Source organism: Schistocerca americana, chromosome X (assembly GCF_021461395.2).
Source record: "Schistocerca americana isolate TAMUIC-IGC-003095 chromosome X, iqSchAmer2.1, whole genome shotgun sequence".
NCBI lineage: Eukaryota > Metazoa > Arthropoda > Insecta > Orthoptera > Acrididae > Schistocerca > Schistocerca americana.
In genome coordinates, this window is record NC_060130.1 from 602786579 (window position 1) to 602858667 (window position 72089).

The following is a 72089-nucleotide window of genomic DNA, read 5'->3' on the forward strand; positions in this document are numbered from 1 at the left end:
AACTCATATAGATCGCGCATGTTCCCCATTCTACACATGGACAACACACCCTCACAAAAGTCGTTGAGACTGCAATGAAAGATCAGATCCCTAATTCCATTTAAATTAAATAGCTATTCTCAAACTCACAGTATGGTTTCCAGAAAGGTAAATCTGTAACAGCACCACTAGATATGGTTGCTAAGACAGAGCACAGTTTTGAAAGAAAGAGAATCCTTAGCACTGACACTTTTTGCCCTTAGTATAGCATTTGACTGTACACCCCATAAGGTCCTTCTGAATATGCTCAGTCTGTAAGGAGTTGGAAGCGCTGCTCTGGCAGACCTCAAATCTTATCTCTAAAAGAGATGGCAGATTGTGTCACTAAAAGGAGCATTATCAAGTGAACTGAAATTGAAATATGGCATGCCACGGAAATCACTAATAGGCCCCTTCTATTCCTAGTTTTTATCAATGATTTAAGCTCTCATGGAGAGTTCCTGCAATTTGCAGATTACACAGCTTTGCACTCGAAAGCCATCAATGGCAGCAATACACCAGGAGAATTTGACACTTCGTTTGAAGTGACAAAAGACAGGCTTCTTACAAGGTGTAGAAGTATGAAACCGCGATTTGGTTGCAATAATTACACATCTGTTGTGTAAAACTGATGTTGTTGTGGTCTTCAGTCCAGAGACTGGTTTGACGCTGCTCTCCATGTTACTCTATTCTGTGCAAGCTTCTTCATCTCCCAGTACTTACTGCAACCTACATCCTTCTGAATCTGCTTAGTGCATTCATCTCTTGGTCTCCTTCTACGATTTTTACCCTCCACACCGCCCTCCAATACTAAACTGGTGATCCCTTGATGCCTCAGGACAAGTCATACCAACCGATCCCTCCTTCTAGTCAAATTGTTCCACAAATTACTCTTCTCCTCAATTCTTCTCAGTACCTCCTCATTAGTTACATGATCTACCCATTTCCCATCTAATCTTCAGCATTCTTCTGTAGCACCACATCTCGAAAGCTTCTATTCTCTTCTTGTCTAAACTATTTATCGCCCATGTTTCACTTCCATACATGACTACTCTTGCTTTCAGAAAAGATTTCCCAACACTTCAACCTGTGTTCGATGTTAACAAATTTTTCTTCTTCAGAAGCGCTTTCCTTGCCATTGTCAGTCTACATTTTATATCCTCTCTACTTCGACCATCATCAGTTATTTTGCTCCCCAAATAGCAAAACTCATCTACTCCTTTAAGTGTCTCATTTCCTAATCTAATTCCTTCAGCGTTACCTGACTTAATTCAACTACATTCAATTATCCTCATTTTGCTTTTGTTGATGTTCATCTTACATTCTCCTTTAAAGACACTGTCCATTCCGTTCAGTAACACTTTCAAGTCCTTTGCTGTCTCTGACAGAATTACAATGTCATTGGCAGACCTCAAAGTTTTTATTTCTTCTCTATGGATTTTAATTCCTACTCCAAAATTTTCTTTTGTTTCATTTACTGCTTGCTCAATTTACAGATTGAATAACATTGGCGATAGGCTACAACCCTGTTGTACTCCCCTCCCAACCACAGTTTCTCTTTCATGTCCCTCGACTCTTATCACTGCCATCTGATATCTGTACAAATTGTACTCCCTGTATTTGATCCCTGCCACCTTAAGAATTTGAAAGAGAATATTCCAGTCAACATTATCAAAAGCTTTCTCTAAGTCTACAAATGCTAGAAACGTAGGTTTACCTTTCCTTAATCTATCTGCTAAAATAAGTAGTTGGTCAGTATTGCTTCACATGTTCCAACATTTCTGTGGAATCCAAACCGATGTTCCCCAAGGTCAGCTTCTACGAGTTTTTCCATTTGCCTGTAAAGAATTCATGTTAGTATTTTGCAGCCGTGATTTACTACACTGATAGTTCGGTAATTTTCACACCTGTCAACAACTGCTTTCTTTGGGATTGGAATCAGTATATTCTTTTTAAAGTCTGAGGGTATTTCGCCTGTCTCATACTCCTTGCTCACCAGATGGTTAATTTTGCCAGGGTTGTCTCACTCAAGGCTATCAGTAGTTCTAATGGAATGTTGTCTACTCCCGGGGCCTTGTTTAGACTTACTTCTTTCAGTGCTCTGTCAAATTCATCACACAGTGTCATATCTCCCATTTCATCTTCATTTACGTCCTCTTCCATTTCCATAATACTGCCCTCAAGTACATTGCTCTTGTATAGATCCTCTATATACTCCTTCCGCTTTTCTACTTTCCCTTCTTTGCTTGGAACAGGTTTTCCATCTGAGCTCTTGATATTCATACATGTGGTTCTCTTTTCTCCAAAAGGTCTCTTTAATTTTCCTGTCTGTAGTACCTGTCTTACCCCTAGTGATATATGCCTCTACATCTCTACATTTATCCTCTAGCCATCCTTGCTTAGCCATTTTGCACTTCCTGTCGCTCTCATTTTTGAGACGTTTGTATTCCTTTTTGCGTACTTCATTTAGTGCATTTTTATATTTTCTCCTTTCATCGATTAAAATCAATACCTCTTCTGTCACTCAAGGCCTTCTACTAGTCCTAGTCTTTTTACCTAGCTGATCCTCCGCTGCCTTCACTATTTCATCTCTCAAAGCTACCCATTCTTCTTCTACTGTATTTCTTTTCCCTGTTCGTTTCCTAATGCTCTCTCTGAAACTCTCTACAACCTGTGGTTCTTTCAGTTATCCAGATCCCATCTCTTTAAATTCCCACCTTTTTTTGCAGGTTCTTCAGTTTTGAACTGCGGACCGAGTGAGGTTGCGCAGTGGTTAGCACACTGGACTCGCATTCGGTAGGATGATAGTTCAATCCAGGGTCCGGCCATCATGATTTAGGTTTTCCATAATTTCCCTAAATCGCTTCTGGCAAATGCCAGGATGGTTCCTTTGACAGGACACGGCCGACTTCCTTCCCCATCCTTCCCTAATGTGATGAGACTGATGACCTTGCCATTTGGTTTCTTCCCCCAAATCAACCCAACCCTTTAATCTGCAGTTCATAACCAGTGTTGAAAATAATTAACAATATTTTATTCAAAATAACATTCACTGCTATTTATACATTCCTCCCACCTCTCCTGCAGCCTATGAATACCAGGCCAAAAAAACAGTTCTTTTTTTGAAGCACACCAGTCAGTGAGCCATTTTCGTACATTTTCATAGGAACTGAAGTGTTATTCACAGAGAGTGTGTTCCATTGATGCAAATAGACGATAATTGGATGAAGGCAAATCTGAAGAATAAGCCGCATGCCCAATTATTTCCCAACTGAACGCCTCGATCACTTCCCTGACCTGTTTTTCTGTATGTGATGGGGCGTTATCATGGAGCAATATGACTTTGTGTTGCGTTTCGCCATATTCCGGTCGTTTTTCACGTAATGCTGGATTTAAATGGATCATTTGGTGTTGGTATCGATTAGTGTTAACGGTTTCACCACGTTTTAGCAGCTCATAATTGATGATACCCTTCTGATCCCACCAAACACAGAGCATTGTCTTCTTTCCAAAGCGTTTGGTCTTGAAGTGGATGTCTATGGTTTGTGTGGATCCATCTATGATTTACGACGGTTAAGATTCTCAAAATATATCCATTTTTCATTATCTGTCACTATTAGATGGAGAAAATACTTTCTTTTGTATGTGGCGAGTAGCATTTCACGAGTGACCTTTCGATTTGCTTGCTGTCTTTCATTCAGTTCATGTGGAACGCATTTCCCCTCTTTCTGCACCTTTCCCATAGCTTTAAACATTCAATTGTGCCGAGTTCCTGTTGAGTTTCGTCTGGCAGTCCTGATTAAGGTTTTCCGTGATTTCCCTAAATCGTTCCAGGCAAATGCTGGGATGGTTCCTTTGAAAGGGCATGGCCGACTTCCTTCCCCATCCTTCCCTAATCCGACGAGACCGATGACTTCGCTGTTTGGTCTCTTCCCCCAAACAATCCAATCCAATCCTGTTGAGTTTGAGTATCATCTTGATCCAATAAAGCCTGCAATTCGTTGTCTTCGAACTTCTTCGGTGGTTTCCCGCGCTCGTCGATTCTCATGTCAAAGCCACCACTTTTGAATTTTTTGAACCATTTGAAACACTGTGTTTTCTCAAGAGCGTGTTCGCCGAAAGCTTCGACAAGCATTCGATGCCATTTTCTTCAAATGATAACAGAAAACTAATGCGGTCCGCAAATTTTAATTCGTAGGCGCAAAATCGACATATTTACTGGTTTGAAACAGATATGATTTATGGAACTTGGGTTACTGTGGGTTGACATTCGTTGTCACCCATTAAAGGAAGCAGATGGCGCTGCAGACGTAGTCTCAAGCGCCCTACACTGACTGCTAGCACCATCGATAGGGAAATTCCGGTTTCATACTTCTACATCTGGTACAAACAAAATGAAAATCAATGAAGAAAAACCGCAAAAAGGATACCTGAACTTTGTAGGGTTGATGAAACTTCAAGGTTTCATGGTTGACAAAAAAACTCGTATGACGAGAACACGCTGCACGTGTATCTAATAAACTGTCACAATTCGTCTACCTCCTGAGAAAACTGAAACAATTTGTAACTGATCAGTGTCTGCTAATAGTATATTATTCAGTGTTTCCCAGCCATACCAGCTACGAGCTATTACTATGGGGTCACTCTACAGGCTGCTAAAATGTTACTACTACTTAAAAAAAAAAAATGCAATACGTGTCATAACATCGAGTAGGAGACAGGACTACTGCAGGCTATTGTTCCCAAAATTGTGTATAATGATTGTTCACAGCCACTGTGCATTTTCGTATATATGGAAAATCTAGATTCATTCAAAAACAGGCATGAGGTACACCATCAAAACATCCACAATAAAGAAAACATAACTGTACCAACCTGCCGACTCTCCAGGAGACGAGACAGCTTTCCAGCAATTGCCCTGAGAATGTTCAGATCACTACCCATGGAAGTGCAGGTCCTTTCGCTGGAGATGTTCAAGAAAAAAATTTCAAGAGACAAATCTACGTCCACTGCAGTCTGTCAGGAATTTTTTGACTGTGATGAAAGTAAATGGATTTACTGAACTTTCTCCTAAACTCGGAAATGTCAGAGAACTAAAATGTCAGTTGGAGATGAAATACGTCTACAGTAAAATGTTTAATCTATTCATGTCATGTTAGATATTATTCATTTATTAATATGTCAGTTTTGTAATTTTTATGCAGTCTATCCATCCATCCACAAATTGCGAGCGACACAGACTTGGTAATAAATGACAAACAAACGGAGAAAGTATCCAAGTCGTCATGGAATGTTTGTAATTTGGCAGGAAAACAAAGTACACTAGTAAAATAAAGATAAAGAAGATACAAGAGCACGAAATCTTTTAGTACAACATGAGGGAGGGTGTCGAAAATACGTTAACTTCTAATGTCAGCAAATGACGATACCATCAAAACTTTCTTCTCGAGAAACGTGACGGCCTGAGTGAATGCCGCTATTTTAAATGCATTGTGGAGTGTTTTGACGTAATGTGACCACTTGTGTGAAGTGGCAGTCACACCATTTCACTAAATTGTCCTAAAAATATGAAGGATTCCGATTAAGTACACAACAGTACTAAACTGTTTTAGTACTGATATTTCCTTTTTCCTCCGTGGTCATTATTCGCACTGGTACATTGATTAAATATTCAGTGAATGGATCGCTTGCTATTTTCGTGTCGAAATTATAAAATCAGTGATTAACAAAGAGATCTGATTTGATACGTTATAAATGGTTTTTGAAAGCCTGCGACTGTAGAAACAATAGGTTTGTTTATAAATAAATGAATCTTCTGCTACCAGTCACTATTTTTCTTTATTTTACTATTCGCACGAGGCGTTTCAAGAAATAATTCCCATTTTCAATTTTAATAGGCACAAAAAACGCACTTGAAAATGGGAATCATTTCTCGAAACGCGTCGTGCGAATAGTAAAATAAAGAAAAATCGTGACTGGTAGCAGAAGATTTATTTATTTATAAACATACCTATTCCAAATAGATAATGTAGTTTATAACTTTGGTTATCTCTTGCTGCGTATAATCAACTATCTCTGCCGTCTTTGTTTTAATGAATATCTCTGTCAATGTTTATGTTTGGTGTAGACTAGTAGATGAGGGAAATTGATTTGGTGCACGTGTATTTGCTAACTGTGAAAGTGCGGTGTACTTTTTTTTATATTTATTGTGTGGAGGAAAAGTAACTAGGACTCGTGTTCTTCCTTTTTGTGTGACACATCATTAATTAATATGCTGAGGAATACTTCCATTTTTTTTAACGAATGGTGTTTCGCTAGAAAGTATACGAGTCTTGAGAAGAATGTAAACAGAAGACTATTTGAAGCGATGTTCATTCGGCTTCGACCTTGCAGTTTATGCGGAGGTTTTCTTCGATGGAGATCAGATGAACCCGAGGAACATCGTAAGAGAAAGCGACGCATGACTCAATCTGAAGAAATAAGTAATTACTTTCAGACAAAGGAATCTCTTCGGAATGTACTGAAAGATGTTCCGGGGAAAATTTTAAAAATGCGGAGAAAAATTCCAGAAGCATTGTATCTTGTTGATGACGATGTCGCCGGTAAGAAGGGGACCCACAGATTGACTTGGTTTGACACTTTTTCTTGCACACTTCCTTTGTAAGTTTATATATCAGCCAGTCTGTTTAACAGGCTGTCTAGTACCGATATTTCTAGCAGTTATTGAATATAACATCTTGGTGATCACTGTCAGTTGTAAGCACATGACAGCCATTACTAGAGGTGTCAAAACTTGGACACTCCGTTCTGCATCAGATGTTTTTAATTGTTTCAAATGTTTTAAGAATCACGGTACTTGAGAATACAAACTAGTTTATCTATTATGGGTGAAGAGTTGGATAGACCCATTATTGTTCGATTATGCTATTCGTAATCAATCAGTAGGCACAGTCACTTTTGTAAAACGCTTCGGACTGTGTGTCTAAAGTGATTTAAGATGGAGCAATCAAGTAAAACAAGTTTTATAAAAGGCAGATGCCAGATTGAGATTCATTGGACAAATTTTGAGGAAATTTAATTCAAATGTAAAGAAGATTAATCACAACACGAGTTACACGATTCCTGACTGTTGTCCGTCAATTTTGGATCCATGCCAGTTCAGAAATAGGGGTGATTGAAAGCATTCAGCGTGGAACTACACATTTTGGCAAGGATTCTTTTAGTCGACGAATGAGTACCATGAAGATTGTCATCCACCTACAGTGGTAGAGCATTTGGGAGGATGACAGTTCAAACCTGCCTCTGCCCATTTTGATTTGTTTTTTTCCCTGATTTCCCTAAATTGCTTCAGGCAAATGCTGGGATGGTTCCTTTGAAAGTGCACGATCAACTTCCTTTCCCAGCCTTCTCTAATCGGATGGCACCGATGACCTCACTGTCTGGTCCATTCCCCCAAATCAATCAATACAGTAGTAGATGCTCCAAGATTGGTGAGATGAACTGCAGAGACCTTAATGTTAATATTGTGCTAATGTATGCTCCATGGGCAAGTCGTATTGGATCCTCCCCCTACACTGAAATTTTGGTGTTGGTAACAGACTGCTCTGTAATGTAGCCCGAGGTATGGGTTTAGTTGAAATATAATAATTTGGTTGTGAGTTGGAAAAGCCAACCTCTGTGAATGTGAATAAAATTTGTGATAACAGATTGACGTATAATGTAGCCTGATCTTTACGTTCGCACTGTAGCTATACACTGAGTGGCATAGTTTGTGCATGTTTCATCACAAAAACTAGAAGTCCAAGCTAAATTCATAAAATGCACCTTGGACAATTGACAACTATTTTAATGCATGTTATTTATGTATATGATATAAAAAACCATGAAAAATGCTAGGATAACCACCACATAACTTTCATTGTTCCATGAAGAGTCAAGTGGCATATTTCTTCGTGGCATATATATCTCATAAAGTGGCTGGTGATAAAAATCGTTGAAATTGTAACTTATACCTGAGCCTTCCCTCGACAATCAGTTTTCCCACCTATCCTTCACCTATTATTATTATTATTATTATTGTTATTGTTATTATTATTATTTCTTCATGTGGGTCATCTAAGGACCACACACCAATTTCAATGCTTCCTTCTTTGTTGTTCTTTCTTTTTCCTCCCGTATTCTTTCATCATTTCACTATGTATTCTTTTTCTCTTGTCAGACCATTTTGACCCTGTGTTTCTTCTACCTCTTGCCTTGGAATCCTTCCATTTGTAACAATTAGCTCTTGAAAATCTCCCTTTCTGTTGCATCTTTTTCACTTACGTTGTTTCTTTCCAGATCTTTCCTAACTTCGTGAATCAAGGCTATTGTTGACTTCTTGTCCCAAAGATATTTAAAAATCTGTTTGGTTAACCTGTTGCTGTTGATTCTCTGTAAGTGTCCTAAAAATAGCAGTTGCCTCTTTCATAGTGTTTCATTTATGTTTTCTGTGTTGCAGTAAATTTCTTCATTGCTTCTTAATTTCCATACCTCTGTATTTTTAGGTGCTATAAGTATTTTTCAAATGATTTTTCTTTCTAGGACTTCAAGTTTGTAGTTCAGCACTAAACATTCACTTGCATAAAGACATTCTGGTTTTACTACTGTGTTGTAGTGCTGTATCTTCAAATTTTTAGACAGACATTCTTATTTATTTCATAAGCTCTCTCCATTTTGTGTACTCTTTCTTCTCTAGCAAATTTTTTTAAGCCATTTTCTTGGATAATTTCTCCCAAGTATTTAAATTTATTTATCCTCTTTATCTGGCCAATATCTGTTGCTATGAATTCCAGAGCATTTTTTATATTTGTCATGTTGTTGTTGTGGTCTTCAGTCCTGAGACTGGTTTGATGCAGCTCTCCATACTAATCTATCCTGTGCAAGCTCCTTCATCTCCCAGTACCTACTGCAACCTACATCCTTCTGAATCTGCTTAGTGTATTCATCTCTTGGTCTCCCTCTACGATTTTTACCCTCCACACTGCCCTCAAATGCTAAATTTGTGATCCCTTGATGCCTCAGGACATGTCCTACCAACCGGCCCCTTCTTCTAGTAAAGTTGTGCCACAAACTTTTCTTCTCCCCAATCCTATTCAATACCTCCTCGTTAGTTACGTGATCTACCCACCTAATCTTCAACATTCTTCCATAGCACCACATTTCAAAAGCTTCTATTCTCTTCTTGTCCAAACTATTTATTGTCCATGTTTCACTTCCATACATGGCTACACTCTATACAAATACTTTCAGAAACGACTTCCTGACACTTAAATCTATACTCGATGTTAACAAATTTCTCTTCTTCGGAAACGCTTTCCTTGCCATTGCCAGTCTACATTTTATATCCTCGACAATCATCAGTTATTTTGCTCCCCAAATAGCAAAACTCCTTTACTACTTTAAGTGTCTCATTTCCTAATCTAATTCCCTCAGCATCACCCGACTTAATTCGACTACATTCCATTATCCTCGTTTTGCTTTTGTTGATGTTCATCTTATATCCTCCTTTCAAGACACTGTACATTCCGTTCAACTGCTCTTCCAAGTCCTTTGCTGTCTCTGACAGAATTACAATGTCATTGGTGAACCTCAAAGATTTTATTTCTTCTCCCTGGATTTTAATACCTACTCCAAATTTTTCTTTTGTTTCCTTTACTGCTTGCTCAATATACAGATTGAATAACATCGGGGAGAGGCTACAACCCTGCCTCACTCCCTTCCCAACCACTCCTTCCCTTTCATGCCCCTCGACTCTTATAACTGCCATCTGGTTTCTGTACAAATTGTAAATAGCCTTTCGCTCCCTGTATTTTACCCCTGCCAACTTTAGAATTTGAAAGAGAGTATTCCAGTCAACATTGTCAAAAGCTTTCTCTAAGTCTACAAATGCTAGAACGTAGGTTTGCCTTTCCTTAATCTTCCTTCTAAGATAAGTTGTAAGGTCAGTATTGCCTCACGTGTTCCAACATTTCTACGGAATCCAAACTGATCTTCCCCGAGGTTGGCGTCTAGCAGTTTTTCCATTCGTCTGTAAATAATTCGCGTTAGTATTTTGCAGCTGTGACTTATTAAACTGATAGTTCGGTAATTTTCACATCTATCAACACCTGCTTTCTTTGGGATTGGAATTATTATATATTATTATTATATAGACTTTTGTCAGGACTGGCTCTCCCAAGTCCGTTAGTAGTTCTAATGGAGTGTTGTCTGCCCCCGGGGCCTTGTTTCGACTCAGGTCTTTCAGTGCTCTGTCAAACTCTTCACACAGTATCGTATCTCCCATTTCATCTTCATCTACATCCTCTTCCATTTCCATAATATTGTCCTCAAGTACATCGCCCTTGTATAGACCCTCTATACACTCCTTCCACCTTTCTGCTTTCCCCTCTTTGCTTAGAACTGGGTTTCCATCTGAGCTCTTGATATTCATACAAGTGGTTCTCTTTTCTCCAAAGGTCTCTTTAATTTTCCTGTAGGCTGTATCTATCTTAATCCTAGTGAGATAAGCCTCTACATCCTAACATTTGTCCTCTAGCCATGCCTGCTTAGCCATTTTGCACTTCCTGTCGATCTCATTTCTGAGACGTTTGTATTCCTTTTTGCCTGCTTCATTTACTGCATTTTTATATTTTCTCCTTTCATCGATTAAATTCAATATTTCTTCTGTTACCCAAGGATTTCTACTAGCCCTCGTCTTTTTACCTACTTGATCCTCTGCTGCCTTCCCTACTTCATACTTCAGAGCTATCCATTCTTCTTCTACTGTATTTCTTTCCCCCATTCCTGTCAATTGTTCCCTTACGCTCTCCTTGAAACTCTGTACAACCTCTGGTTCTTTCAGTTTATCCAGGTCCCATCTCCTTAAATTCCCACCTTTTTGTCATAAATTTTGTTTTTTTTTCTACAGATATTCTTAAACCTGCTTTGTTGGCTATTTCTTCTAAGAGATTGATTTGTGTTCCAGCATTTGTTAGGTTTTCAGAAAGAATGGCAAAATCATCCGCAAATGCTAAACAGTGAATTTCAATACCTTTGTTTTAGTTCCCAGTCTGATTGGTGATAGCGTCTCTTCTTTTAGTTTTTGCTTTCATTCTCTTACTATTTTCTTTAGTACGCAGTTAAACAGGAGTGGAGTCAGGCCATCACCTTGCCTTACACCTTTTTTAATGTTGAATGCCTTTCATATTTCATCCTGAGACTTTAATTTTGATTTGGTGTCTGTGAGTGTTTCATGAATAAGGTTTGCTAATTTAGATTTGATGCCAAATTCTCTGATCACTTTATCTATAGTGTTTCCCTATCAACTGAGTCAGATGCCTTTTTAAAATCTATAAATGTTACAACTATATCTTTGGAGTTTGTAAGTCTGTGACGAATTATGGACTTTAGGTTGAAAATCTGTTCTGAGCAAGATCTGCCCTTTCTAAATCCACTCTGGTATCCTCCCAATTGGCTATTAAATGTTGCTTCTACCTTGTTTAGTAGGATTGTTGAAAATATTTTGTAGTCCACTGACAACAAAGATATACCTCTGTAGTTATTTACATGTTGCTTATCACCTTTCTTGTGCAAGGGATGGATGAGAGCCACTTTCCAGTCTTATTATTATTATTATTATTATTATTATTATTATTATTTTCCTGTTAGAAACATACATAAAACACAGTCTATGCAATTGTTGACTGATCAACACAGCACCACAGTTTATATAATCTTTGACCAAAATTTGGCCACTTCCAGTGCATTTTCCATTGCCTGGTATAGATCATCATTTTTGCAGGTGGCTGGACACAATCGACACTTAAGCATATATTGAACAGTCTGTTCTTCCCTAACAATCACATTGTGTTTTGTTTTCTTCAGTGTATCCCCATTTTTCCAGGCTAAACCGTGATCTGTCCACTCCTGACTCCAGCCTATTCAGGAACTTCCAGATTGGCCAATTCTCATCATGACCAGGGGGTAAAGAGTCTGAAAATCTTTTCCAGCTACGAGAGTGGGATGTCTCAGCCCTCCATAGTTGCAGCCTGGCTTATCAGTAGTTATTGTTAGTCTCTCCGATGTTATGAGGAAATTTTCCTTGACCTGAGTCATTCTGAGTAAGATTGTTGCCCATGCATGGGGGGGGGGGGGGGTCCTGCTCCAGTTTCGTTCTTTGTCTGTTTGCTGCTATTTCTCTTGGTGCAATTCCTGCAAGGCGATAGAGCCATTCAACTGGAGTTGACTTCAGGCAGCATGTTATAATTCTGCATGCGTCATTCAGGGCAGTATCCACCTGTTTGGCATGTGATGACTCATAGCAAACAGGACAGGCATACTCTGCATCAGAGTAGCATAATGCCATTGCAGGAGTTTGGAAATTTTCAGCTTGATTGCCTCAGTGTGATCTGGCAAGTTTCCTCAGTAGGTTTTTCCTGGTGGACACTTTTGATTTGAAATTCATGCAGTGTTTTTTGAATGTTAGAAATCTGTCAAGTGTTATTCCTAGGTCTTTTGGAGTATCACAGTGTTCCAGTTTAACCCCTAAACATTCTATTTTTAACTTGTGGGTGGTTTCCCTATTGCTCAGATGGTAAGCACCCACTTGTGTCTTTGATGGGTTTGGTTTAATCTGGTTTATTCTGTAGTATTTTGACAGATCTTCAAGAGCACTCGTTAGGGTGATTTCTATTGAATCAAAGTTTGGGCTTTGGGTTGCCAGGGCGAGATCATCAGCTTACAACAAACTCCAAAACTCCTGCAGTTGGGGACTATGGGTTGGTCGTTAGTACGTACATTGAGCAGAATTGGAACCAATATACATCCTTGGGGAAGGCTATTTTTCTCTAGCGTCCATCGGTTATGCTGTCCTTTGAGGTCAACAAAGAATCTTGGGTTCTGCAGAAGATTGGCCATGAGCCTGATGAGGATAAAATCCTCGTTTAGGTTGTAGACCTTATTTAATAACAACTTGTGGTTGATGGTGTCATACACTGCTGTACCATACATGAAAGAAGCCTCCCTGAAGATTGCGACTGAGAAAAGCAGTTAGGCATACACTGGGTGTCAAGAAATTATGGCTGATCCTTTCACACCAGAAACATCCATATATAAGCCCTTTAGAGAGCCACAGCCAAGCATTGTCTCAATCATGTTGATTGAGATAATGAAGGAATGACATCAGCCAGGGAAGAACTCTTACAAGAACTTTGCAGACAGCACCAATGTGCAAATTGAACAAAATGAGAGAGAAAGAGAAGTAGGGAGGGGAGGGGTTGATAGTGGTACATCATATACCTTCTACTACTTAATGTAACATGATGTGTGGATTGTAAATGTAGATGTGCACGTGTTGGCATGTGACTTGTTGGAACTGCATACCTATCATCGGCTTCACCGTCCCATACTGTGTGAAAGTTATGGGGTTATGGAAGTGTCCGATTCCACCCGTCTACTTTGACCCATGACATCATCAATATAGCGGAAATGGCTATTCTGAGCATCTGCAATATGGCGCCTATGATGTCACTACATACACACAGCAACAAACACGAAAACACGTATAAATAAGGCAATAACATCTCCCTCCAAAAATATGATCAAACTAACGGGAAATTGGGGGTTTTAGGGAGGGGTCAACATAAATATAACAGTAAAAGAAAACACACGACAATCCCAAAACACACAAAATGAAGAGAAAAAAAATTAAAAAATCTACAGGAATTAGACACTTCCCTTGACCTATGTAGGTCAACTGCAGCTTACAATACCAAAACACCAACGCCTCCATCAAAAAAACTACGAAAATTGGAATTGACCACAGCTGACGATACCATAACACCAATATAAAACTATGAAAATTGGAATTGGCCATTTCCCTTGACCATAACTATTGATACGAAAATCCAACACCTACACCTACAAAAAATAAAACTAAAACCACAACACCTCAAAAATTCAAAAGTCAAACATCCCTATGTAAATTAAAATACATTCAATACACAGTAAATACACAAAACATTAAAACTCGGGAAAATAGGCCCAAAAACATAATTACTTACCACCAACAAATAAATTTCGCCACTGCAAAGTAGGTCGGCTATCTCTCTCTCTCTCTCTCTCTCTCTCTCTCTCTCTCTCTCTCTCTCTCTCTCTCTCTCACACACACACACACATACACACAGGGCACCATCAAACACAGCAAGACGACATCAACAAACACAACCAACTCATAAACTCTGCACCATAATGACGTCACACGCCAGAACATCCTTACGTTATGGGTCAAAGCAGTTGGGTGGAATCAGATGCTTCCGTTGACCTGAAAGTTATGTATTGCATCCCCTTGCATTTTTCAGTATGGTGTAGATGGAACCATTAGGCTTTATTATTGGTCAATTTGTTACCACAACCATAATTTCTGCTTTCACATTTGTTGGCTTTGCCAACTCTCAACCAAAGTGTCACCTTCCAACATAATCTAGGCCTCAGGCTGTGCTACAGATCGGTCTGTCACCACAGCCAAGATTTCAGAGGGGTGGGGGGGTCCAATACGTAACAGCACATACAGTCTTAATACAGAATGTGAAAAATGTGATATTACAGACTGATACTGTGACATTTCCCCTAACACAGTTAGTGCAAATTTAAACATTCTTGTAAATAAAAGCGCCATACATGAAATAAGCTTCATATAACACATTATAGTTCGCTGGAACAATATGTGCATGTGACTTCGTAAAGTGAAACACACCATAAATTACACAACCATGCCGTAATAGGACAAACTACAAAACACATGCTCATACCTGTCCACCTAATCTGGAGGGAAAATTTTCAAACAGCCTGTAAATATCTTATGAAGCAGTATGTTTTATTTACCCTAAGTTACTGTCCCTCATATTGTCATCAGTGACCATATCTTTTTCTAAGTTTGGGTATTATGTTTTTCTTTTTTAAAAGGCTTTATGATAATAGTGTTGTACTGTTTTTTTTTTTTTTTAAACCTGTTCATCACCACTAATTGAACCACATCATCCTCTTCAAAAGTTGTTGCACAAGTGGATTCATGCAACTTTGAAAACAAGTGAATTTTTTTGTGATATCTGGGTTTTAGGAGTAGTGTCCAGAACTCTCCACCAGAAGAACTGCAATAGTGCCTGTTGCCACTCATAATGATGGCACAGATGTTCACATGTAGTCAGCAAATTGCCAGTGTCAACATTTCTTGTCATTTGTTTTAATAGGTTGGTGGATCTTCTAACATCTCATGGTAGATAACACCATTCTCAGTTTGAGGCAAAGGTAATAATCAAAAAGACAAAAAATAAGTTACTGTTATTCTTTCCAGTTAAATCTAAGGCTTGAGATATTTCTCTTCTGTTGACTGCCTCGCATCAAACCATTGATGCTCATTCTTAGCTGTCTAGTGTGTTACCTAATTTCATCACTTCCATCCTGAAAATTGACTCATGAACAAGAAATGCCTTTACGAGAATCAGTCAATTTCATTTATCTCCTTTGGTCAGCATATTCCCCACTCAGCATATGCTCAGCTTCCAATAGTGCACTCTGTTCATTTCATGAAGGACAATTTATGGCTTTCTATTGTCTTGGATGTTCTCTTCAATTATTTGGATGAACATTGCTTTTGTTTCCTTTTAATATGACGCTACAAACACAATGCATCAGCAAGGGAGGACGACATGCAGTTTTAAATTCAAAACTCCATGTTGTCACAGTTGAAGTATTTATGGTGTTTTTATGTAAATAAATTGTTGATGAGTTCCTGAACTTGTTTCCCTATTTGAATACAGGAAAATAATTGCAGGACTAAGGTGTAAGCTCTAATTTCTCAGTCAGTCATTCTTTCTGCTCAACGTTTATGAAGGGAATGAGAGTATAGAATAATGTTATTGGTGCAGTGTACACCATACAATGGGCTTCAGGATTACACAGTTAGAAGTAGGTTCTATTGGACGACACACACAGAACTTCCTCTTTCATTACAGAAACAAATTTCTTTAACTAAACTCTCCTCGCAGATACTTTCCCCTTGCATTTTTCAATATGGTGTAGATGTAAACATTAGGCTTTGCTACCACACAGTTTGTTACTGCAGCTTTATTTGACTTTCACATTCATCGACTTCGTCAACTCACGACCAGATTGTCATCTTTCAACCTAATCAAGACCTCAGCCTGCACTACAGCTCAGTCTGTCACCACAACCAAAGGTTTCATGGAGGAGGTGGCAGGACATCCTATACATAGCTTTACCCTAATTGCAATTGAACAGCTGTAATTGTTGTTAGTTTTGTGGAAGAAAACACTGAAATGGTTGTTATTGAAAAAAATTGTTTCGTTCCCAACAAGTATAATTTTACAGTAAGCGATAGTGTAGCATAGTTACATAAACTGTACTGCATAATTTCTAAGTGAGCATACTATATAATGTACTTTCTTTCAGATGAGATAGTGACAGCCATTAACAAAGAAGTTGAAAGCTTAAACTCACCAATAATAGAAGCAAATCCAGGACTTGGACTTATAACTAAAAGATTGCTTAATTGTGGTGCACAAAACTTGCAGTTATATGAATCCAGTGCTGAGTTTAAAGCTCGTTTGCAGGTGAATTATATAGTCAACATTTTTGTACCAGTTCTCATAATTAGTGTATTACCTTCAAACCTAATTATGGGTTGTCATATATGAACTATAGTGAACCAACAGTACTATCATAGCAGATTTATTGAGGTAAATTTATTAGACATTATTACTTGTCACATATATTTGTCCTTTTGATTGATGTTGATACTGCTTGCACAGTATCTCTGTGAGAATACTGTTGTGTTAGACTCAGTTTAGTCACATTAATCCATCTTCTTTAGGCCATTGAAGAAGAAAACAGGAGTCGAGTAATACTTTACTCAGCAGATATTTTAGATCTTGCAAAGTTCAAATTTCAAGACAAAATGGACAGTGGTAGCAGAGTTGAAACTATTATAAAACGTGTCCCTGCAAGAAGTTGGAATGACGGTATGTAATTGTTGGGAGATAGCCGTAGAGCTTTATTTTACGGCTTCTAGAATTTTTGTATTTGTTTTCAGGAAATGCACCCAGTACAGTGTTAATATTACAAAAAATTGTTATAATTAACTTAGTTTTCTTCCTGCAGTACCTGTAAAGTACTGTGATACTGCGGGAAGAATGCTGACAGAGCGAAGTCAAACCAAGCCCCTGGAGTAGACAATGTTCCCTCAGAACTTCTGATATCTTTGGCAGAGCCAGCAATGACTAAACTATTCCAAGTGGTGTGCAAGATACATGAGACAAGAAATATCTTCATACTTCAATGCCAGTTCCAAAGAAAGTAGGTGCTGGCAGGTGTGAATCATACATTGTCTTGAAAGGAGGACAAGAAGAGAACAGAATCTTCTGAAATGTGCTGCTACAAGAATGCTGAAGATTAGATGGGCGGGTGACCTAACGAATGAAGTGGTACTGAATAGTATTGGGGAGAAAAGAAATTTGTGGTGTATTTTGACTAGAAGAAGGGATCAGTTGGTAAGAAATATTGTGAGGCACCAAGGCACCAAGGAATTATCAGTTTAGTATTGGATGGAAATGTGTGTGTGGGGGGGGGGGGGGGGGGAATTGCAGAGGAAGACCAAAGCAGCTTCAAATGAATGTATGTTACATTAGTTATTCAGAGAGGAAGAGGCTTGCACAGTATCAAGTAGCAGGGAGTGGTGGACTGAAGATACCACCATCACCACCACCATATAATCTGTTATAAAAGTCAACTCCTGACACTGACTATGGAGATTATTGAAAGCTGAAAATATCATTTAAAACTTGTACAGCTGGAAAACTTGAATAATTTTATCCAAGAATATTGATCTGGCAGGGCTCATGATAAGTTGGGATGCTAAAATTTGTTTTACATGCCTCTTAATTTACCTCCTTTCCTACACCGTGTGAGGTGGTGCAGTGGTTAGCACACTGGACTCGCATTTGGGAGGACAACGGTTCAATCCCGTCTCCGGCCATCCTCATTTAGGTTTTCCGTGATTTCCCTGAATCGCTTCAGGCAAATGCCGAGATGGTTCCTTTGAAAGGGCATGCGCTCCGTCTCTAATGACCTCGTTGTCGACGGGACGTTAAACACTAATGTCCTCCTCCTCCTCCTCCTTTCTTACACACAACTCCCATACTGTAACATATGGGCTTAATGTTACCACACATTATCAGGTCAAAAGCATTATGAACTTTAGTATGGGTTCTTTCCACCCTTCGCATGTGTGATGGCATGAACTCTGCTGAGGACATCTTCAATGAGGTGTCTGAATGTTTGTGGAGGAATGGCAGCCCATTCTTCTTCAAGTGCCAAAACCAGAGAAGGTTGTGATGTTGTACGCTGGGATCTAGGGGAAGCGTACTGTAACGACTAAATGACGATGGGTTGCAAAAATAATCATCTAAATATGAAAATTACCTATAAGTCTGGTAACTTAGGTAGAGACTTTTGGTGAAAGCCACTTATGTCAGTCCATTAAGAGAGCACATGCGGGGGGGGGGGGGGGGGGGGGGGGGGGGACCACTGATTTCGCACTCACTGTTTGCAAATTGGAGTTAAGAAGTGATGCAGTCACCTGTTATCTATAAGTAGAAAGCTCCAAATGATGTATATAGAGACCCTCAAACACCAAGCATGTGGAGTTCAGCAGAATTTGAGAGTCCCAGCCAATGACAACAGACTCGAATGAACAAGCCTACAGCAGATGCTATGTAAGTGAGCATCAGATTCAATTAACTTTGTGCAATCAGAAGGACTTGCAAAAGCTTGCCAGTACGTACATCTGGACTGGGGTTACTGTACATTTGTTTACGTGATCGCAACAAGCTGCTCACAGCAGTAAACAAGACTTGGCACCTTTGTAGCAATTATGGTAACCAAGATCAGGGACACTGACAGTAGAATCAGCAACATGTGTGTGCTAACCGCACCAAATTCCGATCTTACACTTGCACAAGATATCAACACAACACTGCTGCCTGATCGAGAAACGTGGTGAGTGGATCACAACACAGTGTGTAATTGAGGTCTACATCTGTGAAAAAGGATGAAAAAACACATAATCTGAATCTGGAAGGTAGTGAGGTCCCCACTCAGTACAGCCCTGCATTCACATGGAGAAACCAAGTGAGCAACACTCAGCCTTCACTCGCTACACATACAGAAGCTTGCAGCCAGTAGTTACACTATGCACCAATTTACGATGCTCACTCACTAAGTGTCAGGCAAGCGGTGTGGATTGTCCTACACCGACCTTCTGCCACTCACTCGTCTCACGATTAAATTGAGTGAGTAAACTAATACAATCCATTATAGTTGATAATGTTAATGGTACTGACCAGAAAGAAGTATTAAGTGTAAAGTTTAGTGGTAAATGTAGCGCATCGCACATGCTCACACTGTAAATTCACTGCCAGTATGCAAATGATTTCAAAAGCCTGGCACTGTGTAGTGGTAGATAAGCACATGATTTATTCACGGCTGTTAAGAAATGCTTACTCAGCTGCATTATCAGGCAAAGTAGCATCGGTCATCTTTGAAAATTGCCGCCAACATTTGTAAAGGGTATTTTCCATCTGTCTCTCACACTGCACCCATGTGCAGGCCATACAGGTGGGCTGTATGCCTGTCGAGCTCTTCTGCTCAGCATGTAGTCTTGACTGACACATTGATGTTAATCCTGAGAGCTTTTGGTGGAAATAAAGATGAACTTGGAGAGTTTGTGGACTAGTGTGACCTCGCATACAATCTAACACCAAGCCATAATGATAGTGTGGTATTAAAATTTGTTAAAACTGAAATTGTGGGCACAGCTCAAAGTAAACTACTCTTAAATTATTTAACAACAACTTGGGCAGATGTGAAAAATGGACTCTGGATTACCGTGTGTGTTTATTATTCTCTAGTTAACAGAAAAGAGCCAAAAGCATGGCCGAATGGCTGAGTCCTATTAATACATTGCAACATCAATTTCTAGAAGCTGTTGAGGGAGTGACGAGGGCATCAGATATTCCAGGTAGCCATACTCTAATTGGGGAAAATGCCATAAGCAGTGTTCGTACAAGGTATCAAAGATAGGATGATTAAAACAGGTGTGAGAGCAAGAGGAGAGAATTTAATGTTAGCACAAATAGTATATCTAGTATTAACAGAAGCAGCATCTATCATGTCTAGTAAAGAAAAGTTCATTGAATACAGTCACCTGAGAGACTACTGTTTTAGGTTAAGACAGGCAGCCACCATGCGAGGAACTGCACTATGGACAAACACATCAGGAAATGAGCAGAGAAACAGGCACCACTGCCGAAATGAATAGAGCAAATTCTGTGCAGAGGTCATTACAGATAAATTGTAAGCCTGCGACTGACGCGGTGTCATCGATGTGATCTTTGGTGGCATCTGTGGCCATGTGCTATGGCGAGACCTGTGATGTGTTATTTTTTAAATGAACACACCACCATTTGACTGTAGTGTGTTTATTTAATTACGACCCAGGTTTCGTTCTTTTATGCCATTTTGAAGTGATTGAGTTTATGTCATTAACATATATTGCAGGACATCAAACTCGAAATTGGCTATCAATTAAAAAATGCTACATGTAAAACCATCATCTAGTGAAAACATTATTTTACATCTGGCATTTTGTGGAGAGTGAATATTTTCCTTAATTTATGGCATAAAAAAGGCCAAAACCAGATTTGCAATTAAATAAATAACAATACAGTCAAATGGTGGTGTGTTCATTTAAAAATTATTGTATGACTATTACTCAGCAATGTCAAAAACTGTGATGTGTTGAGTTTATAAAGAACTAGGACATTTATCCCAACAGTGTAGTGTCAGTGCTAGGCTAACGAATATGAAGATTCAGAAACTAGGAAACGAGTATGCAATCACCCCATGTCACAAAGTTGTTTTCACTAGAGTGCAAGTGCAGGAGTGATGATGTAAATATAAGATGTGCTCATGGAAGTGTGGGAACGGCAAGTCCCATAGTAGATACTGCTACTCAGGTTAACGTAATAAAGGAATCATCACTGAAGAGTACAGTGGGCAGGAGCGCTGACAAAAGAATAAAACTTGGAGGAAAGAGGTAATAGACACTTGGAGCCTGAGGTTAACGCTGAAGACAGACGACGTTGGTGTGTGTGTGTGTGTGTGTGTGTGTGTGTCACAAGTGAGGATGTGTCAGATGTGTATGAAGGAATTTTAGGCAGACTTCTGCAAAAGTTCAAAGTAATCATAGATTTCACAATGAAGAAGATGCTGTGGGTCAAGGGCAGACCAGTACAATTACAGATGGAACTGGAAGCGAAATGGCGAATCTTACTTACTGGAAGAGAGCGACAGAAAAATGAGTGGTGTCCCATGGTATGGACATTAGGCAGCCGAGAGAAATGGCTCACAGTGGCAAGTGTATCAGTAGGAATCCAGGTAGAATCGGACAATAGAGCGAAGAAGAAGAGAGACTGCCAGAGCGAGGATTCACAAGAATTAAGAAGTGTAGGAAGAGACAGGACACAACACGTAAAGTAAAAATTGAACAAAGATGAGCAGCAGATGGAAAGAAAAGAGACCCTGTGTAATGGTATCCAAATAGGCCCATAAGAAAAAAAGATTTTAAAGATTACAGTGCAGAACACAGATCTGACCTAAGGAATAATGGATAACTAACAGTTGCAAACAGGAGTATATTTATCTGCAGCATTTGTAACTGTACAGAGAGACGATGCGTGAGGAATATTTTGAATACCACAGAAGAAGAAGTAATATTTGAATTTTACAAAGTGAAGACAGAAGCAGTACCTGACATGGGAGAAGGTGAGGAATGCCACACACGTAGTATAGTTACAGTAAACCAAGAGAGAAATTCATGAAGTAGCAAATTAAAGGAAGTGGTGTGAGTGAATTGCGTAAACAAAAAGAAAAGGACTTTCATTATGTAATTGTGTTTTGCATATCACGTTATATTTCACCTGTCTGGAGATAGATCAACGTACACGGAGATGGTGAAGCATGAAATTAAGTTGAAACCAAAGGTGGAAGGTAAAATGGAAAATGTCTGGTCATATCTACTACCAGAGATGCAGAAGGAAGCCATCTGAAACAAGATGGAGCAATATTAATAGAGGATATCATTACACCAAGCATAAATGGTTGGAATTTACCGTCACTAATGATTCAGAAGAAGATGGATGCGTCTTGGGTACAAAAGTAGAGAATAGTTGCAGATTACCAGAGATTACATGACATCTGTATTAGCTTTGTGATTTAAACCGACTGTCAGTGTGATAAAAGAGTATCCAAGAGACGCTACCACAAAGCAATTAAATAGCTTTCTAGTGATCGTGTCATTTTATCGTTGTTTTATCAAGGACTTCAGTCGGATAGTGAAACTTGTGTGAATTACTGAGGAAAGGAGCGAACTAGGAGTGGTTGACTCAGCAGATCGCAGCTTTCCAAAAATTAAAGGAGGAAATAACTAGCCCCTGATCTTACAGTATCCTGATCTTGCAAAGCAGTTCGTAATTACAATGGATGCTAGAAGCAGTCAGTCAGTGCTTTACTGAGTCAAGGAGAATAAGGACAGGATCCAGCTGTCACCTTTGAATCCAGAATGTTAGACTGTGCCAAGAGAGGGTATAGTATGACCAAGTGAGAGCTCTTAGCCATTGTGTTGGCTGTGAAACACAACCGACCTTATGTACACAGAAGAAAATTCGTTGTATGTACTGATCACATACCCTTGAAATGGTTGGCACGTATAAGTGGTCAGTCTTGAAGATTAATGAAATGCAGGCTTAAACTGACAGAATACAACTTTGAGATAATATGCAAAAAGGGATCAAAAAACATAGTTGCAGGTGGATTGTCACAGATACCAGAAGACCCAGTTATAGTCATCAGGAATGTGGAAGAGACTGATGAGGAAGAGCAAGATGACCAGCAGCCAGTGATTAGTGAAGAGGAGAAGCGAGCTATTCTGAAGCAATTTCACAATTCACCGGTTGTTGGACATCAAAAAACCAGCCACCCATATGACCATATTAAAAGGTATAAATAATGAAGAGGTATGAAGAAAGGCATAGAAGAGTACATTCGAAGTTTTGAGAGTTGTCAGAACAACAAGATTACGCAGAATAAGGTGAAGATGCCGTTAGTGCTGATGGAAATACCCAACCAGGTTTTTGCTTGTTGTGATATCAGTATAGTTGGATTGCTTCAGATAACAGAGAGAAGTAATAGATTCATCCTAACATTTCAGGATACACTCACAAAATTGATTGTAGCAGAGCCCATAGCTCAATAGGAAGTTGACGCAATAATTAAAGTCTTAATGCAAACAATAATTTGTGATTATGGGATACTGTCAGTACTATTGAGTGACCAACGATCAGACTTCCTAAGTGACACCTTAAAGAGGGTTTATCATGTACTGAGAATCCGAAAGATCTAATATTTTGTGCGTACTATCTGCAAACAACTGGAGCACTTGAAAAGATGCATCAAACATCTACACCATTATGTGTGAACGAAATGCAACATTCCCGGGAACTTACAGTGGGGTGTGGCCAAAATACAATACAACTATGAGGATTACTTAACAGAGCTAAAGTAAAAGATGCTCTGCATACATAAGATAGCAAGGAGATTTAATAAGGAATGTAAGGAGAAGAATAATGAGTATTATGGTCACACTCGAAACCGCGAGGAATTCAAGTCAGTAAACAAGGTATTATTACATGATGGAAACGTGAAAAGATGGCATCAAAGAAGTTAACAATCCCATGGAGGGGACCTTTTCGTGTTGTAAGGTCTCATGGAACAAATGTTGTACTTCAGTTAACAAATAAGACTTTCGTAACATTACATGTGAACACATTCGAGCAGTTTATATAACATTAGAAATATGAGGCTGTGATAAAGTCGAGTCCATTTCTTCTGCAAGATAAAAGAGAAAGAATAAACAAAATTCCATCTTAAAACTCATTTAATAGGGTCTTCGGTATAGAAGTTCTACAGGTGTAGGTGAGGGAGAAGTAATCAGCACTTGGAGACAAGCCAAACACGTGTCACTTTGCCTCTATTAACCTAACCGTGGCAACAGTAGCAAACAGGAAGAGAGGACATAGATGGAATATGTCAGTGAGAAATATAAACTTTAGACATCTGGAATTTTTTTTTTTATTTATTTATTTTTATTTACTCATCAAGTTCCGTAGGACCAAATGGAGAAGCAAATCTCCAAGGTCATGGAATGTGTCAGTACATGAACTTACAACATAAAAGTAATAACACATAAAAATAAATGTTCATGAACCTGAAAAAAAGTCTGTCCATAAGTTTAAGTAAACGCTATCAGCAATACAATAAGAATCAGCTTAATTTTTCAAGGAACTCCTCGACAGAATAGAAGGAGTGACCCATGAGGAAACTCTTCAATTTCCATTTGAAAGCGCGTGAATTACTGCTAAGATTTTTGAATTCAAGTGGCAGCTTATTGAAAATGGATGCAGCAGTATACTGCACACTTTTTTGCGCAAGAGAGTTAAGGAAGTCCGATCCAAATGGAGGTTTGATTTCTGCCAAGTATTAACCAAGTGAAAGCTGCTTATTCTTGGGAATAAACTAATATTGCTAACAAGAAACGACAATAAGGAATATACATATTGAGAGGCCGATGTCTAAATACCCAGACTCGTGAACAGAGTTCGACAAGAGGTTCGTGAACTCACACCACTTACTGCCCGAACCGCCTGTTTCTGAGCCAAAAATATTCTCCTAGAATGGGAAGAGTTACCTTAAAACATAATACCATACGACATAAGTGAATGAAAATAAGCAAAGTAGACTAATTTACTTGTCGAAGTATCACTCACTTTTGATACCATTCGAATAGTAAAATTGGCAGTATTAAGTCTTTGAACAAGATCCTGAACATGGGCTTTCCACAACAGCTTACTATCTATCTGAAAACCTAGAAATTTGAACGGTTCAGTTTCACTAATCATATGCCCGTTCTGTGAGATTAAAACGTCAGGTTTTGTTGAATTGTGTGTTAGAAACTGTAAAAGCTGAATCTTACTGTGATTTAACATTAGTTTATTTTCTACAAGCCATGAACTGAGGTCATGTACTGCACTATTTGAAATCGAGTCAATGTTGCACACAACATCAGTAGGAGGTGAACCAAATGTGAGCTACTCCCCTTATTCCGTAATGGTCCAACTTCTGGAGCAATATTGTGAGATCAACACAGTCAAGTGCCTTAGTTAAATCAAAAAATACGCCAAGCGTTCGAAACTTTTTGTTTAGCCCATCTAGTACCTCAGAGAGAAAAGAGAATATAGCATTTTCAGTTGTTAAACGACTTCTAAAGCCAAACTGTACATTTGATAGCAAATCGTGTATGAATAATGATTATGTGTAAAAAGAAAAGAAAAGAAGAAAAAGAAGGGGGGGGGGGGGGAGAGAGAGAGAGAGAGAGAGAGAGAGAGAGAGAGAGAGAGAGAGAGAGAGAGGAACTCACATATATACACACCGTGAAGCTTTTGTTACAAAGAAGTGTAATATTAGTGCCTAACATTTGAAGACAAATCTTCCCCCAATAAGGGAGATGTAATGACCGAATTATGAGGAGGTTGCCATCTGTAAGTCTTGTAACTTAGATCAAAATACAGTGCAAGCCACTTTCATCAATCCATTAAGAGGTCACATGCATTGGGAAACTTCTGGTTTCATGCTCGCTGACTGCGAATTGGAGGTAAAAAGTGGTGCAATCATGTATCATCTATAAGCAAACAGTCCCAAATGCCATATAGGCCTATAGAGGTTCTGGAACACCAATCAAGACAAGAACTCAACAGAGTTTGAGAGTTCGTTGGAACAGCAGCAGCCTTGGATGAACAAACCTATAGCAGATACTATGTAAGTGAGCATGAAACTCTGTTAACTTCATGATCTCAGGACGACTTGCACAAGCTTCGAACCTCTAGAGTAGGGTTACTGGTTTCCGTCGTACGTTTGGCCATTGTGACAAGTACTCGAACGTAAGGGTTTGATTAGAACAGTAGAATCTGACACTTCCATGGATCATGGTCTGTAGTGTCATACATGACTGCATCTTAACAAAGTTAAAGGCCAGGGTGGCCATTTGTTCTAGTGAGCATCATCTGTGTTCTTGTAAACCAGTGTCTGTGCTCTTCTGCATGTTCATTGCTAATGCATTGAAAAAAACATCCAAGCCTTTCCGTACTGTTTCCAACCACAGAGACCAGAAAAATCTCGCTTGACCCCGTCATTATTTCATTCCTGTTCACAGCCACTCATGTAGCGAGAAACAGATGACCTCAACATCCCACTTTACCTCTGATCTGAGTGTGAGCTTTTAAGTATGTATGTCGCATCACATGTCGGGGTGCAACACTACGTTCTAACTCATTTCAAAGGTAAAACTTTAGTGAGGTGACTGGCTACAGCTGTTAAGTATTTTGAAAAAAGCACATTTGTAGCATCAGCTGGACAATTTTATATTTATTCTCAACTGGTTTCAGTTATAAAAACAGTCTTCACAGGAGAAAAAGTGTATACATCTGTGTATCGAAAATACATTTTTGTCAGATAGGACATCCATTGATGTATACTGTATTTCTCCTGTGAAGATGGTTTTATAACTGAAGCTGATAGAGAACAAAAATAAAATTGTACAGATTATGGCATGAATATGTTTAAAAAAAATCCCAAAAGTATTTCATTGGGTTCAGGCTGGGACTCTGGGCAGGCCAGTCCATTTCAGGAATGTTATCATCTACAAACCATTGCCTCACAGTTGCTGCTTTATGGCAGAGTGCATTGTCGTGCTGATACAATCAATCATTGTCTTGGAACTGTTCCTCTGCTCTACGCAGTATACAATGCCGTAAAATGTGTTCATACCCTTCCCCACTAAGCATTTTCTTACACGCAATAAGTAGAGTACACGCTAAGCACAAAAAATACCCTTATACTGCAACATCACCTAGTCTGTACTTCACTGTTTGCACTACACATGATGGCAGGTAACAGTGTCCAGGTACTCACCAAACCCTTCCAGCAGATTGCTCATTTCGTCATCCACTGTCCATTGGTCTCTCTCTTTACATCACCTCAAGTGTCACCTAGCATAGATAGCAAAAGATGGCTTATGAGGAGCTGCTCAACCAATGCACCCCATTCTTTTTAACGCTCTATGCACAAACATTGTGCTGTCGACTGCTGGTAGCACATTGGAATTCACGGGTAATTCCTTCTGCTGCTTTCATATGATTTTTTACAACTACCCTCTGCAATTCTTGTCGGTCCCTAGCCCGAAGTAAATGAGGTCTACCTGAGATAGTTTTAGCTGTGGTTGTTTTGGGCAGCTTTAGAATAGTTGAAATGCCCTTCATGTATTTGTTATTGAGGTGACATCCGATGACTAGGCCACATTCAAAGTTACTGAGCTCTCCTGACCAACCCATTCTGCTGTTCCTACTTCTCTACTGACAACACAATACTTCCCGCCTCCTTTTATGCTGATGGGTCCACTGTGGTGTCACCGCCAGACACCACACTTGCTAGGAGGTAGCCTTTTAAATCGGCCGCGGTCCGCTAGTATACGACGGACCCGCGTGTCGCCACTGTCAGTAATTGCAGACCGAGCGCCGCCACACGACAGGTCTAGAGAGACGTACTGGCACTCACCCTAGTTGTACAGCCGACGTTCATAGCTACAGTTCACTGACAACTACGCTCTCATTTGCCGAGACGATAGTTAGCATAGCCTTCAGCTACAATTGCTACAACCTAGCAAGGCGCCATAATCCTTTGCTATATATATTGTGGTTATAACATGTATCATCAAGAGCGATGTTCTACAAATGTGGATTAAAGTTAAGTATTCCAGCAGCTACGTACTTTTCTTTATAGCATTCATTATGTATCCTGTTTCAGACCTCACGCTAGCCTGCGTGAGTTTAAGCGCGTGCCTTTCGGTTACCCGTCACTGGGGATTGGCTGTCTTGCCAGTCCACAACATCCACCTCCCATGACATCCAGTGGGTTGGTTACTCCCCCAAATCAATCAATCAACCAACCAACTAACCAACATCTAGTGGCCAATTTCGCATTATAGGTGTCAGGATATTTTTATAAGATAGTGTATTTGCATATGAGAAAGCTTACAAACATTACTGTCTAAAGATTTCAGCAATATTCCAATAAGCTTTTATTTTTTAATAATTTCATTGTTAGTAGATTTATGATACCAGTGTTGCTCTCTTACTTCTGCTGCTTGTTGTCTTGGTCCACTTACGAGTAGCACTCGATGTGACGACCACTGATATCAACACAGATACAGTATCACTGTACCATATTCTGATGCACACAACCACCAATACCTGGTCCTCCAGCAACCGCTGCAACTGTAACCCACAGCAGTAGGCCTATCTTGGATGCCACAAGGGTCTCCTTAATCAAGGATTTCATGTGACCCCACAGTTAGTAGTCTAGTGGGTTCAAGTCAGAAGAAGATGCGGGCCAAGCAGTTGGGCTTGTGCTGGAACTACATTTTGACACACATGCAGTGGCATGTCTTCCAAGAGCCTATGCAGCATGCCATCCAAGAATCACAGGTACGAAGCCCCCCCCCCCCTCCCCTCCCCTCCCCCTGACATGTGGTAGAAGAAGGTATGGCCCAGTCACACATCCATTCAACAACCCTGCCCAAATGTTCAGACCATATCGTTCCTAAAACCCATGGGGGCACATAGTGAGGGGGTTTTCATCAAACACATGTGGCTGTTGTGGGAACTGAGAACACTTTTCCTGGTGAACTTTGCTTTATCCATGAAAAGGATCCACCATGGGAAGCCGGGCTTTCCACATAATTGTGCAAGAACCACCTGCAGAAGTGGGCTTGTGAACTAAAATCCTGTGGCTGCATTGTCTGTACCTTCTGGGGCTTGTACAGGTGTATCTGCTGCTCATGCAGAACACACCAGACAGTTTGGTGATCCACAATCAGTCTGCCTCCTGTGTTTCTGATACTCATCGTTGCATCCACTTCCACTGCATGGAGTACAACCTCTTCAAACGTGGGTGTGCAGCACCTCCATGGAGCACCACATGTGGTGAATACCTGTCTCCGAGGGCTGCTGGTGCACCGTAGCAAAGAGCGAGAGCAGAAGTGTCTGGTGGTGTGGAAAACACTATGCATATAACTGATGGGCAGCCCTCCCATCCCACTGTGCTTCAGCACACAGTAGTAGTATATCGGTGTATTCCACAAACATCTAGTTCACAGTGGTCAACAGCAACACACTAAAAATGAAATGTACACACAGTTTGCATTCTGTTGTGTAGTGGATGATTACTACTTTAAAGCAGTGCAGTACGAACAAAGACCACAAGCACAACAGCAGGTATGAACCTCTCTGGGCAGATCACAAACTCAACTGAATAGCATGTAAACAAATGTTTAGTGGGCATGGGACATCAGGTCATCAGTGAATGACATATGAAATACCCTAGCCAGTGGTGCCAAAAAAGTGGGAGATTTGAGCATATGTTGTGGTGTTTTGTGTGTAGTGGGGAAAATGGAATGTTCCTGGACATGTGTTTCTACACTGAACTTAACTGTCTTGGTCTGCACTACAAGTCCTCAATGTCTGTAAAGCGAATTTAGTTACACCCTCTATATCACATTACCTTTGTTTACTCATTTGTCATATTGTTGTAACTGTATTTCATTGATACCCTTGCACTCTACTTCATTCTGTATTGAAGCTGATGTTGCCTATTTTATGTCTAGCTGTTCTCTGCACTAATTATGTTACTTTATTCCTTTCTTCAATTATTATTTGTCTGTGTACAATACTTAGTGGATATCACCTTTAATGTGAATGATACACACTGCCCTTGCCTCTGTTTATATTCATATGTTTGTACACATTGTGTATGTTAATCCTTTTATTTGTCTGAAGAAACATATCATTGTGAAATGATCCTAGGGTGATTATATTACTAATTCAAATACTAATAGTTTGGACAGTAACTAAGTTAGATTCCACAAAAGAAACTACTCCAGTGATTTCTTGATTTTTTTTTTCTGGAAATTTGAAACTCCGTAGTATGCTCTAAATGTGACTATGAATTGTAGTCCTCCTAAGTTGAATTACAGTTTTATAATAGTGGTCTTTTTCATTTAGTGCATCATTTCCTATCATTTCACTATATGAACAAATATTCCTAGTCGAGAAATTGATTTATTTTTTTGATGTAGTACATCTTAAAAACTCTTGGGTCACTGAGCAGACAGAAAGATAGTGTTAAGTATAAAAATAAAAACATACTTACAGGTTTACTGAGTTTCATAATGCATTTTCAGTTAATTTGTGCTTCATATCAAAAAATATTTTGTATATATGTTGTGATGCTTTTGGTTTTAATTTTATATGTTTAAGGTTTATTGAAACATATTTTTGTATCATATAATCCTATCACCTGATCTTAAAATATCATTTTCATTTCAGACATAGCATTCAGAGTGGTCGGTGTGCTGCCATCATTTGGTTTCTTGAAGTACCTAATGCTGAGTCACATACTGCAGAGTGGTCTCATGCTGCAAGGTCGGCCGGAGCTTTATGTCGTCATTAGTCCAACCCTCTACCATGTAGGCATGTTATATTTGTTTCAGAATGCTTGTAACGTAAATTTGCCAGCGTGTAATTTTGTAGCAGATAGTAGGATCCTATGAAGTTACTGCAGCCAAACAGGGTGTCCCACGAGGAATGGTCAGTATTCAGGGGTATGACAGGAACAATCATTTGAAGCAAAAAAGTCTAGTAAACGTGGGCTCTAAAATGCGTACCTTAAGAGCTATGAGCTCTACTTCATCTTCACTACTGTGAAATACATCTCTTTCACTGAACAAGTGCTCATAGCTCTCAAGATATGCATTTATAGCACGTTTACTAGATATCTTTGCTTCAAATGACTGTTACTGTCACCCTGAATATCGACCATTCCTCCTTAGACCCCCTGTAAAGTGATTATGTGGCTTTTTTTTCCGTTTCACGTTTTCTTACAACAGTGATCTTCCTTGACTCAGTAGCTTTGTTTGTACTGTTACTTAAGCGATCTTTCTACAGCCTGTGCACTCTTTTTAATTAACCTAAACACTGTTTCTACTAATTACATGCATATCTCAAAGAACAGACACTGTTGACAATCTACAGCTGTACGAAAATTCCAAAATTAATTCGCTGACTGCAAATTCCTTGATGGCTGTGTTTGGTATAGAACTACTACCCAACAGTGACATATGAATATTTGTACCGCCAGATAAGTGGGAAATCCAGGTTTGAGTCCTGGTTTGGTACAAATTTTCATGTGTTACCATTTAGTGGTAGATCTGTACCTAATGTCAAGGAAATTGTAATCAGCAAATTAATTTCAGAATAACTGATTGTACTGTTTTTTTAATGTACTGGAGTCACTGCAAGAGGCATATCAGCACATTTGTGGACAACGAGTCACCACCGGGTGTCCTTAGTGAGTGCAGTAATGAAGTATAAAACAGTTTTTTTATATTATAAATTATATGGAGCAAATTGTGCATAAATCAGAGAACATTGTATAATAGTGACAAACACAATGAGGCAATGCAGTTGTTGAGACAATGACTTCATATTTAGGGTGGTGATGTTTGCTCTGTCCAATCATTCTCATTTAGATTTCCTGTGGTTTTTCTAAATCATTTGTGGCACATGCTGGGATGGTTCCTTCATCAAGACCACAGCTGACCACCTATCCTATCCTCATAAAAAACATACTTGTATATTATGTATGTATACATTTTGAGTTATTTATTTTCATTGTTTTATTATGACAAATCTTATATCATTGTGGATAAATAAATGTTTCTAAATAAATTAAATCTGTTAGTGAGTGTAACGAATTTACAAATGTGGGTGAAGACAACATGTATCACAGTCAATTGAAAGGATTACATAACAATAATGGAAATTCCTGGACAGAGCTACACGCAAAATATGGGAAAGGCAACCACTCACCTATAGCGGATGTGTTAGTACACTGGACTTAAATTCTGAAGGATGGCGGTTCAATTCTCCATTTGGCCATCCAGATGTAGGTTTTCTGTGATTTTCCTACATTATTCCAGGTGAATGGTGGGATGGTTCCTTTGAAAAGGTCACGGCTGATTTCTTTCCCCATCCTTTCATAACCCCAGCTCATACTCCATTTGTTACGACCTCACTGATGATGGGACGTTAAACTGTTAATCTTTCTTCCTTCCTTCCCTCATCTGATGAAAATTTAGGTGTCCCAAGATTATACGTTAGTATAGGTTCAAGAAAAATTAATTAATATTGCAGTGTGTAGAATTTTGTTATGGAATTAATCAAAATATGAATTTGTGTGTCGACCAGATGAAAGTGTATCCTCATTGGTTGACTATCTTGTGCATCTCAGAAATAGCTTTGCATAATTGTGGTTGAACACAATCAAACCATGCTTAAGAATTGACTTTCTTTTCTTCAGTTTAATTGCATCAGGTCCATTTAATTTTTTTCTCTGCTCAAGAGTATAATGGTTGTCCCATGTTTCTCCATAGTTCCGAATTGACAGCAGAAATCTATTCGGTGACATATAAATCACAAAGAAACAGTACTTCAAACTGTCTAATTTTGGCTATTCCTTATCAAAGGTTTGCATTAGCAATGTATGTCATGCAAAGGTCTACACCACCTTTAATATGTTGTCTAAGATATGCTACATGCTGCTAAACAGTTTCCTACTTTGTAAATTATTTGCTGGTAGTCAGTTGATGGTCTTCCATACTCACATTGCAGATATTCCAGTCACTTAAGATGTGCTTTCCTTAACTGCAGGTCCAATGCATACTTCATCAGTTGATCAGATCAAATACATTCATTAATTCAGAAGGGAATTGTGGTGTTACCGCCAGACACCACACTTGCTAGGTGGTAGCCTTTAAATCGGCCGCGGTCCGGTAGTATACGTCGGACCCGTGTGTCGCCACTATCAGTGATGGCAGACCGAGCGCCGCCACACGGCAGGTCTAGAGAGATGTCCTAGCACTCGCCCCAGTTGTACAGCCGACTTTGCTAGCGATGGTTCACTGCCTGCTTACGTTCTCATTTGCCGAGATGATAGTTTAGCATAGCCTTCAGCTACGTCATTTGCTACGACCTAGCAAGGCGCCATTATCAGTTACTATTGATATTGTGAATCATGTACCATCAAAACCGACGTTCATCACTAATGGATTAAAGTTGAGTATTCCACCAGCTACGTACATTTTTCTAAGTTCTAATTTCCTTGTCCTGTTCCAGACCTCACGCCAGCCTGCATGAGCTAAAACGCGTGCATTTCAGTCTCCTCTAGTAACACGGTGTTGGCTCTCCTGCCAACCACAACAGGAATGATCTTGTTTGAGAAACTTGTTTGCTTTATCCACCTTGTCTGTGATTTGAAAAGTCATCATTTTTCTCCAGTAGCTAATTACCGTCACTGAAAGACTAGCTTGAAATTCTTATCACATTCAAATTAATATTTCATTATATTAAAAGGCAAATTTCTGTTCAAAAATATCTTAAATTCACTAAGAGACAGACAGTTCGGATAATATTTGACTACATCAAAATAAATTATGAAAGTGCTCTTAGTTTCTGCAACCGTGGCTCCTTTTTCCTTGGGAGAAAAAAGGAAATACCAGTAATTAGAGGGGGGGGGGGGGGGGAGCATGGCACTAAGCACATAGCTTAATGGCATATCTTACATAGCCTATAACCAGATAAATAGTACCACTTGTGATTGCAAGGCAGACTATTCAGTTCCTGTATTGTCAGGTTAATTGTTTCCTTTCAGGGGAAGGATAAAGGCAATTTCATTTTTAACTGCATGAGAATCGGTAAAAGTTTGTCTTTTGCAGTAAAATGGTTACCACTAGAATGTGAAGTTGTAAATTGTGTACTCCATTACTATCAATCATAATGATACTTTAAAAGATGAGGATGGATTACAAAGCATGGGTTAAATGAAAATGTAGTTGTGATGTTTCAGTTTTTACTATTTCTTATTCATTTCCAAACTGCAAAATTTGCACAAAATGGTGATGCAGTAATCTTGATTATTAGTCTGTTACATAGTTCTACATACACTGATCAGCCATAACATTATAACCACGGACCTACTATCTATATAAACCCACCCAGACAATAGTAGCATCACCTGGCAAGGAATGACTACTAGTCAGACACACACATTGTGCATGTAGTAACAGTGAGTGTGGTGTGTGTCTATAGAATGGGGAAGCCGTGTGATCTATCTGAGTTTGACCAAGATCAGATTGTGATGGCCCAGAGTCTCAGCACGATCATGTCAGAAAGTGCACGACTTGTCAGGTGTTCAAGGAGGGCTGTGGTTAGATTCTTCAGCACATGTCAAAACCAAGGTGGAATCACATGCAGCCATCATGGGGTTGGGCAACAACCCCTCATTACAGATGTCAGACATCATAGGCTGGGTGGACTGGAGAAACAGGGCAGGCGGCAAACTGTGGCAGAGCTAACATCAGGCGTTAATGCTGGGCAGAATACACTTGTGTGTGAACACACAGTGTACCAAAAGCTTGTAACGATGGGCCCCCGCAGCCGATGACCCACGCATGTGCTAGTGTTAACACCATGACATCGACAACTATGACTGAAATGGGCACATGACGATCAGCACCGGATGTTATCACAGTGACAGAGCATTGCACGGTCTGGTGAATTCCAATACCGCCTTCATCATGTCGATGGGAGGGTGCAAATCTGTTGTCTTCCAGTGGAACAGCTCCTTTGCACCTGTGCTATGGGATGCAGACAAGCTGACAGTGGCTCAATTGTCCTCTGGGGAACAATCATGTGGGCATCCGTAGGTCCAATGGAGCTCGTGCAAGGCACCATGATGGCCAAGGAATATCATACACCGGTTGCAGACCATGTACACCCCCACGATCATGTTTCTCAACGGCAGTGGCATTTTTCAGCAAAATAATGTGCCATGTCACGGGCCAGTAGTGTGATGGAGTGGTTCAAGGAACACAGTGATGTTCCAATTGATGTGCTGGCCCCACAACTTGTCAGATCTGAACTCAAACAAACACATCTGGGATGTTCAGAGTTCATTGCTCCCCTTCCCGAGAATTTATGGGAATTAGGTGACTTGTTTGTGCAGATATGGTGCAAGCTCCATCCAGTTGCCTACCAAGGCCTCATTGCTTCCACGCAATGATGCGTCGTCACTGTTATCCATGCCAAATGTGGACGTAATGGCTATCAGGTAGGTGGTCATAATGTTCTGGCTGATCAGTGTATGCTCATCTCATATGTTGCTAGATTTTATTTGTCAAAGTAAATTTTATCTGCTTATTGTTGTAGCACCTCACATGTAACAGCAAAGCAAGTTATCGATATTATCGTTCTACAACTGTTATCTTTCAACTCATCTTTGAAGCAATGCTGTTATCAAAGGTGCCACGAAAAGCCTTTTTCCCGTGGATAACTAGGAATATGGGGAAGAAGAAGTTGGATGAGGTGAGTTCAGTGATACTAATACTGAATAGGATTAGAACCTTTCCTTTCAGATTGCATATTATTTTGTACCACGAGTGGCTTGGGACTTCATTTGCAGAATCATGATAATCATTGTTTCAGACTGATGTTCATATGCATGTATGGTACAATGGATGTGATGCCATTGGCCCCAGCACAGACAGGTGAAATTTGTACACTGGCAGAGTCATTTCTTGTGATATATATTGGGTTTGTTGACCCTCCTGTTAATGTCAGTTGATTGTCACATGAAGGACTGCACGTTTTCGTGGACAATACATTCCAACAGATCTAGTGATTATTCTGGTTGAATAATGGACTTAGTGGTGGAGCAAATAATGTTCACACTGTATTGGGTGCGCATCCCATATAAGTTTGAATAATAACTCGGTCACCTGATTGCCCTATAATTTGATTTGATGGGGAAACATGTTTGTATCCAACATCATTTTCATTAAAATTAAGAGATGATGTCAGCAGTTAATGTAATACTAGGTCTCAATACTTATCTTAAGAATCCCATACAGTTTGTTCCACCTTTGAACTGAAGAAGTCCACTACAGCAATACTTATCAGCACCATAAATTATCATACTAGTGTAGTGTGTCAGTTTACCACAACACACTTGCAGAGTCAGTGTATCATGAGTAATGTTCTGACAATCTTTTGTATAAGAGTTTTTGAATAGCAACTAAACAGTTACCATTACATTGTTTACCACATTTGTTAATTTTCTGTTTACAATTACATTGTGTCCTATACTTCTCAAGACATTTTACAGTATGCCACAAAGGATAAAGGATAATTGGTATAACACTATAATTTCCTCCCCTCCCCTCACCCTTCCTCACCCCCTTCAACCATGGCCAGTTCACAAGATACTTGTGGTAGAAGTAATATGTTGCTTGATTCTTCTGTGGAAGTATAATCTCAGAATTTTAACAATACATTTCTCTGTGATGCTCAATACCTCCTAAGTAGGGTCTGCTATTGGAGTTGGAGAGGATCTCCATCTTGCTCTCCTGATTAGTAAACAAACCAGTGACAATACTTGATATTCTTCTCTGTTTCTTCTGTTAATCCTATCTAGTAAGTGTTCCAGATTGAGAAGCAGTCATAAAGCATCGGACATACAGGGATAATGTAAGCTATCTCCTTCATGGATGAATTACAACTTTTTAGACTACTTCCAGTAATCTCAGTTTGGCATCTCCCTTTCCTAAAGCTAATTTTCTGTGGTTGTTCGGATCTTTCTTTCTATTTATGTGCAATAATTTCCATTTGTTTACACCGGAAGTTAACTGTAATTCATAGGTGTTTATAATTCTATAGGTGTTTTTGCATTACCTACAATTTTATGGCATTTTGATTTTCTTACATACAGTAACAGCATCCACAAAGAACCTCATGGAGATTCCAGCATTATTTACCAGGTCATTGTTATGTATTTTGAAAAGTAAAATCATATAGCATTCCCTGGGAGGTACACCCAAAGTTACTTTGACAAGTTCTGTTGAGTGCAATGTGCTAATTTCTACATTCCCATATTTGTTTGGCTTCCTAATAGGGAAATATAAAAATATATTAAGATACCTATTTCGAACAGATTGTAACGATGATATATATTTTAAAACCAGTATGTGTTCCTGTGACTAACACAGCACTTCAGTGTGAACATCCTTTCATGGTAATAGCAATGCTGTTATGTTGTTAGTTCTGTATTAGATAATTGATAATTTTATAAACTTACAAGGGAATGGTCAGACTTGTCATGTCGAAACCTGTGTTGCTTTTTTTACCACTGTGAGTTAACATTGCAAGAAGTCTGTGTGCAGAATTTTAGCTGCTGACATGACCTGGGAGCCTGTAAACAATTTTATGAAGTAAGACATTATTGTCACATGGTTTCTGTGCTTACAACTGCCTCTTGGGCAACCCTGAACTCTCTCACTACGTTATACCAATGCCATCTAGTGACAAGGTGGCGTTAGCTATGCGCCGCTCTCTTGCCACAGCAGTGAGAGAGCTGATTCCCCCAGTGAAAGCGATCATATGATAATTAAACATTCGTTGACAAATGTGGCTGATATGTTATCTACAACATTCTTTCCAAATAGCTATGAAATAGACACAAGTAAAAATATGATTTAGAACACATCCAAATTTTATTTCTTGTAATTACCGCAAAAATGCGAAATATTGATACAATATTCAAAACATAGGTTTTTTGTCCACTAAGAACATACAAGCAAAGACGACATATGACAGCCCTGCGAATAACAGACGTTGTTAAATGTCCATAGACAAAACTGGGCTGGTGTTAGGAATGAATCAGGCCTAGTATCAGTATATTTCGAGGAGTGCCACGCATATTTAATCAAATTCTGAAACCGTGGGGACGAAAATTGATAGTGTGCTACTGATTGCAGCTTGAGAATATTGTTACGGTGATAGACAGGAAATTGTAGTGATCTGCACACAATGATTTTCTCTGTTAGTTTTCTGTAAAATGCCCTCCACTGACGGAAAAATTATCTGTCTAAAGGTTGAATTACGTTCATCATGCCGGATGGAATCTGAACTATCTCTACTTTTTTGTCAGGTTGGGCTCAAAATACAGCTTTTAATGAATCAGACCTTTTATGAACTGACCACGAATCTAGAAGGAGAAGAGATTTGTACCCGCAGAACGCAAGAAAAGCATGACGCATGAAAAGTGTAACGTTTTCATTTCCCATTTTTCCAGTCTTCGATGCGTCTACCACAAATCGTTTGCGTAGAACATTGTTCTTTTGACACGTGGTCCAAAACGTCCAGTTGGTTCTTGAAGACACACATATAGTTTAGGCAGCAATGAACCATCCAGGCTAATTATGGGCATTATAGTGTATGAATGGGTGAGTGCAGTCGTGGACTGCGCAATCGCCTCAATATGTTTTTCCCCCTTGAATGACAGTGTTCTTTTCGCACGCATTTCTTTTTGAAAACCTGACTGATCTGAATTGTACACGTACGATTCACTAAAACTAGCGATCTTATTTTTTGCATTCGTAAGAAAAGCTTCTATCATTTCAATTTTTGTCACTTCATTTTCCGACCTGTTTCTCGATACAAATTTTGTTATTTTTCTTGCCACAATTTTATGTGATCTTTTGAAGCGACTAATCCAACTTTGAGAAGCTGTAAATACTTTAGCTCCTATCACGTTGGCAATCTCTAACGCCCAATCACGCAAAGTTGTATCGCTGATACTAAATGACTTTTGTCTGGCATCGGTAAATAGCTCAAAAAGTCGCGCATTAATCTCCGTCGCAATTTCCAGTCGACTCTTAACGTCCTCCAGCGACTACCTTATTCCATCTATACAATTCACGTTCAGAACGGACAAAGCGATACTTATTTTGAACAGTACGACTTTCATTCAACCAATACGTCACCGCTTTTTCTTTGTCTGATAAGGTAATTGTAGTTGCTGGTGTTACTTTTGGAGATAATTGATGATGGTACGTGGCACTATCACTCGAAGATTCTTCATGAGTGCAACTTTCGTCGGTGGCTTCGCCATCTGTAGATTCACAGTCTGCAATATCGAGTGTTTCAGTTGTTTCTAGCCACATGTCTGCGCCATTTACATGCTCGTCTAGAAGTTTAACAACCGTGTCGCACAACACATAGTCTTCACGCGTGTTTTCTGTTGATTGCTTCATTTGGCGTCTGTGGTATATCCCCATTGCAAGCAGCAAAACATTTACAGGGTTTGCCATCACCTGTGAGGGGAGATTGAATGTTCACCGTAAAGTGGCTTACGGAGTATAGATGAACATGTACAGAACATCTTTCACATCTCTAACCAGTTTCAGGACGGTATGTTTCGAAATACGTACCAGAAATTAAAAGGACGTGCATGCCACAGAAACGAATATTCGTTTCTCCTTTCCACCAAAACCGTGCAGCGATATTCCTCTTTAGTGAATGCTGCAATATGACAGCCGCACTTCCCAACCATACGCACAACGCTCGCGACTCGCCATTTCCAGGGGTGGCCAGTCGTCACTACAAGCGCCAAGCAGGAAACACAACCATTGTCATGATTTTTTTTAGGTGACTTCCAGTTCATGTCAGCAGCTACAATTTTGCATACGGATCCTTTGCACAGTTAAATAACAGTGCTAAAAAAAGCAATACATGTTTCGGCATGACAAGTCTGACCATTCCCTTGTTAGATATGAATTACGTAACTGCTGTCATTAAGTTTTATCTATGAACACCAAAACCGGTGTATAATTCATGAAACAACGTAATGATTCAAATAGACCTCAGTTTATCATGGTTGTATCATGACAGTAGGAGTGAATAATTATTTTTAATCAGTATAGTCACCAGCTGTGTTCTAGATTTTTGCAGTACATTGAAAGATATGTGAACTTTGTTGAAACTGTATAATACAGACAGACTTGGATTTTCATCACTCCCTCCCATCAGAAATAAAATCACGTTCATTGTTTTTTATCATGCAAACTGTTAAGAGGGCAAGAACCTGTTTACTATTTGTATCTCTCTGAAACTCGTCTGTGTTTACCTTTTATAAATAACTTAAAGGTAACAATGTACCAAATAGATGACGTGTTGAGTAGTTGATAGCCACATAAACAAGATTGAAGCTTTCAGACAAATCCTTGCTCAGAGCTGGGATGTTGTCAACAATATCAAAAACAGTGTGAGTTGCTGTCACATTGTGCAGTATCTTCTTATATTACCCTACCATGCCTTCCCTGCAAGTGATAGACTTTACTATTTCCTTACACAGTTTAAGTGATGTGCTGCAGTGGTAAGACAGTGTACTACATTTCAGGAGGACCACCATTCAAATCAAAATCTGGTCATCCAGGTAAAGGTTTCCCATAGGTTCCCTAAATGCAGGCAAATGCCAGATTGTTCGTTTGAATAAGATGTTGCCAGATTTCTCCACCATTCTTCCCCAACTTGGGCTTGAATGACTTGTCTGAAGACATTGTTGTTGAAGGGAGGTCAAACACTAATCTTTTCATCCTTCATAGTTGGAGGGAATTTTGCAACATTATTTTTGAGTTTCTGTATATTTGAACAGTGCATATTGTGTGTGGAACAAATTGTGTTTCATGTGGTTATTCAATTGAATTATGGCAAAAATAAACATAAGACATATATTTATTGGTAGAATAGTAAGGAAAAATTCAATAGGCATTCAGTAAATAATGGAACAATATTTTTTATGAAAGCTGGTTGGTTTTATTCAGGATTCCAATACACCATATTATTCCCCACTATTTCTTCTATGAAAACTCTGTTTTTCAGTGTAATCTCTGTGCAATGCAATAGCCTTACATCACCTTACTGGCAGAGCCTGTTGCCTGCTTGGTACCATTCTACTGACTGACATCGGACCCAAAATCTTGCTGCATCAATAACCTCCCCATCATCCATGTACTGCTTCCTGCGGGGTGCATCCTTGATTGGGACAAACAGATGGAAGTTGGAAGATGTGAGATCCAGGCTGTAGGGAGTATGACAAAGAACAGTCCAATGAAGTTTTGTGAGCTCCTCTCAGGTGCACAGACTTGTGTGAAGCCTTGCATTGTCACAGAGAAGAGGTTCATTTGAATTTTTGTGGTGACAAACATGCTGAAGGCATTTCTTCAATTTCCTGAGGGCAGCACAATACACTTCAGAGTTGATCATTGCACAATAAGGGAGGACATCAAACAGAATAACCCCTTCAGAGTCCCAAAAGACCACCACCATGACTTCGCTGGCTGAGGGTGCAACTTTGAACTTTTTCTTTGGAGGAGAAGTGGTGAGGTGCCACTCCATGGATTGCTGTTTTGTTTCCAGTTTGATGTGATGAACCCATGTTTTATGTCCTGGGATGATATTTAACAAAAATTTGTCACACTCAGCCTCATAATATGCAAGCAGTTCTGCGCAGATGTTCATTCATTGCTCTTGATGGTCTTGTGGTATAGTCCAGATCACAAATGATGGCAGTTAATGGAGGTCGAGTCATGGATGGGGACTGCATTGTTGACAGTTCCAAGTGACAGTTGCGGTATGCATTTAAATGTGTTTTGCCCATGAACAAAACATGTATCCTGAAAATTATGTCTCACGCGTGGTTACGTAGAATTCGTCACATGCCACCACCATCAGTAATGACAACTCATGACAAATGAAATAAAGATTTAGTAACTGACTAGCTAGGATCACGTTTAATGCTTGCAATAGCTATGACATTCACAGCAGAGTACTCTGAATACTACAGAATGTTTTCTGGCTGTCGGAATTTGTGTGATGTAAGTGCACAGAACAAGCTGAAACTCAACCATCATTTGTGACTCCAACTTTAGGTGACAAGGAACTCAGCTGGCACACACTTTTGAGTACCCAACTAGTGGATGAGTGTTTCAGCACTACCAACAGAGACATCCAGTTGTGCAGTGAGGTGTTTGATTGTGATCCATTGATCATCCCAAATGAGTGTGTCCACTCCACTTACCAACATTGCAGGAATCACAGCTGTGTGTGGTCGGCCAGCATGCAGGAGATCGGACAGGTTTGCGCGACCTTGTTGTGATGATGACAGATACCTCACCCAACGAGTCACCTTGCTTTTTTTCACTGCCAGATCTCCGTAGACATTCTGCAACAATCACCTATGAATATCTGCAATACTGTGATTTTCCGGTAAAGGAAACTCAGTGATAGCTCTCTGCTTAGAAAGTACCTTTGTTACAGACACCATTTTGAAGGCTTCATGTAGTGCTTTCACCTATCAGAACTTCATGAAACTGTAAGAGTTTAAGTGGGAATATTCCATGATGCCCTAAAACAAATTCCACATTTTTTCAACCAAAATTGGCTGAGAAAAAAAAGTGTTGCCTTACTTATTGACTACCCCTTATAATTCACCCATTATCAAGTTGGATTAATGTAAGACAGAGAGAAGATCCAAACAAGGAGCTGTTACAGTGTAAACTTTGGCAGCTGGAAATATCACACTTATTTTGATATATCGGGCTATTACGCCATTGTCAGATGAATATTGTACTGAAACCAAACATGTCATCCCCATCTGCTGAAGACATCTTCAAGAGGATTGTAGCTTCTTTGAAGGTCTGAAGCACACCTGTCTCACTACTGACTGAAGTGAAATTTCAACCACATACTCTCGCCCAGAGGTGTGACATCACATGTTTTGAATACTTGACCACAACTGACAGTTGTCAGTTGCTGTCATCTGCTGTTGCCATCACCCCATTGTGGAAGACTCGTACACATCTTCTTCAGCTCTGGAATCCAGGTGTCATTCAATTTTAAACCCCCTTCTGCCCGATTAAAAATATTGTGATGTTTAGCAGTTGCCATGGCCTCCCCTCCCACTTTTATAAAAAATGTGTCCAGTGGTTTCCTGGCTGCAAAGCATGTACCACAGCAACTGATCTGTTTCTCCCCTTCTGCGGTTGCCCTTGTGTTGTACGAAGTCAATTTTCAACCATTCTTTTGATAGTGTCCGTGTACACATCCCCACAGTTACACAGAATTCTGTAAATTTCTTCTTTTTCCAGCAGTTTGTAAACATCCATGGCCAACTTAAGATGTTCCTGTATCTTTCAGGTGGGTTTGTAGATCATAGCAACATTCCGTTTTATCAGGATTTTTCCTATGTGCTCAGTAATGTCTTTAATGAACGACAGGAAAATCTTGGATTTCACAGGCACCTATACATTGCTATGGGACCATTTCTGCATAATAAAAACATATCATCTACATAATGGCACCAAATATAAACTGCCAACAAAAAACTGAATCCATGGTTCCATCACAAAGGTGATATTTTTGTGTTGTGGAGGCATGGCAGAGAGGAACTAGGTTGTTTACATGCACATCTCAATAAGATCAATACAAAGAGTCAATTTAGTACGGAAGAGAAGGTAAATGGAAGATTACATTTTCTTGATGTGCTAGTCTTCAAGAAAGAGGATGGTAGCTTTGGCCACTGGAAAGTGATACACACAGACCGTTACCTAGACCAGGATTCAAATCACCATCCATGACAAAAGCAAGGTGTTATAAAAAGCATTAGTGGATAGAGGAAGGAAGGTCTGTGAACTGGATCTGCTCGATGTGGAATTGAAATACCTCACCAGTGTGTTGCTCAAGAATAGATATTCATCCCTTGAGATATAAAGAATGTTAAGACAACCATGAAAAGATCATAGCGGTCTACAGACTTCTGTGGAATGCAAGGTTTTCTTGCCATTCATTAAAGACGTTACTGAACACAGGAAAAATCTTGATCAAACGGAATATCGCTGGAATTTACAGACATGCAAAAGATACAGGAATGCCTAAAGTTGGCCAAGGACATTCATAAACCACTGGGAAAAGCAGGAATGTACAAGGACCCGTGTAGTTGTGGGGGCATGTACATAGGTAACACCGGAAGAACAGTCAGAAAATGAATAGAACGATACAAGGGTAACTATTGAAGGGGAGAAACACACACATTAGCTTGCAAAACATGCTCTGCAGCCAGGAAACCAGCAGATCTGCTTTGATAAAGGTCAGGTACTGGCAGCCACAAGCCGATACCATGAAATACTATACAAGGAGTATCAATAGAAATTGTTAAAAAACCCAATATTTTACTTAGAAGGCTCGGAAGGAGGAGAGTGTAAATCTGAATGACATCTTGATTCCCTTGCTGAAGCAGATGCGTACCAGTCTTCCGCTGAGGGATGACAGCAACCGACAATGGACAATTGTGGTCACATATTCAAAACACATGATGTCACACCTCTTTGTGGGAGCACTTCAGTTAGTAGCAAGCCAGGATGTGCATTAGACCTTCAAAGAAACTACAGCATTCCTTGAAGATGTCCTCCACAGATGCGGATGAAACATTGGGTTTAAATATGAAATTCATGTGACCACGGCATAATAGCCTCAATATTGCTGTTACACACTTCACCACAAGTTTGTAAAATTGGCAATGAACTTCAGTGGGAGACACTATAGGAGAGGCACTGTGTAGTATGTAGTGACTTACTCACAAAAATTGTGAGTGCTCACCTTTCAGTTTACATCTAGAAATATATGCTTCAGTTGTTCCAGTACACTATATATCCTCTGCCACACAGAGACATGAGCCGTGCATCAAGCCTGTGCGGCCTGCCTGGGACTGTAGCCACGGCTGCCAGGTGAGCCTCGACTTGCACTGTTCGGTCAACCGGTGGAGCCGCACTGAGACCCGCTGGGCTGTGTGGTGCCCCACCAGAGCCCAAGTCCGCCCGGGAGCTGATGTGACTCAGCTGCTTGTCAAGTTGAGCACCCATCAGGCACTACACTATTATGGACGTGAAATGAAATCTCTGTGGCCCGTTTGCAAGCAGTTTTTTACTTCACACAGTATTTACAGATACAGTATTTTACCTCAGGTCTTATATTAAATTAACTGATGGCTGTAACATCAGGAACAAGAGGATTCCCTAAACCTCCTCCATTGCTTGTAACTGGTAAATCAACAAATTGTTACATGCACGTGAAAAAACTCTGTACCTTATGATGCATTGAAAGTAGGTAATTTTTTTTTTAAGGACATCCTACCAGTTATCGGAATTTTGCAGTACTGTGTGAGGAAATGGCAAGTATTTAGAATGTTTTATTGATATACAAGGAAATTAGGTGGTTATTTTGTGGCAGAACTGTTCTCGTATTGTAGTAAGTGTATCTTTTTCTCACTAGCTACACTTTTCCCTGGGCACAGTCTGGTTTCAGATTGTGGCTTATTTGGCAGCAATTTTCTTAAAAATCAACAGTTTAAATTTATTACAGCAGGGACCATACGCACATATTTGTACTGTGCAAGACCATACTGAATTGTTCATTAAAAACCTTACAATTTGGGAAAGCTGTTAGAATTCCAATGAAATTTAGTGCTTTGGTACTCTTCGTGATTTCCTAACAGAAATTCATCTGTCATCAGACAAAAATGTCAAGACTACAATTAAATAACATATGAGAGGACTATTTCCATGCTCTGTGTAGTAGTAACAGTTGGATTCACAATCTCTTGGAAGAAACAATAATTTTAGAATCCACATTAAGTGTAAATTAAAATGAGCAGCTTCTCAAAATCTCCAGTGACTTTAAGTTATAAAGTGGTAAAAGCTTTGTTACCTTTTTCATCCACAAATTTGTGCAAAAAGACTTTTCCATGTTACAGTTTTATTAAAAATAAATAAAACAACAAACTTCTCGCTGAAAGTAATTTTGTAGTTCCTGACTTCAAAGTTATGTGCCTTGCAAAGCAGGCAGATCCTTCTCATTAAATTCCAAGAAAGGATTGAGCCAGTTAATTCCATAATGAAAACTTGTAGGTTAACAGAAATATGTAAAATACTTTAGTATTGCCTACTAAACTTACTCATTGTATTAAAAGCCCCTAATTGAAATGCAAACCTTATAAAAGCATTATGGCGGTTAAACCATTTGCTTGGAATTCAGTTATTTGCATGTTACAGTAAATAATTAAAAAAGAGAGAGGGGGGGGGGGAGGCAGGGGTTTGCACATATCAGATTTTTGCGAAACAGTGTCACATGTCGAAAAAGTTTAGAAACTGCTGCTCTTAGGTATCTGCAAAAATATATATATGACACTGCAGTTGTACGAAGCAGCCCCTAAATTATCTCTTGGGTACAAATATATTTGTTAAAATTTAATGCTGAAATAGTGTAAGAGCACAAACTACAGACAAGAAATACATACAAACTTTATTGAAAACTTTCTTCTTCAAGTAAATAAAGAAATATTCCTCTTCTCATAATGCTATAACAGCCTCCTGGAAATTTATTACCAAAACAAGGCATTAACCTTAGAGGTTTATGATAGTGAAAATAGTGTGTTATGGAAATGAATGTAAAACTTACATTGCTACTTTAGTGCACCATAAGTAGGTCATTCACATTTTCCAAAGCTATTCTATTGCATTTATTGTGAATAACAACCACAGCTCTACTAAATATCCTCTCACTAGAAGCACTAGACACAGGTTTACATAGAACTTCTTGTGCCTCTTGCAACGGTCCAGGATAAGTTGTTGCTCTTGATTTCCACTTCTCCTGAAGTGAAGTGACTGTCCCTGATCTAGTTTTCCCATTAACAGATACACGGGAACTTAATCGACAGTTTCCTCTTCCTCCTCATCCCAAAGCAAGTTTTGAAGGCATTGATGGTGAGGCTTCATCCTCTGTATTACATTCTGAAATTAATACAACATTCCTGCATGGAGGATAAATATGTTATATCACATAGTTGCTAATAAATTTGGTGCAGTGTTCACACAAATGTACATCTTTTCACTATCATATGATCAAACTTAAATTTGCTTAGCAAACCTACATAACATTGCATTTACCCTGAAGTGCACCACACTTGAAACATGGGTGTGGATGGCATGAAGTTCCTCTTTCTTTGTTACTGAGAGTTGCTTCATGTGATGTGCCTGTGGTACTAGAAATAATGCAAGCAAATGCACAGGCTTTATTTCCATTTTTTCACGTAAGAAATTCAGACTCCATGCTTTCAGCAGTGCTATTTCGTGAAAATAATTGACAATATTGAGGCACACTGTCTTCTTCAAATATAATCTCTTATCCTGTTGCGGGTATTTAAAATATATGACCAAAAATTTAAATTTTATGTGGTTACATATCCATTTTTCATATTTGTGTGTTCTCATCTCACTGTCTGCTTCATTCTCAGCCCAGTGATTCTGTAGTTAGTACACATATGGCACAACCAACTACAGGTTTGGGGGTTGGGTTGTTTGGGGGAAGAGACCAAACAGCGAGGTCATCGGTCTCATCGGATTAGGGAAGGAAGTCGGCCATGCCCTTTCAAAGGAACCATCCCGACATTTGCCTGGAGCAATTTAGGGAAATCACGGAAAACCTAAATCAGGATGGCCAGATGCGGGATTCAACCGTCGTCCTCCCGAATGCGAGTCCAGTGTGCTAGCCACTGCGCCACCTCCCTCGATAACTACAGGGTCGGACCACTGTTAACTTTCATAGCCTCAGTACTTCTTGAAATACTTCAAGAAACTGAATGAATTTGTCAGCCACCTGGTAATGCCAGCTTTTGAAAGTGTATTTTTCCGAATTCACATAAAACTTCAGCATTTTGTTCGTGCTGCAGAAACATAGATTTTAGTATGACATACAAATTATTTCAGTGAGTACGTACATTCTGCTTTATGGTAAAACTGCAACTGTGAGTTTTTCATATGGCCACTACTTTTTAAATAAGTTGCAACATTTTTTTGTTGCTTTCAATGACACTTAAACATTAGGACTCTATTCCTGCAACCATTTATCCTTACGAGTGTGGTGTAGAACAGTGCTAAGGGAGTAAATATTACACAGAAGGTGACAGTAGTTCTCAGTTGCCTTTTCCACATTCCCCCCCCCCCCCCCCCCCCCCACAAACACACACCCACACACACTTGGTAATGAATGTAACCCTTAACAGATGGCTTGCAAATATTCCTAACTTCCGATGTTAGTTTTTATTTCCTCCCGTATATTTATAGCACTTTTCTCCACAACAGGTGGGAACTCTACTATAAACAGTACCCTAATTTTCCACTGCAACTATCGCAAGACTGAATGCATAGTTAGTATCAAATAATGCATTTTCGTGTATGTGTCTGTCAACATGTCAGCTGTACATGCGCATACACCCGTTCTCTATATCCTGCAATACGAGGAGCCACATGGTATTCATCTTCTGTTCTTTTAACAATGTGAGAAATTGTTGATGTGTGAGGAAGCACATCTCTTCCACTTGCAATACGGTACTGTGCTCCTAGTTCTATCAGTATCTGTGCAAGATCTTGAAAGCCTTCCCCTGCAACTATGTTGAATGGCCACAGACTTGTGGCACACATTCTTATGCACTTGTTCAGGACAGCGGATTTTGCTGATGCTGGAATGTTGCTATTATTATTGACCTGATTATTAGGAGAAGCTTTTCAGGTATTAAAGTGTCGTAACAAGGGTACTGGTACTCCCAATGCGGACAGCTAATAACATACAGCAGCCACTACAGCCTGCAAAACCTACAGATTTACTTTGATTATCTACAACCTGTGTAAAAATTTTTCCTGTCATGCTATCTCCTGATTTCTTCAGACGAGTGTAGTTCCCTTCTCCAATTTCAAGGAAACTTCTTTTTCTCTTCCACACATTCTCTAATCATTGGGTGTTGGGAGGAGCTTTGCTGTTCAGTGTGTATTTCTGACATAATAATAATAATGTATGATAACTGAAAAGCACTATCAAGAAAAACAAAACAGTTGTGAGTCGCCTACTCTCTGACCACTTCAGTGTCTTGTACTGAACTGTCTCCGTACGGCTGCATTACTTGGTCACATACAAGCAGATTTTAGCAACAGAGAACAGATATTTCCAGTGGATTCTGGAACAGCTGCAGTCCCTGCCTCTGCGTCAGTGGAGCCTCGACGTTGAGGCTGTCAGGTGCAATTCTCAGAACTGCTGATCTGGCCTCATCAGCTGGGTGTACACATGTGGATTTCTACAGCAACAGGCCAGGCCACTACCAGGAAGTCTCTGAGTTTTCCTGTGATTTCCACATGACAGCAAGTTCTAGTTGCTTCCAGTATGGTGAAGGAGTGACCATGTCAAAAATCTTATAAAATGGTACTGCAAAAGGTTGTAATTGTGGTAAATGACCCAGGAACATTACAAAAGCTAGAATATAAAAAAATAGGACAGAGGAAGTGCTAGATGAAACATTTATAGACAGTAATTCAACTATGGTCCAAAGTGCAATAAAAACTTAGCTACAAAATTTGAGATAAAGTTTCAGAAAAGATCTTAGGAAGGCGAATTCCTTAGAAAGAAGTGGTAAAAGGAAAGGATGAATTGTATAAGCCAGTAAAAAATTACTTGTACTATGTTCAGTATTGTATTTCTCATCCATTATTTTACAAGTATTAAGAGCTATTTCGCTTTGCAGAGGATCAAGAACATCCTCCTCCTAGCATGTCAGATCTTCACAACTGTCAAATGATTCAAAATGCCAATCTGCTCATTTGTGGCCAGTCATTCCCAGTGCTGTTTGTTTCTCTGTTGCAATGAGCCTTGTAGATTCTCATGCTTGACCAGGTAACCAAACAATCAGCGGGCCTCAACAATGCCTTGTGGCCCACGCGCTCTGTTCCCAATACAGTTGAGCCTGACTACTCGTGCTGCAGGTAACAGAACAGAGTGGTTGGCCACGGATGTGTTGCCACATGATGGCATATAGAATAGCTCTGTTCCCAATACAGTTGAGCTTGACTACTTGTGGTGCAGCAACAGAACAGAATGGTTGGCCACGGATGTGTTGCCACATGATGACGTATAGAATAAGTCCCTCCCTGCGGGTCCGGGGTAAGAATAGGCCCGAGGTATTCCTGCCTGTCGTAAGAGGCGACTAAAAGGAGTTTCAACCGTTTCGGCCTTCTATGTGATGGTCCCCCTTGGGGTTTGACCTCCATTTTTCAAAATTCTACAGAAGTACGAGCCTTTTGGGGAAGGACACCTTACATGGTGTACCACTGGTCCTAAGTGCACTAAGACCTTGGCACTCAGCATTGCACCGGCGTTGTCACCATACCCATTATTCCTCAAATTGGGCCTAAACGCCTGATGGGTTGTCCAAGTTACGCCCATAGTGCATCTCCATCTGCACCAGCGATCATGATGGACTTTCCATGGCACCAGAAATCCAGCACGGTAGCCAGCCCGTTGTGGTGGGGTCGTCATGTACCCTCTAGGTTGTAGCCCCCTGACAACACAGGGATCGTACTGCCGATACCTGAGCTGCACCCTCCCCACGTTGGCCAAGGAGTAGATGCCCGTCTCCTTGGGGCATCAGGACTCCCGGCAATGGTCATCCTGCCAGGTGGCCCTTGCTGTGGCTGGGTGGCGCCCGTGGGGAGAGCCCCTGGTCGGAGTGGGTGGTATCGGGGCGGACGTTTCGCACATGAAACGTCAACACGTATCAGGTCGCTCTGCGGCCGAGTCTTCCAAAAGAAAAGGTACCGTTTCTAGTTCTCGTTCTCCTGCCCTTTCCCCCTTGGCCACTCCATGGGAAGAGGGACAGGCCCGCCGGCTTGGGGCGAAGTACTTCCCCCGCTATTTGGTCTGTTCTCGAACAGATGGGGGGGACGTTCGCCACCTCCAAGCCCATGTTCTTTGTTCAGCACATTGAGGACGTCTTCGGGGAAATCGAGGCTCTCAGCAAGATGCGATCAGGGTCCGTTCTTATCAAGACAACCTCTGCCACACAGTCGGCGGCACTCCAGGCGTGCGACCGCCTAGGGGACATCCCAGTATCCATTGTCCCACATCTGGCACTAAATAGGACGCAGGGGGTTATTTTTCATCGTGACCTCCTGCTACAATCTGATGAGGAGCTCAGGGCCAACCTGGAGCGCCGCGGCGTGCATTTCGTCCGGCGAGTCCAGCGCGGCCCCAAAGACCGTCGCATCGACACCGGGGCCTTTATCCTCGCCTTCGAGGGGGACGTTCTCCCGGAGAAGGTAAAGGTGATGTGCTACCGGTGCGATGTGCGACCTTACGTCCCGCCTCCTATGCGCTGTTTTAGGTGTTTGCGCTTTGGGCACATGTCGTCCCGGTGTGAGGCTGAGCCCCTTTGTGGCGACTGTGGACGTCCTCTTCGTGAGGAACATACTTGCACCCCACCACCTCGGTGCCCTAATTGTCCTGGCGTCCACTCGCCTAGATCCCCAGACTGCCCCGCCTATCAGAAGGAGAAAAAGATACAAGAAATCAAAACTTTGGATCGGCTCTCTTATTCTGAGGCCAGGAAGAAGTATGACCGCCTTCATCCCGTGTCACTGGCCACTTCGTTTGCCTCAGTTGTGTCCACTCCTTCCGCTGTATCCTCACCTCTATCCTGTCCCCCCTCCGCCTCCTCTGCCCATCAGGGGGCTCTGCCTCCGCCTCCCAAACCCCTCCCTTCCAAATCCTCCTCCCCCGCGGCCCCCACCCCCCCTGCCCCAGGGGCCACCCTTCCTCCTCCTCCTCTCCCCACGCCACCTGAGAAGCGATCCTCTTCTCAGGCGTCCATCGGGGAAACGTTCCGGACCCCAGCTTCCGAGGTCCGGCGTTCCAAAACGGACCCCGCGCGTGAGGACCTTCTTCGGGTCCAGCCCACCATCCCTGTGCCTCCTCGGCCTTCCAAGAAGGCCTCCAAGAAGAAGTCTCTATCCCCCTCTCCACCCCGGCGCGTTTCATCTGACGCTTCATCCGTGAGTCGCTGCTCCCGGCCGTCCTCAGTTTCGCCGGGACGCTCTGCTGCCAGGCGTTCCGCCGGCCTTTTGTCGGCAAATGATGCGGCCCCTCCTACACAATCAGGGCCAGCGGCCGCAGCTGGCGACGAGTCGATGGAACAGGATCCGCCTGCCGTCAGTTGTAGCGTTGTTGCCTCGCAACCTGGCCCTCCGCGGCCATCGAGGTGACCAGCTCTTCCCCGTCTCGTTCCCCCAACTTTTTGACTAGCAATGGCGTTGTTTCATTGGAACATAAGAGGTATTCGATCTAATCGGGAGGAATTACAACTGCTCCTCCGCCTGCACTGTCCGCTCGTCCTTGGTCTCCAGGAAACCAAGTTGCGCCCGACTGACCGTATTGCCTTTTCCCACTATACCTCGGAGCGGTATGACCTCACCCCTGTGGACGGTATCCCAGCTCATGGTGGGGTCATGTTGCTCGTTCGGGACGGTGTCTATTACCATCCCATCCCATTGACCACCCCACTCCAAGCAATAGCTATCCGCATTACTCTTTCTGCTTTTACTTTTTCAGTTTGTACCGTCTACACTCCACCGTCATCTGCTGTTAGTATGGCTGACATGATGCACCTGATCGATCAGCTTCCCCCGCCGTTCTTATTGTTTGGCGACTTCAATGCCCATCATCCCCTTTGGGGCTCTCCTGCATCCTGTCAAAGAGGCTCACTCTTGGCGGATGTCTTCAACCATCTCAATCTTGTCTGCCTCAATACCGGCGCCCCGACTTTCCTCTCGGACTCTACTCATACCTACTCCCACTTGGACCTCTCGATCTGTTCTACCACTCTTGCCCGTCGGTTCGAGTGGTATGTCCTTTCTGACACCTATTCGAGCGACCACTTCCCCTGTGTCGTTCGTCTCCTGCACCACACCCCATCCCCACGTCCTTCGCGCTGACTGGGGACTTTACTCCTCCCTGGCGACCTTTCCGGACCACGATTTTCCCAGTTGTGACAGTCAGGTCGAATACCTAACGGCTGTTATTATCCATGCTGCCGAACGTTCCATACCTCGTACTACTTCTTCTTCACGTCGCGTTTCCGTCCCCTGGTGGAACGAGGCTTGTAGGGACGCTATCCGTGCTCGACGACGTGCTTTACGCACCTTTCGCCGCCATCCTACGTTGGCGAATTGTATTGAATACAAACGACTCCGAGCGCAATGCCGTAGAGTCATCAAAGACAGCAAAAAAGCTTGCTGGGCCTCTTTCACGAGCTCCTTTACCAGTTTTACTCCCTCTTCCGTTGTTTGGGGTAGCCTGCGCCGGCTGTCGGGCATTAAGGCCCACTCCTCAGTACCTGGCCTGACCTCAGGTAATGAGGTCCTTGTTGATCCTGTGGCTGTCTCCAACGCCTTTGGCCGCTTTTTCGCGGAGGTTTCAAGCTCCGCCCATTACCATCCTGCCTTCCTTCCCAGGAAAGAGGCAGACGAGGCTCGGCGACCTTCCTTCCACTCGCTGAATCTGGAAACTTACAATGCCCCCTTTACTATGCGGGAACTCGAACGTGCGCTTGCACTGTCCCGGTCCTCTGCTCCGGGGCCAGATGCCATTCACGTTCAGATGCTGGCACACCTTTCTCCGGCGGGCAAAAGCTTCCTTCTTCGTACCTACAATCGCGTGTGGACCGAAGGTCAGGTCCCCATGCGTTGGCGTGACGCCGTTGTTGTTCCTATACCCAAACTCGGGAAGGATAGACACCTTCCTTCTAGTTACCGCCCCATTTCTCTTACAAGCTGTGTCTGTAAGGTGATGGAGCGCATGGTTAATGCTCGGTTAGTTTGGATTCTTGAATCTCGACGACTACTTACTAATGTCCAATGCGGCTTTCGTCGCCGCCGCTCCGCTGTTGACCACCTTGTGACCTTCATCATGAACAACTTTTTGCGAAGGTGCCAAACGGTAGCCGTGTTCTTCGACTTGGAGAAGGCTTATGATACCTGTTGGAGAGGAGGTATCCTCCGCACTATGCACAAGTGGGGCCTACGCGGTCGTCTGCCCCTTTTTATTGATTCCTTTTTAACGGATCGAAAGTTTAGGGTACGTGTGGGTTCCGTATTGTCCGACGTCTTCCTCCAGGAGAACGGAGTGCCTCAGGGCTCCGTCTTGAGCGTAGCCCTTTTTGCCATCGCGATCAATCCAATTATGGATTGCATTCCACCTAATGTCTCAGGCTCTCTCTTTGTCGATGACTTCGCGATCTCCTGCAGTGCCCAGAGAACATGCCTCCTGGAGCGCTGCCTTCAGCGTTGTCTAGACAGCCTCTACTCATGGAGCGTGGCAAATGGCTTCCGGTTCTCTGAAGAGAAGACGGTTTGTATCAACTTTTGGCGATATAAAGCGTTCCTTCCGCCATCCTTACATCTCGGTCCCGTCGTTCTCCCATTCGTGGACACAACTAAGTTTCTAGGGCTCACGTTGGACCGGAAACTGTGTTGGTCTCCACATGTCTCTTATTTGGCGGCCCGTTGTACACGTTCCCTTAATGTCCTCAGAGTTCTTAGCGGTTCATCTTGGGGAGCGGATCGCACTGTCCTGCTTCGCTTGTATCGGTCCATAGTCCGATCGAAGCTGGATTATGGGAGCTTCGTCTACTCGTCCGCTCGGCCATCCCTCTTACGCCGGCTCAACTCCATCCACCATCAGGGGATACGTCTTGCGACCGGAGCCTTCTACACTAGTCCTGTCGAGAGTCTTTATGCTGAAGCTGCCGAGTTACCATTGACCTACCGGCGCGACATACTGCTGTGTCGGTATGCCTGCCGGCTGTTGTCTATGCCCGAACACCCCTCTTACAAGTCCTTCTTCGCCGATTCTCTCGACCGTCAGTACGGGTTGTATGTGTCTGCCCAGCTGCCCCCCGGAGTCCGCTTCCGTCGCCTGCTTCGACAATTGGATTTTGCCCTCCCTACCACTTTCAGAGAGGGTGAGAGCCCGACACCACCTTGGCTCCAGGCTCCGGTTCGTATTTATCTCGACCTCAGCTCACTCCCGAAGGAGGGTACTCCGGCTGCAGTGTATTGCTCACGGTTTGTCGAACTTCGTGCTCGACTTGCTGGTCACACCTTTATTTACACCGATGGCTCCAAAACTGACGATGGTGTCGGCTGTGCCTTTGTCGTCGGGACCGCCACCTTTAAATACCGGCTCCTTGACCAATGTTCCAGCTTTACGGCCGAGCTTTTTGCTCTCCATCAGGCCATTCAGTATGCCTGCCGCCACCGCCATTCATCGTATGTACTCTGCACTGACTCACTCAGTGCTCTTCAGAGCCTTGGGGCTCCCTATCCGGTCCATCCCTTGATTCAACGAATACAGCAGTCCCTCCATTCTTTCGCTGATAATGGCGGTTCTGTCAGCTTTCTGTGGGTCCCCGGACATGTGGGAGTGCCTGGGAATGAGGCTGCGGATGCCGCAGCCAAGGCTGCAGTCCTCCAGCCTCGGCCAGCCTCCCATTGTGTCCCGTCATCTGACGTTTGTGGGGATGTATGTAAGAGGCTTGTGTCCTTGTGGTGGGATGCTTGGTCATCCCTCCAAGGAAACAAGCTCCAGGCAGTAAAACCGCTCCCAACTGCTTGGACAACTTCCTCCCGACCACCTCGGCGCGAGGAGGTCGTTCTGACCAGGTTGCGGATTGGGCATTGCCGGTTTAGCCACCGCTACCTGCTCTCTGGTGACCCAGCCCCGCAGTGCCCTTGTGGTCAGGCATTAACGGTGCTCCATGTTTTATTGTCGTGTCCCCGTTTTAGCCAATTTCGTGTTGTCCTGTCCCTGCCATCTACCTTACCGGATGTTTTAGCTGATGACGCTCGAGCAGCTGCTCGTCTTCTGCGTTTTATAACTTTCACTGGCTTGACCAAAGACATTTAACCTTTTTACTTATTTAATCTGCATCTTTGTCAGGTCCTTTTGATGTCCCCCCATCCCCTTGAGTTTTAGCAGGTTCCTTGTGCTCTAACACCAGTGACTGGGCGCTAATGACCTCAGCAGTTGAGCGCCCTTAAACCCTACCAAAAAAAAAAAAAAAAAAAAAAAAAAAAAGTATAGAATAAGTTCTAAATAACAACTGAAATGTTATTCTAGTGTTCCTACAAAAGTATAGCTTAGATTTTTTTACTGACTCAATTTTCACTTATGTTTCCATATAATTATGCAAACATTTTAAAATGCCACACGAAGAATATAAATGAAACATAACTTTCAGTTCAAAGCAGCAGAGGAAGAATACATGTACCTTGTAAAAATAGTGGCACGCAAAGATTTCTTCGAAAAGGTAGTGCCAGTGGAGCATCTGCAGCCCCTTTGGTACTTCTTACGAACACACATGATGAGTCGCCGCAACAGGATTGTGCCACAACTCGAGTAAGTTGCAATTGTTAAAAATTTTTGGCAATCAATAACGTTAGGTCACTAGACTTTTTTCATTCAACAAATAAATGTATGTAAAATGTGGAAAATGAATACTTTATTATTTTATGTTTTTATTTATATTTCCCTCATCTATCAAAAATGCTTTTTCTGTAGGCAATGGATTCCTGGTTGTGGGCCTCGCCTAATAATCAAGGGTAGAAGTATATTCGACCAGTTTGGTGATTTAAACCCACCTGAACTGTTATCATTATTTAAGGAATTTATTAGTTGGCCTGAGTTTTATCAGAGTAATTTCTTGTCGTCCATGGAAACAAATTTCATGAAGACAGAACTGATGTCAGATGAAGTTGACAGCTCATCACACTACCCTGCTGATGGAGATGCTGAACCTGAACCTGGTGCTGATACCGTGTTACAGTGTGAAGAAACATAGTGTGAAGAAACATAGTGTGAAGTTATGTTATACTTACAGTGTTCATTGTATTTCATCATTGTACACAGAACCCTAGAGATCAAATGTATCTTTTTAATAAAAGAAGTGGAAGATATGTAAATTTGCTGTTGTACAGCACAAAAAATTAAAAAATAAAAATTATGTAACCATATCACCAAAAACCAACAGTATTATTTTTAAATGAAAATATTAAGCCTTTGTCAGAAGCTGAAAAAGAAAACAGGATACAGAACAATAGTATTTACACAGAAGGTTGTAGAAAGTTACAAAAATGTGAAGTCTGAGAATAATATGAGTGTTAAAAGCAGAACAAAATCCAAGTAATAGAATGCAGTAGCTAGCAATCATAGGTAGCAATCCACTAGCGAGATAAATATATTTTAATTCCAAAGAGAACTAAGTGAAAAATAAAAATGTATTTGGAGGAATAGAGGGGATGGTGGGACGGGGTGGGGGGGGGGGGGGGGGCTGAGGTACAGAGAGCAGCAAGGTCATTTCTTTAGTAGTTAAAGTTTTCTAACATTTGCTCACACTAACATACATGAGATAAATGAAAGAAAAGCATCAAATGAAGGTAATGGTAGGTAGAAGAAATGAAATTAGGAGCAGTGACATAAATTTTCAAGTTTGCAGTAAAGTTAATATTGATATATGTGCTGTTTCAGCTGCTTCCATAGCTATCTTCTTCAGGTTTGGTCTTAGTTACTCTCTGTCTGCATACAAACCAAACTGTCCAGGCAATTAGAAATTGATATGTGCACTTGTTTAAGGATGACTGCTAAGGAAGCTGTTAAAATTTTGTGGTATATAACATTAATTCCAATGAAAACTGTAAAATCAATGAATTATTAGGTTTGCTGAGAAGGTTAAATGATGAGCTTAGTGTAAATTTAAGCCTTAAAGGCCAGGAGAAACTAGATTTTTATTAGAAGTTGTGACTGCTCTGCAGTTTCAGTGCATTTATGAAATGATTAGTGATCTGACTGAGTTGGAAGTAAATACATTCTGCGGCACGAGACTGTGTTTTCAGCAGAGAATGTAAAACTGTGTATCATCATTGAGTTTCTTATGGTGGCCATATCAATGTAAAATATTCTGCAGAGCTTACACTTGAATTTATAGACTACTTACTTTGCTTCCCATGTCTGAACAAGAACTTCTAAACTCTCATCTTCCAAAACATAGCAGGTTTAATAGCCTTGACATTGCATAAAGGTACGTCTTTTACTGTGCAAGCAAATTCCGTCCTTGGGCGCATGAGGAAATGTGCAAATGTCTTGTTTCTCTGCATTCACACTATTCATCTTCAGAGTAGTCCCATTTAACCATGTTTGCTTTTTTTGTGACTTGTGCCCATTTATTCTATGCCCTCCATGTACTATACTGCAGTTGTTGCCAAAATGTGATTTCCTCTTTGGGATGCAGGTTCGTATTTTGCAGAGAATCCCAAGTTAGTTTACATATAATATTGTTACACATATTTTTCCATTAAAGTCAATGCAGATTTTTTAAAGTGGCATAGTATGATTTAGGCTGTCTCCCAAATATTTTGGGTTGGAGCGATGACTTAGTCTAATACCTCTCCATTCTGTTTCCAGCTGTCTTCTGGCTTCTCTATTACACAGGTGAAATGCGCTTATTCAAGTTTTTACTTGATTAGGTTACAGGCCATTTTCCTAATAGTTTTTCCCCAAGGTTTTCGAAGCCTATACCAGTTTTCTTTCAATGTCTTCAAATGTTCGTCGTTGAGGAGTGATAGCGGTGTTGTCTGCATATATGAACCCTTGAATTTCTGGCTGGTGTGGCTGGTCATTTGTGTATAAATTGCACAGAATAGAGGAAAGAACACTACCTTGGATTCTCCACCTACTTTTCTTCCATTGGAGAGTTACACAAAATCTTCTATTCTGCAGCACCTCTTGTAGCATGTAAGTCAGTCAGGTGTCCTGTGTTATTTCATAGACCTCCATGAAGAGTCATCACTGGTTTACTGTGTCATATGCAACAGAGAGGTCAGCTAAGACAGCAGCAGTTATTAATTGCTTTTCAAAACTATCTTCTGTGTGTTAAATCAGATTTAGTATTTGACTATATGATTTCCCTGGTCTGGTCTAAAACCAGCTTCTTCAGGGATAAGTTTTGTATCAATTTTGGTTGCTATTCTTGACAGATAGCTTGTATAGGTGGCAGGTTAAGGAAATAGGATAGAATTATTTGGCTCAATCTGCTCTTTGCCAGGTGTTGTAATGATACTACATGTGCGTTCCTCCACAGTTTTCCGACTATCTGTTCATCATCCTCACTTGCCAGTCGTTACTTTTTGGACCAAACTGCTTTATTTGTTCAGCTTGTATTTTATCAGGGCCTGTTTTTTTTTTTTTTTTTTTTTTTCAGTGCTGCTCTTCCCAGTTCCTTAGGTAAGATTGGAGTGTGTAGAGATTCACTCCCTCTTCCTATGCTTTGCTCGAGATTCAGTCTAGTCGCTTTCTGTCTTGTCTTTCTGTTCAGTAGCAGATGGTGAGCAGTCTGGTTCGGATTAGCGTTTGTGCTCAGCAGCAGACTTCTAGGGTCATTGCTAAGAAATTTTATTAGTTTCCATGCTGTTCGACTGTTCTGTTACGTACTCAGATCAGATAGTAATTTAGCCCATCTTTGCCTTCTTTGTTCAGCGATGTTTCAGAGTAGTTCTTCTCCTGCTTCAATTCTATGTACTGAGAAAGAATCTGTGTTGTACTTGCTACGATAGTCGCATTTGGAAGGTACATACTCTGACAACTCCAGAAACAGTACAAGAGATGAGACAATGTTAAGAAACTTGGGTAGCTCAGATGTTAGAGCACTTGCCCACAAAAGGCAAAGGTCCCGAGTTCGAGTCTCGGTCCGGCACACAGTTTTAATCCGCCAGGAAGTTTCATATCAGTGCACACTCTGCTGCAGAGTAAAAATCTCATTCTGGAGACAATGTTTAGAGGCACCTGTGTGTGGTGAAAACTTTTGCCTGATTTCGTCATTTTTAAAAAGTTATTTCGGTATATTTTTCGCTGGTTTCTTTTCCATTTCGTCAATAATTTCGATAAATTTTATTTCCACTTTTCAGCATTAAAAGGTAAAGGAAATACATTTATGGCACATTTGCAGTGAAAAATCTTTTATTTTACATAAATTGAAAAAGCATAAAAGTTATAAATCTTATTAAAACACAAATACCAAACCATGAAAGTTTGGAAAACATTTATCCTGTCCTAGTCTATGTACACAACACACAAGTCAGTCTGAGAAAGACAAGGATACCATGACTTCCATATTACTGGGAGTCAGATCTGTTCTCCTGTCAGACATTATATTGCGATATCTAGAAAATGATCTCTTACTATCAACATTACTGACTGGGATCGATCCACAAAGCCTTAACTGCAGCTTCCACAAAAAGTCCATACTCTGCTTTCAGGGAGAGAAGAATACCAATCACATTAACATCTTTACCTTATCTACAATAACTAGCTACTAAATCCCTAAACAATGTGTATGGTACAAGAAATTCTGACTGAAGTTCTTGTAGAATGAGAACTTTCTTTATCAGCTGTGAGATTTCAGCACTGTCTAAATTGCCTTTTATTATGTTTCTCGGATCAAACAATTTACCTATAGAAGAAATGACAATTTTTTCTGTATCACACTCCATCAGGTGGTTCAGTTCCATAAGACTTACTCTACCTACATACTGGAAGAGTGATGTTAACTGTACTTGCATACGCTTTGGCAGTTTAAGAAGTTTTTCTGAGGTTGTGTCGAAAAAAAAATGCATCCTCTAGGAACTTAAAGCTCTTTGCAAGGTCACCAAGCTTAGACTGCAGAAGATGAATTAACGGTATCTTGGAGCCCTCTAATGTCAGCAGCAAATTGCAACATTTTGAGCAGTGCTCAACAAGAAAAATAGCTAGGCATTGAATTTTTTTTGCTTCAGTAGAAGTCAAAGCTTTAAAATAATTGACAGCTACATTCTCATCTTCAACAGTTTCAACAAATTCTACTGTATCACAGAGATATTCTCCAAGGTACTGAACACCTTCAAACCATGAGTTGCATCTGGTGATGACAGGAATAGGGAAAAGTTTAGCTTTTGTGGGTACACCTAAATATTTCTGAGCTAAGAACTGAATGTATGCATGCTTTCTCTTTCGGGTATTAAGGAAGATGTGTTTTGTCTTCAAAACACAATGGTTCAAATCACAAAGTTGCACAGCCCACAATTGCCAACCAAATTTAATTTATGAGCCCAGCATTGTGTGTGTACTAACCCTTCTGCAACTAAAACCCTAACAGCATTTACACACTTGCCCATATAACGGGCTGAATCTGAAGTTATAGAAACTACATTTCTGTACTGAATTTCAAGTTTCTGTATTACACTCATAATTGCTTGCGCACATTCTGTAGCATTTGCAATAACTTTCACTTCCCCCGACAAATAATTTCTGGACTGCACCATCGCCACAACTAAGTACTTTTACCAGAACCACGAACACACACTGCCCTTTTCTGTCTGTCGTTTCATCACAAAGAATTGAAACTCTTTCGTCTTTCACGGCTCCTTTTAATTTTTCTTCTTCTTCTTTGATGATTCGAGGTATGTAACATTCCCGTAGTCTTACAGGTGAGGGTAAGTCTCCAGCACCTTAAAAATGTCAATAGAACTGCTATTAGAGTACTATGTAACAAATTAAATTACCACATTACCCAATTATAAGACTTTTTTAAGAGGTTGCTCGAGGAAAAACTATTTTTAATATAGGCCTATCCTGACCAACAAAAATTATTGGCTATCCAGATTACCTAATCTTTGCTGCGATTAGCAGACGGTAAATTAATTATTATACAAACCTGGCATGTATTTGTTCATCCTTTCTCTCAGTTTCGGGTGATCAACTTTTTACATCGGAATGTTAGCCTCAATGAAAGCTCGAGTAGTCGATAAAATGAATTTTTCTTTATCATTTTTCGCTCGTTTTGCCGCTGCAGTGACTTCCGTGAGCGTAGCTTGTCTTTATATACCAGTAGTTGTTAGCGCCTTCTCCTTGTTCTTCTTATGGGAAGAACTATTATTAATGTGTTTCAGGCATGTGTCCTTCCTCAGCCACTCAATGCGCACATTGCAGTATTTTCACATAAGTATCTTCCTACTTTTGTCGAAAACATAAAATCCTTCTGACGAAAATTCCTTTTCTCGATCGAAAACTGTCATTACCATACTAATCATCTGTACCACGAAAACAAAACACAAAATACCACACTCAATGCACCGGCGATCCACAACGATTTCCAACACGCAATATACTGCTGCATGCACCGCCAGAACATTGAACATTGCAGAATGTCTTTGGAATATTATATATATATAAAATCTCGAAATGGTGTACAATCGATATCCGGATTGTATTACCACAGTCTAATATACACAGTCGCGACACTTACTCCTATGCAAGTTGTTACCGTTTGACAGTTCAAGCGACACTAGCGCCCCTAGCGACCAGAAAGCTCGCCTTCCTGTGACGGCAGATGCGACGTAAAAATAATGTTTGTTTTTAATTCGTTTTGTACGTAATTTACAAAATAGTTAGTATATTTTTGCGGCACATGTGTTAGGAGAACAGCGAGAGACATAAATGATCGTGAAATATAAGTAAACAGAGCACAAACTATTGAATGAAGTGACATATAAGCTGCAACATATTCTTGAAGAAATAATTAAGAAGTAGCATACAATCGCACTTATTCCACTGAAAGTAAGAGAATACACACTGTATATCCCACATATGAAGTACATAGATGATCTTCCTTGTGTAAAAATGAAGCGACACAGCACTTTTCATTACGTTCTGCTTTGCAGGAAACCTGCATCCAAAAATACAATTTCCATCTTATTCTTTGTGGTATCAGGTTATCTCAATAAAAAGCATGGCTGTTTTAAAACTTTATTATATCCCATTGGTACATTTAACGAAAATAAAATTAAATGAATGAGTCAGTCCTAACACTTTAGCAATCCAAATGAGCCAGCTTCATCACTTTTTTTATTTCTTCCATTGCTCCTACAGACTAAGTCTTGAGTCCTGAATTTAATAATGTAAAAGAGCCTCACTTTCACAAACAGTCTTATTAACAGCAGCTTGGTTTCAGCACAGCACCCAGGTGGAAAATTGGGGATGTCCATCAACATGTTCACAAAGAAAGCACCACAATTACTTATGTGAGCATATTCATCAAAAGTTGAAGTCATCTTAGTCTCACAATGAGTTAAAAATTCTGTACAAATAAATAGGCTTCCAAAGTTGCCTTCATAGCTTTTAAAAGACAATAAACTTTGTCATTTGTGTCGAAGTCTTGGCTGCCATCTACAAGTACTGTCCTACATTTATAACAGTCATCAATTGTAAGCAGTTTCTTTAATACATAACCAAACATGTATCTCATGCTGTTTGCCTCTCCGAGGTCTGTTTGGACTTCCACACTTGGTAGTCTGATCACTGAACTCGTGTCACTAATGTCCAACAGTGGTGAAACAAGTAATTTGGGCGATGCTTTCATATCCACTATTGACTGACCCCAGTTGATCCCCTCACTATTGGAGGTAGCTACACTGTGTGTGTGTTCATTAATTTGCTTAAAGCACAATTATTGAATGCAGCACAAAACTGTCGTGGTGATGGGTTGCTACAAAAACCGCCTTTATGCCTTATCACTGAGAAAAAGTTTTCCAGTGGATCTTGATTAATTTTGCGTGTTAATAAATATAACTTGGTTCCATCCACAACATCATCAACAAACATGTTCAATGCGCTTATGTTACCCAGAAGTCCTTTAACACACTTAATCGTAGATGAAAAATCTTTCCCATCAACATCTACAAATTTCCATGACTGTATCCATGGCTTCAGTGTCTTTAATATTTCCAAATGTCTTGAGGCACTTGTAATGCAGTTCCTTAAGGATACAGGCCCTTTAACACTATATGCATTAAATATGTCAAAAATATCATTTACTTTTTGGCAAAAATCTGCAGTAGCAGTAGCAGATGATGATATCGTGCCACAAGTAACAAGTGTCTCAATGCCTGCTGCTATTGTATGACAAAACACACGTACTGCAGTGCTTACCTTCATTTTTGAAAATGCTGGCAGTTGGACAGCTCTTTTAGTGAGCTTGGGGGCCAACTTGCACTTCCTTTCACAATCACTTGAGTACAACTGACAGATGTCCTTCTATGAAGCAGTGCCAATCCCTCCTTCATCTGTTGTGTGGATAATATACCTGAATAAATTATTACGAATGCTTTTTATCAAGTGTGGGGTGTCATAAAAAAAATAGATCTTATTCCTTCCGTGTACTAAGCATGGATTAATTGGTGTGATACCCAGTCTGTGCCTCCACTCCACAAAATTCGAGCCTTGGTCAGTCACACATGTGTTTACAACCAAACCAATCTCTGTGAGTTTTTTGACAACTTCAAAAAATATGCGCGTCAGATGGGTGGCTCCTACTGGTCCTTTGGAGAAATAATATACTAATGGCTGTTGAAAATTTGAGAAGATGCCGTTAATCATTATAACTAATGCAGTATTGGCAACCACAGATGTACATATGAAACCCATGTCTTCAAATCCGATAACACGATCCCTAGAGCTGTCATATATCAAATTTTCCATTAGTGACATCTCATCCATAGACAAATTAACAATTAGATCTGTTTCTGGTAACTGCTGCACTTTTTGCTTTAAAAGATGAAATATGTTATTATTTATCCCACAATTTAATTGTATATCTTCCACATACCTTTGTAAGGTACGTACTGATGGAAGGCTAAAACAGTGTGATAAAAAAACTGTATGCCTGAGTACTATAATACAGCAAATTAAGTGCAAATAATTTAGTTTCGTCTTACCATCTCGCACCACGTTTTCCATTCAATGGTATACTGATTTGGCTTATCAATAAATCGAGAGCATCTTTTTTCAAGTACTTGGAACCAATACTTTTTAAAATGAGCTTGTCCTTTTGTACTTGTGGCCTGTGACGTTGTAGTTGCAGCTTATTTTTACGATGGGCACTTTCCTTGTCACGTAGTAATTTTGTACGAAGTCTAATGATTTGCACGTTTTTACATTTCACACGATTTTCCCACACACGAATAATTTCACGTAATCTAAGCATTTCATCTTCAAAAGATGTCTGTGTTGCAAATTCCGTTGTTAGTGATTTTATATGTCTCTCTAGTGTAGTAACACTTGTGGTAGCTGTTTCTTCTGTGTCAGGAGACAGTTTTATTGTTTTTGCAGTAACACTTTCACGTTTGCATGGCAATTTTCTCTTCATCGTCACTAGTTGTGGCTTATTCGGCACGTCAAATAATGTAGGAACTGCATTCCATACTAATTTCTTCTTTTCCGCGCTCATGAACTGGTTTGACTCGAAATGTAATGCACAAAACTTCACGTTATTGTGCAAATAAAGGACATCTTTTTGCAGCAGGTCCTGTCTTCTACTATTTATTAACCATTTCTTGCTCCTAAAAAGGAAAAACAAATTCAGTAATTCAATACAGTTTAGAAAAAAATCGTAAATAAAGAGCGTTTTAATGTGATGTTTCATACCTCTCAGGGTCCTTAGGAAACCTGAAGAATGACAAATGTGGTGTTTTCTTCCTACTATTACTGCAATTTATTGCACTACATACGTTGCCTTTCGTAAAAATCATCTTAAAAATGAATATAAACGATACTGTTTACATTTACTGAATACCGTATTCAGCAGCGTAGATTCTCCACCGCTTGGGGCGCTGTTGTCGCTGTGTATAAGAAAAATCAGCGAGAGTGTCGCGACTGTATACCGTATTTACTCGAATCTAAGCCGCACCTGAAAAATGAGACTCGAAATCGAGGAAAAAAAATTTTCCCGAATCTAAGCCGCACCTGAAATCTGAGACTCGAATTTCAAGGGGAGAGATAAGTTTTAGGCCGCACTTCCAAATCAAAACAAAGTTGGTCCATTGTAATATGAGACACAATTTAGGTTGAATGAATGACGATACAGCTGTAGTAGTTTGGTTCGAGTCGTAAGCTTAGCAGTTAAGCTTTACCAGGCAGCCGTTGTTATGCGTCAGGCGCTCAGTCCGTATTTATACGGGTACCCTTCCTTTTTCACGTGCTTCGTCTGGTTTGAATTGATTGCTTATTTTTCTTTGATCTGACAAGTGCAGTTCTCTTTGTTATAGGTGTTTCCGTCACTCAAAGCTGAGAATGCATTACTGTACTGTATCATGCATTGTTTGTCGCATTCTGAAAATGAGGGTTTACGGCCTGTCGCCGCTCGCGGCATGGCTTGCTTTTGTGCATGCTACCGCCGCTTACAATTAAAAAAAAAACAAAGAGAGGAATCGTCTCATTAGCGAAACAATGGCAAGAGATTGCTATTCGTTGCTACTTACACTGCTGCTTTCTTTGATAATGATCAACAAGAACCATATAATAGATTGCGTATGATAGATGATGTTCTGAACGAGAATTTAGCGACAATTTTTTCCGTTTGAAAATCTTTGCAGACGCCTCTTTAGTACATTACATTATGCCCAGAAATTAGAGTCATCTTAGATTTAAAAATCTAGACAATTGCCGTGCTTCATTTCTGACTGTATCACTATAAGGCATAAGAATAATACGAATATAAACATGACATGGTATGTATATTCTTCCGCGTCTGCTGTTGTCTCACTCTAGTTTCGTAGTTTATTAGGCGGACAGGATTTAAATGAGATAGCAGCAAACACGAAAGAATACATGGCAAAATGTTTATATTCGTATTATTCTTATGGTGAAGAGAATACTGTATGTGATTCACAATTCATAAAAGTTCCTATTAGCAACGATTTCTTCTCAAAGTTAGGAAAAAATTCAGAAAGCAGAGTTGGCCATATTGACAAATATCCCAAACAGTCTTGCCAGTCGGATTTTCGTAGTACATTGAAATGCTGCTACGTTCGAAGAGGAACAATAGGGAATTTGTATTTACTTCGTTGGATAATGTATGAAAATGCAGTGGTCGAAACTCGGGGCGGAGAAAAAAAAGCTCGTCTTCCACCTTTTTTTTATTTATTTACTGACGCAGAGGTTTTGGTGCCAGTATTTGTCTTTGTGCCTGCGTAGCTTTACATATATTCGACGACAGAAGTTAGTTGTGGCGGCACCTACCAACATTTTTCAGAACTTCCGCTTACTTTGCACTCGATTCTAAGCCGCAGGCGGTTTTTTGGATTACAAAAACCGGAAAAAAAGTGCGGCTTAGATTCGAGTAAATACGGTATATTAGACTGTGGTATTACCATGCCTCGAGGGGTGGCCAGCAGCTGCGCGAACTGCGGCGGGCCACACGCCGCCAACTCGCGTAGCTGCAGCTACCTCAGGGAGTCACGCCGTCTGCCCGCCGCACCACGCCCTGCGGCGGCGTCAAGCGTCACGACGGCCGCCCTGCCTCCCCGCTCCGGCGAGGGGTGCGAGCCGCGCCGCCTTGAAGCCGCCACCGACCAAGCTATGGCCGGCTTCCAAGCCGCCTTTGCGCCCGAAAGGGCCGCACTCGAGGAGCTCGCAGCCGTGCATCGCCAGCTCCAGCAGCTGCGCGAAGAACTGCGAGCTATCAAGAAGCAACCGCCGGTTCCCGCCGCCGCTGCCCCCCCCCCCTCCGCCCCTATGAATCGACCGGTGGGGGTCGATGCGGCCACGCAGACAACCGCCGCCCCGTCCCCTGCAGCAATGCGGGAGACGGCGCCAATGGATACCGACGAGGTGACGCCTGGACTGTCCCCCAAGGAGGCAGCTGCAAGCAATGGTGCTACCGCGCCTCCTGACTGCTCGCAAGTTGAGCAGCCAGCAAAGAAGAGGGAGCTGTGCCTACCATTCCCTGGAGTGGACAACGTGCAGACCGTCCTCAAGAGCATTGCCTCGTCACTGCAAAACAGGTCATACCCCTAACCAGACCTCCCGTACCCCTTCACCCCACCAGACCAGCCTAAGCCTCCCCTCCCCCATTAACCGCTCCACCTACGCACATACAGATGGCGTTCCAGACTGACGGAAGCAATCACGAGGAAGGAGTAAGCCACGATTAACGCACACCCTATTTTCACGCCCTCCCAATGGCAGGACCTAGAGTTCCGGTCTGGTAGGAGAAAGATGGATGCCGACACCATATATGCCATAGAACAAATGAAAATAAAGTACGGGCATCAGTAATGATCACCATGCGAGGCCATCACTAGACGTAGCGGAGACTTGCTGAAACCACCGGCCAGCCATTTAGGCCGTTCGCTTTCTGCTTCTCTCACTGTACCTCTCACTATCCTTTAATCTTTCTTTTATTTTAATATAAAAAAATAATAAAAAATCACAAAAAAAGGAAAAAAGCACAAAGTCAAGCAAAACGATAAAGCCAAGGATTTTTCTCCCCGAACCACCATGTCAGAAGGAGAACCACCTCGCACGCTAGTACTTCGCTCCCAGATGAGGACATCTTCCTCCTTGATGCGTGCGCAGACCATAACTCCAATCGAATTTCCGCAGTTAAGTTCAAATGACGAGATTTTGGAAAGTTTCGTCAATTATTTCGCGACTTGGCTTAAAAGTAAATAGTTTCGCGTTTTCAGCAAAATGTGTAAAATTTCGTGAAAATTTCGCGATTTTGCGCTTTGCGAAAAACAGGTGCATCCTGGGGGTGGATTCTTCTACTCTTTTTGTGACAGGGTGTACAATGTACTCAGTAATGGAGATATTATCAGGATTGTATCCTCTCTGCCATCTACCGCTGTTAGGTGGTGGTCTAAGTTTGGGGTCAAAATTAAGTTTTAGTTTCTCTCTCTCTCTCTCTCTCTCTCTCTCTCTCTCTCTCTCTCTCTCTCTCTCTCTGTCCAACTTTCTAGTTTTTCCCCATTTTTATCAACCAGGCTGTATTGCCAGTTTACACACTGATAGTTTAAATCTAATACAGTCTTGATGGTTTGTTTATGAAAATTATTTGGCTTGTGCAAGGTAAAAATCAATATTACGTAGTTTGTAGACTGACATAATAGTACGCGATTGCACCTCAGTTGTTAAAATTTCAGTGTTCTTTGTGTCCATGATACTTGTTGCCTTAACCTCTATATCTGTTATTACAAATATAGTGGTTATCATTTTCTTCATTAGGGCATTCTAGTACTATCTTGACCCCTTCAGTTTTTGGTCTTCAGTCTCTACCCCTCTGTGTGATTCTTGCAATGCTAAAATGTCCCATGAATTTTGTTTTCACTTATGTAATAGTAAAATTTCTTTCTCTGTAGACAGTCTCTCAATATTTCATGAAGTTATCGCCATTTTTGATCTTGAAAAGGACCAGTTGTTTGTGTTTGTTGAACTTATAGAAATATAGGTTCCCTCCCAGTCAAGTTTTTGCTATTTAGTGCATTCTGATCAATTTGAATAATCGGAAGGACAAGTTGTAAAGATACTTTAGTGTTCAAAAAGTGCATTGTAAACTGAGGACATATTCATATGGACATTTTAGGGATTGTCAATATTAGAGCAAGTATAAAAAAAGTGCTGTTTTTTATGCCTTGCCTTTCAAAGTGTACATTGATGAGAAAATAGCCCCTGACTTCTTCCATATTTATGTTTCATAAGGTATCTTATGACATACACTAAATGATGCTTAGTAGTAGTATCATATCCAACTTTCTCACTCAGCTCAACAGCAGATACTGGAAAACATTTTACTTTATATTTTGCTATGTACATCCCAATTCCTCGTATTTGATAACTAAAATTTTTGCTGTATGAAGCTTTAGTATGTTGTAAGATTGTGTGTTAATGTAAAGTGTGACACATTTTCTGAAGTGTCATATCTCGGCCCATTTTTCTGATGAGTAAGAAAGCCAACCACAGTTTTTAGAGCACTTCTGTCAATATTATATGAGGACCCCAGAGGTCAAGGGGTCTAAGTGACAAAATCATAGTTTCGAGAAAATGCAAGTCAAAGTTTAACGGTTTTCGTAGGAGGGGACATGAGATTTTCACCATTTCGAACATTTCAGATGAATAATCGGGTCCTTAGCCTTTTATTACCAATGATAATAAATAAGTAGAACATCCAGTTTATAGTTGATACATACAAAGAATGGGCAATACGCACTTAGACCCATTTACTCCTCACTTACAGTAGAATAAAATGATAATGCTCAGAGTACATACTCAATATAACATACATTTATTGTTATAACAGGATACAGTATTGCATCAACAGGGTACTGATTGATTTACAAAATACAAATATTCGGGTTTAACACTTATCAACATGTATCACTATCACCATCTGTGTCATAGATGTTGCTACCCAAGTTCATAGAGTCGTCGTCATCATCATCATCATCATCATCATCATCATCCACACGAGTACTAGGTGCAAATGGTTCACCAGTCTTTGTTTCATGGGATTAACGTTTATAAAATTGGTGGTGTATCAGTGGCACGAATTGTAGAAGTTCCATCAGGTATTCATATTTTGTATACGAGGGTATTTCGGAAAGTAAAGATACACCGTACGCCAGAGGAACAGGAGAGTTTTGGCGAGCAAGTTGGCAACACTGGTGTTAACTTTGAACCGTCAGCTTTCTCCTCACGGTTGTTCGGCAGTTGAACGTTGCTTCTGGTTGGAGTAGGTCGTGTTTAAAATGGCTTCGCCGATTCAGAATCCCGCGAAGTGCGTTCCGTCATACGTTTTCTTCATGCAAAAGGTCAGCGACCAGCGGATATTTACAAAGAAATTGTTTCTGTTTATGGGAACATTATGAATCGACAAAATGTAACGAAATGGTGTCGTCATTTCTCTGAAGGTAGGACCGATGTTCATGACGAACAAAGAACAGGTCGGCCATCTGTGATCTTTGATTCCCTACTTCGGAGAACAGAGGAAGCAATTCATGCGAATAGACGTCTCACATTGAAAGAATTGCATCAGATCATACCGGACGTGTCAATGACAACTCTTTATGATGTTGTGACTGTCAAGTTAGGGTACAGGAAATTGTGTGCGCGCTGGGTTCCAAAACTGTTAACGGCAGAACACAAAAAGAAAAGGATGGGCTTTGCACTCGACTTCCTCACACGCTATGCTAAAGTAGGTGATGAGTTCCTTGATCACATTGTGACAGGTGACGAGACATGGATTTATTACCATACATCTGAAGCCAAGCAACAATCAATGCGATGGCGCCATTCGAATTCACCAAAAGCCAAGAAATGCAAAATGTCGATTTCAGCGAAGAAAATAGTGGCTTCTGTTTTTTGGGACAGACAAGGCATTCTTCTGTTGGAATTTATGCCTCCTGGAATGACAATTAATGATGCTGCATATTGCCACACTTTGAAACATTGAAACAGCCCGGACCTTGCGCCCACCGACTTCCATGTCTTCCGTTACCTGAAGTCACATCTTTTACATCTTGGTGGTAAATCATTCCACGCCAATGAAGAGATCAAAGATGAAGTTGAAATGTGGTTCCATCAACAGGCGGCAACCTTCTATGACTGTGGGATACAAAAGCTTGTGCATCGACTTAACAAATGTTTGGATAACGGTGGTGATTATGTCGAAAAATAACAAATAATCCAGTTAATAAGATGTAACTGACGTTTTCTAAATAAATGTTCTATTTAAGGACTGCGAGCCATTGTATCTTTACTTTTCGAAATGCCCCCGTATTTTAGTTTTGGCTTCACAGAAATGGATTGAAGACTGGGAAGTTGTTCAGGGCATTTTTCCTGTTCGTTGTTTTCTCGTTGGCAGTTTCTGGTGAATACCTTCAGCTGATGTTGTCTTATAAAAAAGGGTATTTGGGTTTGCCTTTTCAAAATGAAGTACCTGCATTGCTTGTATCCATGGCACAGTGTTCCTAAAGTACCGGTTTAGTAGTTGAATATCAATGAAGTCTTCAGCCGTCATTTTAGTAACAACAAATTTTCGACTTGCTGTGGCAGCTAGATTCATCCAGTCTT

The 72089-nt window shown here is 40.7% G+C and overlaps 1 protein-coding gene across 1 annotated transcript; it reads left to right on the forward strand.

The window, feature by feature from the left end:
• Window positions 1-6134: 6134 nt before the first annotated feature.
• Window positions 6135-57118, forward strand: LOC124556683 (dimethyladenosine transferase 2, mitochondrial). Its single transcript, XM_047130650.1, has 7 exons — window positions 6135-6620; window positions 16504-16664; window positions 16925-17072; window positions 30663-30802; window positions 35601-35756; window positions 56398-56555; window positions 56718-57118. Exons 1-7 carry the CDS (start codon window positions 6290-6292, stop codon window positions 56995-56997), a joined length of 1374 nt encoding a protein of 457 aa, XP_046986606.1. The 5' UTR covers window positions 6135-6289; the 3' UTR covers window positions 56998-57118.
• The last annotated feature ends 14971 nt before the right edge of the window (window positions 57119-72089 follow it).

Bases quoted from the DNA above. Each gene is read 5' to 3' on its own strand.
- LOC124556683 (XM_047130650.1), top strand. From the start codon at position 6,290: ATGCTGAGGAATACTTCCATTTTTTTTAACGAATGGTGTTTCGCTAGA. The intron at 16,665-16,924 runs GTGAATTATATA...CATCTTCTTTAG, and splicing joins AGTTTAAAGCTCGTTTGCAG to GCCATTGAAGAAGAAAACAG. The intron at 17,073-30,662 runs GTATGTAATTGT...TTTTCATTTCAG, and splicing joins TGCAAGAAGTTGGAATGACG to ACATAGCATTCAGAGTGGTC.